General features: G+C 32.1%; 4 protein-coding genes, 1 long non-coding RNA gene and 1 pseudogene across 5 annotated transcripts; all 6 read left to right on the forward strand.

Annotated features, from left to right (window-relative positions):
- Positions 1-8,340: 8,340 nt before the first annotated feature.
- Positions 8,341-10,324, forward strand: LOC108455154 (AP2-like ethylene-responsive transcription factor At1g79700). The gene is made up of 7 exons (XM_017753754.2): positions 8,341-8,755; positions 8,874-8,882; positions 8,991-9,079; positions 9,259-9,332; positions 9,420-9,470; positions 9,588-9,664; positions 9,750-10,324. Exons 1-7 carry the CDS (start codon positions 8,461-8,463, stop codon positions 10,322-10,324), a joined length of 1,170 nt encoding a protein of 389 aa, XP_017609243.1. The 5' UTR covers positions 8,341-8,460.
- A 6,720-nt stretch (positions 10,325-17,044) lies between these two features.
- On the forward strand, positions 17,045-18,085 carry LOC128280688 (uncharacterized). Its single transcript, XR_008270792.1, has 2 exons — positions 17,045-17,146; positions 17,824-18,085. It is a non-coding gene; the product is annotated as an uncharacterized LOC128280688 (long non-coding RNA).
- A 5,647-nt stretch (positions 18,086-23,732) lies between these two features.
- LOC108455153 (AP2-like ethylene-responsive transcription factor At1g16060) lies at positions 23,733-25,865 on the forward strand. The gene is made up of 8 exons (XM_017753752.1): positions 23,733-23,854; positions 23,946-24,028; positions 24,160-24,168; positions 24,662-24,750; positions 25,001-25,074; positions 25,162-25,212; positions 25,328-25,407; positions 25,498-25,865. Exons 1-8 carry the CDS (start codon positions 23,733-23,735, stop codon positions 25,863-25,865), a joined length of 876 nt encoding a protein of 291 aa, XP_017609241.1.
- Positions 25,866-30,478: 4,613 nt separating this feature from the next.
- Positions 30,479-34,522, forward strand: LOC108457511 (phosphate transporter PHO1 homolog 3-like; annotated as a pseudogene).
- A 25,948-nt stretch (positions 34,523-60,470) lies between these two features.
- On the forward strand, positions 60,471-63,612 carry LOC108454319 (V-type proton ATPase subunit d2). The gene is made up of 10 exons (XM_017752736.2): positions 60,471-60,872; positions 61,085-61,205; positions 61,729-61,836; positions 61,917-62,019; positions 62,211-62,291; positions 62,426-62,511; positions 62,625-62,684; positions 62,784-62,832; positions 62,907-63,041; positions 63,206-63,612. The coding sequence occupies exons 1-10, from the start codon at positions 60,692-60,694 to the stop codon at positions 63,335-63,337; spliced, it is 1,056 nt and encodes a 351-aa protein (XP_017608225.1). The 5' UTR covers positions 60,471-60,691; the 3' UTR covers positions 63,338-63,612.
- A 3,541-nt stretch (positions 63,613-67,153) lies between these two features.
- Positions 67,154-71,046, forward strand: LOC108454923 (uncharacterized). Its single transcript, XM_017753557.2, has 8 exons — positions 67,154-67,906; positions 68,088-68,268; positions 68,364-68,458; positions 68,671-68,776; positions 68,997-69,214; positions 69,366-69,408; positions 69,530-69,783; positions 70,484-71,046. The coding sequence occupies exons 1-8, from the start codon at positions 67,602-67,604 to the stop codon at positions 70,905-70,907; spliced, it is 1,626 nt and encodes a 541-aa protein (XP_017609046.1). The 5' UTR covers positions 67,154-67,601; the 3' UTR covers positions 70,908-71,046.
- The last annotated feature ends 1,043 nt before the right edge of the window (positions 71,047-72,089 follow it).

The following is a 72,089-nucleotide window of genomic DNA, read 5'->3' on the forward strand; positions in this document are numbered from 1 at the left end:
GTGCATGTCTAGGATTGGATCCGGAAGAGCTTGGTACTTAAGCGGTCAAGCGGACTCACCTCCTCTTTTCCTGGTTTCCTACCGGTGCATGACTTCTATTCACTTTAACCTACCTTTAAAAGTGTCTTTACAACACCAACTCAGCTTTTCCAAACTAAGTAATACAGAATGTTTTGAACGCATCAATGTGGCGCATCAGATCCGGTCATAACGTCCAGGCCAGGTTTGGGGTGTTACAATCCCTCTTTGTAAAGAAAATGCTCAAATGTTAAAGACCTTCTCGTCTCAAAATATAAAATGTCGCATCCAGTAAGTTAGGACACGACATTTTGAATTTTGGAGAGCAAGCTTGCCTTTTATATAAAAATTCGTGTATTTCAAAAGGATATTCGGTTCTTTAAGGTGAACAAGGAAAATCGAACCCCAGTAAGTTAGGGCACGTTTCCCCGAATTTTTGAACACCGAATATTGCCTTTACTTGCAAAAATCCTATTTCGAGGTAACAAAATGCCATACCCGGTAAGTTAGGGCACAACACCTCGTATCTCCGAGAATAAGTATTTTTCAAAACTCGTATTGCGTTTTAAAAGAGTATCCCGTTATTTAGGTTAAATGAGAAAAATCGAAACCCAGTAAGTTAGGGCACGATTGTCTCGAATTACCAAATACGGAATATTACTTTTATGAAAGAATCATTTTAAGGCATCAAGTGAAAAACATAATATTATTTATGGTAAAACATGAGAGCAAATTATGGTGCTAATATGTAATAACATAATAATAGGTGCGACAATGTCAAAAATAATAATATGAGCAATTATAAAAGGTGAAATAATAGCAAGGCTAGTAATATGCAAATATAAACAAATACACGAGGAAAATGAAATGATCGAACGCGTAAAAATAAATAAAACACGACAAAATAAAAATGACAATGATAATAAAACGATAATAATAATATAAATAATAATAGTATGAAACGATAATAACACATGGTATTAAACATGGTAATAATAATGTAAATATAAAATAGTAGGGAACATATATATGTACAACATATAACACTAGATTAAAAATATATATACGATATTTATTGAAAACAATAATAATAAGAAATAACTAATGACAACGGTATATAAATATATACATATATGTATTAAAATATATACGTAATAATAGAAATAAAATGTATACGTAATTTTAAAATATATACATAATATATACATACTAGAAATAATAATATTGAAACACAAATATTACATGAAGTATACACACATATATATATATATAATAATGATATTAGAAGTATGTAGAAAAATAAAATAGTATAATAAAAAGTGGAAAATGATGATAATAATATATGAATAAAGAAAAACACATATATATACATACATATATCAAGAACATATTTATGATAATAGTATTGAGTATTAAAAGTATGTATACAATATAGACAAAATATATACATAATGTAGTATTGAAAATATTTACATAATATAAAAATATATGAATAATATGATATTAAAATATATACATAAAAATATAATAAATATATATATATATATAATATATAAAATATATACATAATATAGTTTTAAAAATATATATAATACATACACATTAGAAATAATAATAATAATGTTACAAAACGATTATTAATAATACCTCATAAATATATACATATATATGTTAAAAATAAATACATATTAATATTAAGATGATGATAAAATAACCATTGATAACTTTACATAAATATATATATATATATATATATATGTGTGTGTGTGTGCAATAGTAGTAATTATAATACTAATACTAATAATAGATATAATAATAATAGTAAAAATAATATAAATAATGTGTACATAATGATATGATAATAAAAAAGGACGATACGATATAATAATAACGTAAGAAAAATATTAATATTTATAATAATAGACAATAAAAGAGGGTATTTAAAAGTATATATATAATATTATTGGAACTAATATTAAAAATTAAAATAGGAAAGATAATATAAAAATCAACTTAAATTAAAAAAAGGACTAAATTCGAATTAAAAACGAAGTTTTGGGGCAAATTAAAAATAAAAAAGGGCTTATTTAAACACGCATGAAACAACGGAGGGCCTAAAGTGCAATAACCCCCTTTCTAAAACACATAGCATCAGCTAGGATTAAATTGAAAATCGCGACAAATTTTAGGGTCAAATTAAAAATAAAAATGACTTAATTGCAAAGTAATAAAAAAGCGGAGGGGCTAAATGCGAAAATAGCCCCTCCAATGAAAATATGCGGATCCTGAATTTGGAGCGGATCGGCCATGGGTTAAGGACCAAAACGACGTCGTTTTGGCATTAGTGATTTAAGCCCAAAACGACGTCATTTTGATGGGCTATATAAGTCAAATTTCCCTAAAACAAACTCATTTTCCCCATTTCATAAAAAAAAACTAACCCCTTCTCTCAAACTCTCTCAAGGCCTTCTTTACTCCGGTCAAACTTCGACTAAGGTCCGGTCAACCACCACCGTGAGCTCATTGGCATGGCTGCCATGCTGGCCACCACCACACAGTGGCGGAAATTCAGAAAAAGGTATTTTTTTTATTTTTTATATGCTTTTAAGATATATGTATATGTAAAGAAAAAGAAAAAGAAGAAAAAAAAGATTTGAAAATAAAAAAAGGAAACGAAAATCACCTCTTTTCAGTTTTGATTTTGTTTTTCGTTTCTTTCTCTTTTTTTGATGTTCAATCTAGATTATGTGTTTGAGAAATATGTTGTTTTCATTGATTCAAAAAAAACTTTTTTTTTTTGCTTTTACATACCTTTCTCCTTTTTTCTTTTTTTTTTCTTTTTTTTTACTACCATCCCCCTTTTTTTATTTCAATATTAGTGTTTTTGTACTCAAAAAATCCGGAATTTCAGGCTTTATAACCGAAATACAATGGATTTGCTATTGTCTATTTCCTTGTTTTCTTGCTTCTTTTCTGCCCCTTTTTGTTTTTTTCTTCTTTTGATTTTTGCAGGTGTAAGTGGAGCAAGTAGAGCAAGTGGTGGTGGCTAGGTTTTTTCTTTTTTTTTTTGGCTGAAAATTAGTTAAGATTGTGGGCTAATTGGGCTTTTAGGGTTTTAATAATTGGGCTGTAATTGGGTTTGGTCTAATCTGGGCCTGCAAATTGGGCTTGTACATGCTAAATATGTGTTATATTTTGACTTGGTCCATACCTCATATTTGTAGGGAAAAATCACAAGAGCTCTATCAGAACAGGAGGAGACAAAATAATAATATTTTAATAGAAAATACATAATCCCACCGTGACTTTACTAGGATGGGTAACACACCACTCTAGGATGCCACCCATAACTTGTAGTTGGCCATATTTAACTCATTCATATATCGGGTACAATTATATGTTATGTGATATTTAAATCAACTCATATAATTTATCCAACCCAATACTTGGTTTTTTATTCTCAAAATGTTATTTAATTTTTCTCAATCCAATTAAAATCACGACATCTTTACCGTAATAGAATCTATGAGTAAATAAATTCAATTGTCTTCTTCCACAATATTGCGATAACTAATTAATTTTCACTTTGAATTTTAATTATTTAATTACATTCAATTAACTAATAATTTAAAGAAATTAAACTAATCACTAAGTTGTCTCTTGTTCTTAGCGAGAAAATTCACTATTGATAGTGATACATGAAATCTATTTCTCTATTTATCATTTGCATTTATTTAGCGTATTAATTCAAATGCAATTCATATAGGGTTGTGTTGACCTATCGGAGGGACCAATTGTACATATATATAATTAGGACTCGAATAATTTGTAATTAAGTTTTAGCTTTTCATCTATTAATTATAATATTATTTAGCTATCTAATCAATCCATTAAAAGTACCATGATTGAACTCTCCCTTATTACATACCATTACGAAAATAAATTTATAATTTTTCTTATCCAATGACCTTGTCATTAGTATGTTATAGTCATAGAATATCCTTATCTCTTTGGGCTAGATGCATTAACTTGATATGATGTTATTTTATCTCATGCATTAAAACAAAACAAAACTATCATGATGTTATTTGATATGAATGTAGCGACGTAACAATTTTAGCTTAGCTTTCGGTTGGTCGCTAATTGTGGCGATTTATTAAACATTTGAAAACCAACTTTCGATTTTATTAAAAAGGGAGTCGCCATCGATCTTTTTCCTAGGTGTGATCGGACACCTACTAAATCATCTCTTTTGAAAAGAAAATTTATTTGAACAAAAAATGAAGGCCAAATTTGGGTCTATAAAAATCGAAAAATAGGGTTCGGGAGTCGGTTACGCACGAGGAAGGTATTAGCACCCTTGCGACGCCCAAAATTGGTATCTTGTTAAACACGTGTTGTTTTGATGTTCAAAAATACGAATTCAATTTAAAATTTAATCGTGATCCGATAAAAAAAGACGAGAAGTTTGAAATTTTTTATTGTTAAGAGAAGGACATACCGTTTTAACACGAGTCGATTGATGTTCATCCAACATAGCGATGAAATCAGCGACTTTGTGCTAAACCGACATGTTGCCTTATGTATTTAAATTAGTTAGAAAAAGATTCCAAAAGTAAGAATTTAAAAAAATAAATAAATGATATGAATAATGACATTATGAATAAAAATATCAACATGGGATACTAGAACATTGAATAACAATAACAATGACATTTATGAAAGAAATAAAGACAAATCATGAATAAATACAATGTGTAGTAATGTTAAATATGTATATGTATATACATAGTATAGATGAACGATACGATATATATTAGAAAAAAAACATGTATTTATACACTAATAATCATAATAAAAGATGTATGTACACCAAATAGTACATAATATTGAAATAATATAATAAGTGGCAATAGTGAAAATAATAAGTATAATAATGAATAATATGATATACGAAAATAATATTAATATAAAAGTATATATACATACGTATAATAAAATATGTGTACTAATATATAATAAAATATAATATATACATAGTATATAAAAGAAAATATGTATGTGGAAATGTATAAGAAATATATATATAACTAGTAATATTAAAGATATATACATAACATATATAGAACATTATACAATACGACGTTCCTTAGAAATGATAATAGAACTATTTTGTACATTACACAAATACATACACACATATATAAATATATATATAAATAATAGTATTAGAAATATACCTTATAATATTAGATATATATATATATATATATATATATATATATAATAGTATAAAAGAAAAATATAACTAATGATATTAAAATATATATAATAATATATATAAAATATAATATTAAGAACTTATATACATCACGTATGTAAAAAAATGCATATAATATTACAACATTTACATGATATATACATATTAGAAATAAATAACAACTAATAATAATAATATTAGAAATATAATGAAGTATAAAACTAATATAATATAATAGTAATATTAAAATAAAGTAATTAAAATAGTACTATATATAAATGTATGAATATATACATATATAATATACATATATTAATATTAATAATGATGCTAAAACTAGAAATAATAATCATTAGTAGTAATAATACTTTGAAAATAATTAATATATTAAGAAAAATAATAGAAATAATATTAATAATATGTAAAAAAATGAAAATAAACGAAAAAGGACTAAATCGGCCTAAGAACAGAATTGCGGAGCGAATTTAAAAAGAAATAAAGAAATAAAGGACCAAAATGAACACGCGTGAAAACAATGGGGACCAAAAGCGCAATATTCTCTATCACCCAAAACGCAGCGCAGCACAGAGGGACTAGATTGATGAATGGGCAAAATTCTGGGGCCGAATTAAAATATTAAAAACCTGATTGTAAAATCATAAGAAAGCGGAGGGGCTGAAAGCGCAATTAGCCCCTCCACTTAAAAACACGCGGATCCTGAGTGGGTAGGGTCGGGTCGACCCGATCCAGGGGCCTAAACGGCGCCGTTTCAAACTAACTGGGGGGGGACCAAAACGGTGCGTTTTGGTCCCCTATATAAGTTAAAAATTTTGTAAAAATTTCATTTGGCAACAGCAGAGAGAAAAAAAAAAAGAGAAGGAGAAAGAGAGAAGGGAGGAAGGAGAGGGGGAAAGGGGAGCTCGGCCAGGTCGGTCACCACCGGAGCCTCACCGGGCAGCGGCAAACCACTGACTGTGATAAGGTGAAAAGGTAATTTTCTAAATTTTTTTGCTTTTTATTTATTTTGATATTTATGTTATATGTTTATATATATAAATATAAATAAAATGGATTGAATGTATGAACGAAAACGAAATAAAACAGAAAACGATGACTTAGATCCCTTTTGCTTTCGATTTCCATACCTTGGGCCTTCTGATTAGTATGGTAGTCGTGTTTTTGTGTATCTGAAATTGCTATTCTGCTTTTGTTGTTTTTTTTTGAATCGAATGTATTCTTTTTGTTTAAAAATGTATTGCCTCTATTCCCAAAATTTTTTTTTACTTCTGATTTGGGTTTTTATAACCCTTTTACACTTATTTTTAATTGCTTCTTGTCTTCTTTCTTGCTTGGTGGCATGGGCGAACAGCGGTGGCAGAGGCATGGTGGAGTAGGTGGTCTGTCTTTGGTGTCAAGCGTGGGCGTGGTCTTGGTCGGATGGCGGGGGTATGGGGTGTGGTGGGATTAGGGTTTCGAATCTTTGGTCGGGACGAAGTGGGGCTAGGGTTTTGGTTGTAAATGGGCCAGTGGGTTAGTGGGTTTAGTTAGGTTTAATGGGTTTTGGGTTTAGTGGGTTTTGGTTAGTTGGGGTTATTGGGTTAGTGGGTTTTGGGTCTAGTTGTTGGGCTCTGGGTTTTGATGGGTTTAAGGATTGGGTTTAATGGGCTTAAGTGGGTCTGATATTGTTGTTTGGGTTAGCTAAGTCTAATTGTAATGTATTTGGGCCTGAGTCTTATAAACGGCCCAAAATTGGCCTATAACAATGAAATCCGCCAAAGTATCAAAATCCGTCAATATAGGTTCAAAAACCTATATTGATGGTCAAAAGGGATACCAATGAAATAGAGTATAGTTTAAATACCAATTTGTAGGTTAAGTCTAAATGTAAATGCATTTTAATTTTTTTTTAAGAAATGAATGTTATAATATTTTATTAAAATTTATTACCATTTATGATGTATTTGGCCTCCAAATTAAAAAAAAAATCTTTTTAGCCCTCCATTTAATTTTTTTCTCATTTTTGGCCCTAAAATTTGCGATTTGTGTCAAATCACCTCAAAATGTATAGAAAAATTAAAATTTTAAACTTTGCTAACATGACATACATGTGAATTGGCACGTGAATAACATATCAACATTTAATTAATTTTTTATTTTTAAAAATTCAAAAATATATATAAAAATTATATTTTAAAAAATAAAATCATTTAAAAATATAAAAATATCTTTTTTAAATTGATAAATTTAATTAAACATTGACATATTATCCACGACAATCTACGTGTATGTCACGTTAGCAAAATTAAAAAGACGTTTTCATCCATCTTGAGATGATTTGACAAAAAAATAAATTAAAAATTAAAAAAACCAAAAATTAAATAAATAACTAAAATAATTTTTTTAATTTGAATCACAAAAAATTCATTATGCCTTATTTTAATTTCTGGCTGTCTGTGAAACATCATGTCCACGTTCCCATATATAAATAAAAACAAGTGTCGTTACAAATAGTTTACTAAAAATGAACTTATATTTCTTGTGCAACCCTCCAACCATAATTAAATAATTAGAATATTTCACTTCTTTAGTAAACTCAGTCCACTACAGCTTCGTAATGGGAACAGACACCATTTCTTTCCACCACTCTACCATCACTCAACCACTTCCAAAATAAATAAACTACAAAATGAACGATGAATCCAATGAAAGTTGACCCTCAAAACCCAACTCAACATTGTCTTATCCAACATATCATTTAAAATCCTGTTATATTCCGTTGCATGTTTAATTTATTATTGAAAATTCAACTTCAATTATGTTGTTCTCGACTCTATTCGGTCTTTGCCTGTTTCGCATAAAACAAAAAACTCAAAGGAATTTAATATTTACATACACACATATATACGTATACGTATATCTATGTGCTGAAAAACAGAATATGGACAAGTAAAATTTGCATGGATGGACCAAATTTGTCTTTAATTGTTCATAGAGATCATCGACATGTTTGTTTGGACTTAAAACAATAATTTATGCAACAAATAACGAAACATAATAGCTCCAAAATTTATAACCATAATATATATACATGAATTCTTACTACGGGATCAAGCAGCCATTGGAAGATAAAAAACCAGCAAAAGAGAGAAGAAAGAAGAAAGTAATCAGAAGGTAAACAAGGGATGGAAATGATTATGGTTAAGGATGAATCATACCAAAGAAGGCGTCGTATGAGCTCGGTATATGGTGATGTTCAAGCCGTAAGATGTGTTAAAAGACGAAGAAGAGACCGCTGTGATGTCAATCAAGGTCTGCAACAAAATGATCAAAGCAGCAATGCTCCTGCTGCTGCAATCACTGTGAAAAGAAGTTCTCGGTTTCGGGGAGTCAGCAAGCATAGATGGACAGGCAGGTATGAAGCTCACTTGTGGGATAAGCTTTCATGGAATGTTACACAAAAGAAGAAAGGCAAACAAGGTAAAAAAACTATGTGTCTTCATTGCATTTCAGTTCATTTTCACTATAACTTTCAATTTTGGATGCTTACATGTTGCATGATTTGTCTATGTCTGGAATCGGCTCGGGGATCCTGCAGTTTACCTTGGTGAGTACATCACAAGTTGTTTCACTTTTTCTAACACATATATACAACCCAAAGTCTTGTATATATTAAGGTGAAATGACAATGGTATGCTATATGAACTTTGATCAGGTGCTTATGATGATGAAGAAGCTGCTGCAAGAGCATATGATTTAGCTGCACTTAAGTATTGGGGGACGTCAACTTCCACTAATTTTCCCGTATGTATATCTTATATTCTTATTTAGCAACTATGATTATCTTCTATTTATGTTACTCGGATTCAGTTTTCAGTGTTGGATACGGATGTTGCAAGAAAAATAATGGGTTCGAGCAACATAGTTTTAATTAAAATAGTATATTTAAACACCAAATCTAACTCGCTCAATGGTTTATGCAGATATCAGATTATGAAAAAGAGATTGAAGTAATGCAGACTGTAACCAAAGAGGAGTTCTTGGCCTCATTAAGAAGGTAAACCCTTGATCTATCAAATCATAAACTAATATAATTATCTAAAGGCTAAATACTTAACATCTAATGGATTTTTCTTTGTTACAGAAAGAGCAGTGGGTTCTCAAGAGGAGTATCCAAGTACAGGGGAGTTGCAAGGTACTTTTGTTGATAATCTAGTGATCTATGCTCTTATATATTTGGAGGATCATATACTCGTACGATCGAGACACGTGTTACATTACAGGCTAAAGATTCCTTGGATAAAACTTGCAGGCACCATCACAATGGAAGATGGGAAGCAAGAATAGGGAGAGTGTTCGGAAACAAATATCTATACCTCGGCACTTACAGTAAGTTCAATGTGGAAACCTTTCAGCCATGGATGGAAAATATAACATTTCTATTACCCTAAACGACATGTCATACGATTTGCAGACACACAAGAGGAGGCTGCTCGGGCTTACGACATTGCAGCAATCGAATATAGAGGGATCAATGCAGTGACCAACTTCGATTTAAGTACTTATGTAGGCTGGTTAAGGCCTGGGATGACAAATAATTATCGAATTGCAGCTAACGAAACACCAGCAACGGTCGAACCCGAATCGGTACAATCAACAAGTTGTTACAGTCCAATAGAAGAATCTAAGCCCTCAATCCACTACCCTTTTGCTGCAGATTACTTCAACTCTCCTCAAAAGCAACATGTTGTTGAAACCAATCTCCCAGTATCATACAAGTCTTCATCACCTACTGCATTAAGTTTGCTCTTTCGATCTTCGGTATTTCGAGAACTGGTAGAAAAGAATGCAAATAATGTATCAGAAGATGAAAGCAGTAACAGCGATGCAGATGATGAACAAAAGAATCAACAACCAGGACGTTCTGATCATAGTGATGAGTTTGGTAGGCTATTTTATGATGAAATTGGTAGTGGTTTCCCATTATTTTTCTCTCCAACTAAAGATAGCATACAATTGCAAGAAAACGAGCTCCCTTTCGTTATATGATCTACCAAGAAAGGCTGCGAGATAATGACCGTTTTGATCCGAAAGTCTCTATACATATGTCGTTTGTATGGTTTAGAAACATAGGAAAGTAGCTAATGGTAGCATTGTGGATGGCTTGTAAAATCTGCAATGTTGTAAATTATAACATCTACATTTATGTTCATGTACAACAATCGAGTGTTTGTAGATATATATTTAGATAGTAATGCATAGTTCTCGAAAAAAAATAGTTTGTATAAAAATACTGTATAGTTTGTTTGAAAATAATGAGAAAATACATGCACATTTACCAACTTGTATGGTACGAAAAAGCAATAAGAATTTTATAATGAAGGGTCAATTAGAGCTTCATAATGGGAACAAACACCATTTCTTCGCACCCGTCTAAATGATACCAAAAAAATAAACAACGAATTGGAAGATGAATCCAATGAACTCGAACTCGAAAACTGAAATTACCGTAACGGTCTTTTAAGACTTTTTTTTGCAAAATGACCATCCATGCTAACTGCGAACTACGAGCTCATCAGAACAGCTCACCAAGAATTACAAGCTCACTAAAATGTACAAGCTCACCAAATGTGTGAGCTCACTAAGATCGCTAGCTCACCAACACTACGAGCTCTTCACTCTGCAAGTTTCCAGCTTGAACTGAAACTGTGATAAATTTTTATTAAACATTTTGGCAAGCAATTAGACAAAAACCAACAAATGAGAAAGGAAGTTATGTGAATCTAGTCTTTGAATTAAGCCAAGTTGTAATATATATATATATATATATATATATATATATATATATATATATATAAATATTAGTTTATTTAAGCATAATTTTTCATGTAAGCTAAGTATCAATTTTTAATGAAATAGTTCACCAAAAATTAACTTCTCCATTTTTCATCTTTTTTTCTTCTATTTTCAACCTCTCATTCATTAAAAATCCAACAATTGGTATCAAGAGCCATTTATCTTTGAGGCCTGTTTTTTCAATAGAAAATGTCTTCAGCAAACTTTACACCACCACCACCCCATGTTTTTACAAGTGAAAACTGCCACATCTTGGTAGTAAAAATGAAAACATATCTTCAAGCTTTGATTTTTGGGAGGTTGTAAATGCTGAAATAAAACCACTAGTGTTGAGGTCAAATCCCACTCTTGCTCAAATGAAACAGTACAGTGAGGAATGTGCTCTAAAACATAAGGCGATGTCTTACCTACAAATGGTGTTTCAGACGTGATCTTTACAAGAATCATGGCTTGTGAACTCTCAAACAAGCTTGGGATAAGCTCAATGAGGAGTTCAAGGGATCACAGAAGACAGGGCAGCAGCAGATGATAAATCTCAGATGAGATTTTGAAAACCTCAAAATGAAGGAAGTTGAAACGGTGAAGCAATATTCAGATCGAATAATGGCAGTTGTGAACCAGATAAGACTGCTAGATGATCAGTTCCCTGATAGTCGAGTAGTTGAGAAGCTGAGAGGTACAAATCAAAGATATCCTCACTAGAAGATTCAAGGGATCTATCAACCATCTCACTCTCAGAGCTAATTAATGCTTTATATGCTCTAAAACAAAGAAGGGCAAGTAGAAGAAGGACATGCTGAATGAGCTTTTCAAGCTAAAAACAGAGAGGTTGTGAGCTTTTCAAGTCAGAAAGTAAAGAAGGGTTAGTTAGACAAAAAGGAGAAGTCAAAGAAATATAATGGAAAGAAAAAGTATCCACCGTGTTTGCACTACAAAAAGTTAGGTCATCCTGAGAAATTATGTTGGTTCAGGCCTAATGCTCAATGCAAAAACTACAAGCAGGTTGGTCATGTAGAGAAAGTATGCAAAAACAAAGGGTATACTCAACAACAAAATACAGAGGCACAGACAGCAGAAGCAGAAGAACTCATGTTCACAGCCTTCTGCGAAGCCCAACTCGCAACACCATGCTAACTCACCAACTGAGTAAAAAAGAATTGGCTCATAGATAGCGGGTGTACAAGTTACATTATAATAGATACGGGCATCTTCAAGAATGTTGACAAAAGGTTTCATTTCAAGGTGAAAGTTGGAAATGGCCAATATATTGAAGCAGTTAGAAAAGGAGATGTTTTAATCAAAACACCATCAAGTACTAAACTTGTTACAAATGTTGGTACTAAACTTGTTATAAATGTTCTTTTAGTCCCTGACATAGATTAAAACCTACTAAGTGTAGGACAGCTGCTCAAGAAAAATTACTCTGTGGTATTCAAAGACAACAAATGTCTAATTCTTGATTCAAGTGGATGCGAGATCATATCAACAAAGATAGTAGATAAAAGTTTTGCTGTCAACTGGAACTTAGCAACTTCAGCAGCATATACCAGCTTGCTGGATGAAACAAAACTGTGGCATAGAAGAATGGGACATGTTGACTACAAATCTTTAAGCCTAATGTCCAAGAATAACCTGGTTGAAAATTTGTCAAAAATGATTGATCATAAAGATGTATGTAAAGTATGTCAGCTTGGGAAACAGGCGAGTCTCTATTTCCTGCGAACAAAACATGGCGAGCCATTGAAAAATTACACTTAGTACATACTGACATTTGCGGACCCATGAAAACAAGTTCACTAAATGGAAGTAGGTATTTTTTGTTATTCATAGATGATAGTTCAAGGTTTTTTTAGGTGTACTTTATGAAAAACAAGTCCAAGGCGGCTGAAATCTTCTTCGAGTTTAAAGCTATGGATCAAAACCAAAGTGGTTACAAGCTCAAAATGGTAAGATTAGACAATGGGGCAGAATACACATCAAAGAAGTTTGAAAAGTTCTGCGAAGAGTCTGGTGTTCACCATTAATTGAGCAATGTATACACTCCACAGCAAAATGGAGTAAGTGAAAGAAAGAATAGAACTGTGATGAATATGGTTTGATACTTACTGTTTGAAAGTAAACTGCCAAATGATTTTTGGGCAGAGCAATAAACACTGCTACTTACCTGGTAAACAAACTACCTACTAAAACTGTTGAAAGGAAGACACTATTTGAAGCCTGATATGGTTTTAAACCTTATTTTTCACATTTAAAAGTATTTGGTTACACCTATTGTGTTCATGTTTCATGAGAGAAAAGAAGCAAGCTGGACATTAGATCATAACCAGGGATACTTGTTGGATATTCTAGTGTTAAGAAAGGATATAGAATCTATAAGCCTTTCACCAAAAAGGTGATCACAAGTAGAAATGTGAAGTTTGATGAAACAAAAATCTGGAATTGGACTACAATAGAGGAGGAGATGTATGAACAAGGGAGTCCAAGACCGTATCTGTGAACCACTATAGACCAAACTAAAAATGATGTAGTTGATGAACAACCAGTGCGAGGACCAGGTCTATCACTAAAATCTATCAACAGTGTAATCTGGTGAAGTAAGAAACAGTCACTTTTGAAGAAGCTGCTTAGGAAGCTGAATGGCGAACAGTTATGAAAGATGAGATCACAATGATCAGCAAAATGAAATGTGGGAGCTTGTGGATAGACCAGTTCACAAGAAATTTAACTGGTGTCAAATGGGTGTTCAGAATCAAGATGAACCCTAATGGATCAATAAACAGATATAAAGTGAGGTTGGTTGTGAAAGGGTTTAGCCAACAATATGGAGTAGACTTCACCAAAACCTTTTCCCCCGTCGCAAGGTTTGACACCATAAGATTGCTACTAACACTAGCTTCTCAAAGGGTTAGAGAGTATATCAGATGGATGTGAAGTCAGCCTTCCTAAATGGTTATTTGAAGGAAGAGATTTATGTCAAACAACCACAAGGGTTCACAGTACCTGGGTGTGAGGCCAAGGTGTATAAACTGCATAAAGCATTGTATAGTTTGAAGCAAGCACCAAGAGCGTGGTATGAAAGAATTGACAGTCACATTACAGAAATGGGTTTTGAAAGAAGCATCAGCGAGCCCACTTTATATGTGAAGAAAACTAGTAATAAAATACTCTTCATTATTTCATTATATATTGATGATTTACTTGTAATTGGCAGCAACAACAAACTGATAATTATATTCAAAGATCAAATGTAAGAAAAGTTTGAAATGTCAGACTTAGGTGAAATGACATACTTCCTCGGTCTGGAGGTGAACCAAGCTCACAATGCGATCTTTATAAACCAGAAGGGGTTCGCTATGAAAATCTTACGAAGATATAGCATAGAGAATTATAAACATGTGAACACCCCTATTGCTCAATGTGAGAAGCTCACCAGCAATGAAGATGATGAAAAGGTTGATGAAACAAGCTATAGAAGCTTGGTGGGATGTCTATTTTACTTGACAGCACCCAGACCTGACATCATGTTTGTTGTAATTCTGTTGTCAAGGTTCATACATTGTTATAATGTGAACCATTATAACGTAGCAACTACGATACATAAGAGGAACTCTAGATCATAGAGTGAAGTTTATGAGGACTGAAAAGATTAAGCTACTTGGGTATTCAGACAGTGATTGGGTTGGATCTTCTGAAGACATGAAGAGTACTTCAGGCTATATCTTCACTCTAGGATCAAGTGTGTTTTGTTGAAGCTCAAAGAAACAAGAAACAGTAGTACGGTTAACTACTGAAGCTGAGTATATTGTAGCATCAGTAGCTGTAAATCAAGCCGTTTGGTTGAGAAAACTGCTGAATGATTAAATTTTGAAGCAATAAGAAGCAATAGAGATCAAGTGTGATTACTAATCAGCTGTTGCAATTGAAAAAAATCCAGTGTTCCATGGTAGAACAAAACAATTTAAAATCAAATATCACTTTGTGAAAGAAGTGGAGCAAGCTAAGGAAGTCACATTAGTTCACTGCAGTTCACAAGACCGGTTAGCTGATATTCTAACAAAACCTCTTGGGAAGATGAGGTTTGAAAAGATATGTTATGATATTGGAGTTCAAAGCATGGAGGTCAAGGAGGAGTGTTGAGAAATGAGCATCCATGCTAACTGCGAACTACAAGCTCACCAGAACAGCTCACCAAGAACTACGAGCTCACCAAAATGTACGAGCTCACCAAATGTGCGAGCTCACCAAGATCACAAGCTCACTAACACTGCGAACTCACCAAGCATAAGAGCTCACTTGTGAGCTCTTCACTCTGCAAGTTGCCAACTTGACAACTTGCATTGAAACTTTGATAAATTTTGATTAAACATTTTGGCAGGCGATTAGACAGAAACCAGCAAATGAAAAAGGAAGCTATGTGAATCTAGTCACTAAATTAAGCCAAGTTTTATTATTATTATTATTATTATTATTATTATTATTATTATTATTATTATTATTATTATTATTATTATTATTATTATTAGCTTATTTAAGCATAATTTTTCATGTAAACTAAGTATAAGTTTTTTAATAAAACAGTTCACCAAAAATTAACTTCTCCATTTTTCATCTTTTTTGCTTCTGTTTACATCCTCCATCAAAAATCCAACAAGTTTGTTGTGAAGTATTAATCAGTCATGTCTGAATTCTTCATAGTAAACGAAAACCAGTACTATTTTCTTTGTTTGTTAGTTGAATTTTGTTTAAATTGTCTAATCTCGTATTAGAACTATGATTTAACTTTTAACAGTAATCGAGTTTGACAGCTTAACTTCTTTAGAGTGCTACTATTCATGAGGTTTAAAGGTGATTACTTCTAGGTTATAAATTTAGCAATAGACTTTATTTGGTTAAATTGCTTGGGAGTTTCCTATTTTATAAGGATTGGATCAAATGAGTCCTTATATTATTGAGTGAATCAATTTAGTCTTTATACCATTAAAAAAAATCGAATAAGTTCAAATTGTAATGAGTTAATATTTATTGTATAAAAATGTCTTGAAAAATATTTTTCTTAATTGTAGTTCAATTCCAAATAAAAGATTTCATTTACAAGACCATAATTTTTTAAAGTATTAACTTTGTTAAATAATAATTGATATTTTTAAAACATTCCAATTTAGCATTATTTGATTCTTATTAATAGTATAATTAAGGACTAAATTGATTCAATTAATAGTAGAAAGACTAATTCCATCAGTTCTCTATAATAGTCAAGTACATGCACCGATTTTTTTTGTCATTTTATCAATCTAGAAATTTGATCAGTTTATAACAATGAAAGGACTTTACGGAATTTGTGACTTACGAAAAATATTTTTTTGCATTTTCATATATTTGTTAACGGAAAATAAACCCTTTTTCCTGTGAATTGATTTACTCTTTTAAAAACTTAAGTCATTTTTCCAAAAAAGAGCTACGGCATGTAGGGGCAAAAGCCAGGATTTTTGTTTAGAGGGGACCGAGATTGTAACGACCCGAATTTTACCGTTACCGAAAAATTGTATTTTCGAGTCTCCGTTTCTGAAAAACGAATTCGTAAATATTTATTAAAAATATTTGCGAAGTAAAATGAGTGGTTAATTAGGGTTTAATTAAGTGAATTTAATTTAATTAAGAGTAATTAAGAAAAATAACTAAATTGAATAAGGGGTAAAAGTTGAATTATAGATTAAAAGAAAATAAAAGGACTAAAAGGAAATTATACAAAAGTATAAATTGAGGCGGTTTACCGCGAAGAAAATCTAATATTTTTTTATGTTTAGTATATTATTATATTATTATATTATTATATAATAAAGATATTTTATGTTTTAATTATATTATATTATATTATATTATATTATATTATATAAACTAAAGAAACAAAAGAAAGGAAATAGAAACAGAATGAAACGAAACAGAGAGCAGGGAGAAAAGAAAGAAAGAAAGGGAGAAAAGAGAAAATTTAAGGTTTGAAGCTTTAAGCTTTAATAGGTAAGTCAATCAAGCCATTTTACTTAATTTTGATGTTTTAGAAGTTTTAGAACAAAGTTTTGATGAAATTAAGTTGATATTTTGAAAGTTATTAGATTTCTAGATATTGTCCATGTTAAATAAAATGATGAATTAAGGGCTAAATTGATAGAAATTCAAGTTAGAAATGATATAAGGATTGAATTGTAAAGTGATTCATAAGTTTTATGCTTTAAGGACTAAATTGAAAGAATTTTGAAATTATGGTTTTATGATGAAAAATAGATAATTATGTCTAAGTTTGGTTAAAAATTGAGTAGAAATAAAGTATGAATTAAGATAGAAAAGTAAGTGAATTTAGTTAGGATTAAATTGAAATTAAAGTAAATCAACATTTTGTACTAAGACTATTTTGGACAGCAGCAGTAGTCTAAGTTTGAAAAATTGCCAAAAATTGTAGAAATTTAATTAGAGGATGAATAAAATATGGAATTAAAGCTTATTGAGTCTAGTTTCTTATAGAAGAAACGATATAAGCAATTGAGTTGTAAATTATGAGATATAATGAATTTTGTGATACAAGGTCAGAATGAATTCGGGTTTCCCTATTCTGATTTTGGAAAATCACCAAAAATTGAAGAAAAATAATTAGAGGTTTAAATTTATATGTTTAGAATTCCTAATGAGTCTATTTTCAGGGGAAATCAACGGGAATATTATCCGAGTTCTGCACTGTGAGATAATTAATTTTTAGTGAAGAAGGGACGAAACTGTCAGACAGCAGAATAGGGGTGAATTTAAAGAATAAACTGTACTTAATGTCTAAACCAAAAATTCTGGAAATTTTATTGTAAGAAGATTTGTAAGTCTAGTTTCAGGAAAAATTAGCGGATCTTGATTTAGAATTCTGTAACTCAAGATATGAATTAGTAATGTATTAATGATTATGAATTGTATTAATTTCAGTAGTCAATGTGGTACCGAAAATCTCGCTAAGAAAGGACAAGACAAAGTCAACGGAGTTAGCTCGAAAATTACGGTTTTATTTCTATAATCCGAACTTAGTCATTATTTATTATATTTATATACATATGGCAATTGTTAGTGATTGAATTATGATGTTTTATAATTGAAATAGATTGATTTTAGTATGCGATGAATTTATTGAATTTATATTGATTGAAATTATATTGATTGAAATTATATTGATTGAATTATATAATATATATGACTTATGTAGAAATTTTAATATTGAATGAATGTTATATTGAAAAATATATTGATTGGAAATATTAGGAAATTGATATGAATATATGAGATTGTGATATATGAATATTTGGTATTGAAAACTGAATTGAATTGTATTGAATTATGAATTAATGTGCATAATTGAAATATATTTGTTGAATTGAATGAAATTGTATTAATTGTGAAAATGGGTAAATATGTGTAATTATCGGAATGAGATATTGATGAAAGAATTATTAAATTGAGAAAGTGAATGAAATACCCTATTAACTAGTCGGGCTGAGTCGGATATAGTTGGCATGCCATAGGATATGGAAGTGTACGGGATTTGCCGGCTTTACCAATCAGGCACTTTATGTGTCGTATTTCAGGCACCTCGTGTGTCGTATCAGGCACCTCGTGTGTCGTTTTAGGCACTTTATGTGTCGTATACTGATCAAGTACTATGTACCGTTTTAGGCACAATGTGTCATACTGGTGTGTTTGGGTTGGAATCCGTGTATCCGTCAAAGTCCGGGTTTGTTAATAGGGGTAAATAAGTGAAAGATAAATTGAATAAATTTGATTGATCAAGCTATTGAAATGAAACGAGAAATTGAATTGAGAATTGAAAATTTAGATATGAAATTGAAAATATGAACCAAAGGTTCATGAAATGATTGGAGTTCGTTTGATGATATATGATGCCACTTGACGAATTGAAATGTGATTTAGATATATGAATCGTATGTATATATTGAAAGCTATCAGGGATAGTAAGTTGATATGATATAAATGAAATTGACTGTTATTGAAATGAATTAAAATGGAATATGATTGATAAGTGTATAGTTGAATATAGTTTAATGATATTGAATTGTGAATAAATTGAGGAAAGCTATACCGAATAGTAAGTGAAAGAACGGAGTAAATAGTAATGGATTTATTTAAGAATTGAACAATTATGTTATTGTGTTTATTATATGAACTGTATAAAATTTATATGGTAAGTAGTTGAAATTTATCTATGAATAAATAATTGCATAATTGTAATTGTTATTATGATCTTAAGTATTTGTTATATTATTAAATGTTCGGATTATAGAAATACCACTTGAGTATACCATACTCAGCGTCAGACGGTTTGTTTCGTCTTGCAGTTAAGTAACGATAGTACATTGAATCAGTATCCCAGGACGATCCCGAATTCATTAAGGTAAAGTATGTTGAGTATTGATAATGGCATGTACCCAGGATGTTTAATGAGAGTCATTTAGGTTGTAAAAGTATTGATGAAATAAGTAAATTATGGTTGGCAACGGTATATAGTATGAATTTTGAAATTTACTAAAAATTCGTAGTGATTCTAAATTAGTTCCGAATTAAATTTACTGTTCATATTAGATCGCAAGGGCCCATTAAAGGGACTACATCTTAAAACTAGGATGTGTGTGAATATTTATTTTAATTAATGACCGGAATTGGACTGTACTGACTGGTAATGTCTCGTAACCTTGTTCCGGTGACGGTATAGGGTTAGGGGACGTTACAGAGATAAACTTATAAATTTTCAGGGACAAAACTAAAAATTTTGTATTAAAAATATTTGAATTAAACTATTAATTTTTCAAAAAAAACTAAAATTACAAATTTTTATTTAATCAAATGTTAAAAAAGCTAATTTTTTTAATTTTGAGGAGGTGCTTTAAAAAAATTTTCCACCTTAGGGGGAAGGACTACGCCTTTGCTGCATGAAGTAATTTTATTTTCATATAAATATTAACTTGCATCAAACCTAATATCAATATATTAATAATAAAAAATGTTATTTTATTTTTAAAAATATTAAAATATTAATATAAAATATTATAATGTTCAATATTATTAAACGAACAATTTAATTATTTATATTTAATAATATAATAAATTATTAATACAATTATTTCAATAAATTATTTATTAATATAATTTTATTTTGTAATCAGCCCAATTTGCTCGTGCCCATACAAAAACAAAAATAAAAAATAAAACCAAATCCAAATCCAAATAAAATAAACAGTCCATTTACAAAAATGTCCAAATTTTATAAGCCCAAAATAATAAAAAAAAAACTAGCCCAAAAAAAAGCCAATAGGCCCAAAACATTTGAAATTTTCGGAAACCCTAGGTTTCCTCTTGTGCCGAAACAGCCTCCAGCATCGTTCCTCTTCATGCCTCCAAGTCCACACGCCACCTACAGCCTCCGTACTTGCAAGTAAAACAAAAAGAACAACAGCACAGAGAAAAAAGAACGATAGCAAAAAACTTTGTATTTTTCTTTTTCTTTATTTTTCTTTCGGCTATAAAAGCCAAAAACAATCGATTTTTTTTTTACGAACACAATACACACGAAATCAATACAAAAAATCAAATATAAAAAAGAGCAATTGGAAACAAAATTTGGAAAAGGTGGTCCTTTTAGTTTTTATTATTTACTTATTTTTCTTCTTTTCCACTTATATTTCTACTAGTTTTTAAGGAAAATAAAAAAGAAAGAATCAAATCTTACCTTTTTTTTGCATTTGCACCGCCGTAAGCGGTTGAGATCCATCGATTCTGATGAAAATCAACGATTAATGGGCTCGGGAAGTCGAAAGCTCAAAAAATTGGCTTTTTTCGATTTTCTACCTATCGTGGACGGCGGCTACCACGGCGGAGGCGTGGCGGTCCGGTGACCAGAGCAAGGCCAGACCGATGGCCGAAAATCGGGGAAGGGGAGAGCTTTTGTGAAATGTTTTAAGGTTTTTTTTTAAAGTGAGTGGTAAATAAATTTTTTGATAGAATTTTGACTTATATAATACCCCATATGGCGTCGTTTTGGGGGCAAGCATTAGACGGGCAAAACGGCACTGTTTCACCTTGACCCGATCTGACCGACCCGGATAAGTCTCAGGATCCACGTGTTTCTGGTAAATGGGTTATTTGTGCAAATAGCCTTTCCGCATTTTCGGCCTGCTTCGATTTAATACCTTTCTGTTTTTTTAATTTCATCACCTAATTTTACTTCATTTTCAACTTGCTCCTTAGACCATTTGAAGAGACGGACGCCTGAAACGGTGCCGTTTTCAATGACCCGAACCCTGACTTGTTTTTCCAGATGAGATCTACTCGCTTAATTGTTGTCCTGGTCTTTCTGATTTTAAAGGGTTTACAATAAGGTCCTTTTTGTTGTTTCTTTTTTTTTCCTACGATTTCGGTTTTGTTGTTTTTAATCCTTAGTACTTTTATTATTTTATAATTTATATCCCCTAATGTCATTTTAATTTTAATCTGATACTTGATTTATTTAACCTCAAATCTTTTTTTTTTAAATTGTTTTATTCATTAGTTTATTTATTCATTTATTTATTATTTCTTCAACCTTATTTAATAATTAAAGTTCATTTACTTATATTTTTATGCGCTTTTACATTTTACTATTATTATCCCACTTAATTAATTTTAGATTTAATTAATTAATGCAGTTGTTTATTTATTGTTTTAGTTATATTATTGCATCATCATCATTATACTATATGTTATATTTAAATGTTTATTCATTTTTATATTGTACCAAATAAAATAAATACATCGTTTTAAATACTATCTTTCTTATTATACACAAACGAAATTTTTAAATAAGGCAATGATCTGCATTTGAAAAGTTGAAAAGTCATACCCTAATTTAGGAGGTTTCGACTTTCTCGTTAAATTTAAATAACTGAATGTCCTTTTTTAAACCATGAAATTTTAATTAAAATATTTTCGGTAATTAGAAAGGTCGTGTTCTAACTTGCGAAATATGATTTCTTTCTAAAACTGAAATAATTATATATCTTTTAAAATAAATAAATTTTTTTGTGCTTATTCCCATTTCGAGGATTTAAGGCATTATGTCCTAATTTACGGGACGTAATCTTTTTTCTCGATTAACATGAAATATGCCCTTCTTTTTGTAAATTTTTTTTAACTAAATAACATTTTAACAAAGGATCGTATTTTAAAATCTCTTCAAAATTCTCAATTTTCGGCACTAAGACATTTATTAATCAATTAGGTACCAATTTTGGGCGTTACGAGGGTGCTAATCCTTCCTCGTGCATAACCGACTCCCGAACCTATTTTCTGGATTTTGTCGACCAAAAATTATCGTTTTAGTAAATTTAAACTTTTATTAAAATGATTGAATTACAAGGTGATCCGATCACACCTAAATAAAAACGATTGGTGGCAACTCCCGTTTTTTCGTTTTCATTTTCAAAATATAAAGTCTACAACCCCCTTTTCAAAAAAATGGTTTCAACAATTTTAATAATAAAATTTGACAATAATAATTTTAAATTTAAATAATATTCTTAATATATTATTAAAAATATTATACTAATATTTTAATAATAAATATATATTAGAATTTATAACTATTTAATAACAAATGTTTTATAGTGTATAATATATTAATATATTATACCATATAAATATGAATATTTGTTTAAAACATATTTAATTTCACTTATCTTTTCCAACTCAAATATGTTACTATACATCCTCATATATGTAATACATCTATTCTAAATTAAATTTTAATTAGTTATCAAGTTTATATATGATATTAGTTATTATAAAATAAACTTTTCTTGCCAAATCATTTTGTAACAAATATATTTATGTTGTGCTTGTTTCACTAAGAATAACTTTTAAAAAATGATTTCAAGAAAAATATCAAAATGACAGAAAATATTTAACGTATAATCATCCAAACACTACAATACTTTTCTAGAAAATCAATTCATTTCCTGAAAATTATTTTCCAAAAATTATTTTCAGTGAACCGAAGGTGACTAGTGAAGTTAGAAAGTAATAAATTCCATGGGCTGAATTTAACCACAAGAAATCTATTGATCTTTGATTTTTTTTTTTCTTTTAGGGATTAACCAGAAATTCACAACTTGATGTTAGGAATAGGAAAATCTAGCAAAACACTAACATCTCTTTAAATGGCAGCATATATTTAACCTTTCCTTCGTTCACTTCCAAAGAGCAAACCGACTTTGCCAGCCAAATTTAAAAGGAATAAACAATCTACATATATATTAGAGCTGGAAAACAGAATATGGACATGTGAAATTTGCATGGACAATGTAAATTTGTCTTTAATTGTTTATTGAATTCATCGACATACTTGTTTTGATTTCAACAATATTTTATGCAAAAAATAACCTAACACAATAGCTCCAAAATTGATAACATATTATATGTGTGTGTGTACATGAATTTATACTGTCTATGGGATCAAGCATCCATAGGAACATCAAAAGCCAGCAAAAGAGAGGAGGAGGAAGAAAACAATTGAGATAAACAAGGAATGGAAATGATAATGGTTAAGGATGAACAAAATGATGACAATCAAGGTATGCAACAAAATGATCAAAGCAGCAATGTTGCAACCACTGTGAAACGAAGCTCCCGGTTCCGTGGAGTCAGCAGGTTTCCAATACCACCCTTTAATTCGAGTATTTCCGATATTTTTTCATCCATGGCTAGCTCTCTATCAATATGAAAAATGAAAAATCAACAGGCATAGATGGACTGGCAAATATGAAGCCCACTTGTGGGATAAGCTCTCATGGAATGTTACACAAAAGAAGAAAGGCAAACAAGGTAAACTATGTATCTACATTGCATTTTAGTTCTTTTTTAAATATAATTTTCAATTTCGGATGCTTATAAACATTATTTGTCTATGTTCTTCCCTTCTTTCGTTCTTTGGAATCGGCTCCGGGATCCTGCAGTGTACCTTGGTGAGTACATCACAAGTTCTTCACTTTTCTAACACATGTACAATCCTAAAGCTTTACTTGATAGGGTGAAAAGAAGATAGAAAGATGAAAAATTGAAAGGGTAGAAAAATAGATGCTTAGTTGATAGGATGGAAAAATTAGAAGGAAGAAGTAATTTTCTTTCATTATGTTGTTTGGTAGAGTTAAAAAAATAAAATAAAACATTTGAAAAATGCATCATTTTGATCTAACATATATTTCTCTCACATTTTCTCTTTTATTCATCATTTCAATTTGAAAAAATTAATTTTATACATTAAAATGGAAAATGATCATCTCATTTATCTTCTTTTCTCTTAACTTTCTTCCCTATCAAACAAGCTCAATTTATTTTCTTTTCACTTTATACTCCCTCCTTCCTTCTCTCTACTTTTCTTCTCAACCAAACACAATCTAAATGTCTTATATATGTTAATGTGAAAAGACAATGATATCTTATATGAAATTTGATCAGGTGCTTATGATGATGAAGAAGTTGCTGCAAGAGCATATGATTTAGCTGCACTTAAGTATTGGGGTACATCAACTTCCACCAATTTTCCAGTATGTATATCTTATATTCTCATTTAACAAATTTGATTATCTTCTAGATTCAGTTTAAAGTGTTGGATACAGACATATATTCAACACCATTATATTCATTTTTCTAATTACTTTAATGTATTTGGAGGGTCATATCTCGTATTCATGTCCAAAAATCTGTTGGATACGAATTTTATTTAGTTGGAGCAACATAGTCTTAATTAAAGTAGTATACTTAAACAACATCTAACTCACTCAATGGTTTCTGCAGATATCATATTATGAAAAAGAGATTGAAATAATGCAAACTGTAACCAAAGAGGAGTTCTTGGCCTCATTAAGAAGGTAAACACTTGATCTATCAAGTCATAAACTAACATACTTATCTAAAGGCTAAATAGTTAATATCCATTGGGTTTTTCTTTATTACAGAAAGAGCAATGGGTTCTCAAGAGGAGTATCCAAGTACAGGGGAGTTGCAAAGTACTTTTCTTGATAATCTGGTGACCTATGCTCTTATATATTTGGAGGATCATATCCTCGTACATTTGAGACACATGTATTGCAAGCTAAAGATTCCTTTGGATAAAACTTGCAGGCACTACTATCACAATGGAAGATCGGAAGCTAGAATAGGGAGAGTGTTTGGAAACAAATATCTAAACCTTGGCAGTTACAGTAAGTTCCTATACTTTCCTGTGTTAAAAATATGTCAACTTTTCAGCCATGGTTCATGGTTGAAAACTGTAACGGTTATATGATTTGCAGACACACAAGAGGAGGCTGCTCGTGTGTACGATATTGCGGCAATCAAATGTAGAGGGATTAATACCGTGACCAACTTCGATTTAAGTACTTATGCTGGCTGGTTAAGGCCCGAATTGACCAATAATACGGAAACAGAATCAGTACAATCAACAAGTTGTTACAGTCGACTAGAACAATCTAAGCCCTCAATCCACTACCCTTTTGCTGTAGATCACTTCAACTCACTAAAGCAAGAACATGTTGAAACCAAACTCCCAGTAAACAATGTCAAATCATACAAGTCTTCATCGCCTACTGCATTAAGTTTGCTCCTTCGATCTTCGGTATTTCAAGAACTGGTAGAAAAGAATGCAAATAATCGAAAATAATTTTATTACACACAAATATTACACAATACAAATACAATTTTTTTTCTCTCTATACTAGCTGCTGCTAGTTTTTATCTCACACTTTTAATTTTTCTTCACTACATATATTACACTAACCTTATAGTTTTCCTAAACCGACTCAAAGGCTGGTGTAATAAGCTTGTGAAGCTTCCAGCAAATCCATGCCTATCCAATATGCTTCAACGCCAACTCTTTGTTTATCCTTGTCATTAAGGAAACTTTAAACAAGCTTCCTTGTTGCTGTTTTGCCACCTTTGTAAACCAATTTAATGCCATGTTTTAAGTCAACTTATACAGCCACTCTTGGCTTCAAGCTTTGCCGACATTGGGAAGTCGGTTTTACTTCTAACGCGCTCCCTCAAACCGAGCTTTTTATTCCAAGAGTTTGTGAAATATATTTACTTTCAATGGCTTCATAAAAATGTCTACTAGTTGATCTTCCATTCTACAGTAAAGTAATTTCATTTTTTTTTTCTTCACTTGCTCTCAAATAAAATGATACTTTGTATTAATATGTTTGCTTCAACTATGAGACATTAAATTTCTTTTAAGAGATATTGTGTACTTGTCAACATAAATTGTAATTGGACCTTCTTGTATAATAGATAATTCACTCAAAATATTCTTCGACCAAATAGCTTAGCACATGCACGTTGCAACAACCTTGTATTCTGCTTCACATGTTGAGAGAACTACTATTTTTTGCTTTTTCAATGACAACGAAAATGTTGCAGAGCCAATATGGAATAAATATACAAATTTGTTTTTGCGATCATCGAAGTCACCACCATAATCACTATTTGAATAACCAACCAATTTTGAACTTTGTGAGTGCATATAAAATAAACCATGATCCATCGTACTTTTGACATATTTCAAAATTCTCTTTGTTGCAATCAAGTGATTTTGTTTTAGCTTCTCCATGTATCTACGAATTAATCTCATTGCGTACATGATGACTGGTCGTGTAATAGTCAAGTACATTAAACTTCCAACAATGCTTTTAAACAACGTTTGATTTACCAACTCTCTAGTTGAATCAACACTTAATTTCATGCCCTGTTTTGCTGGCGTGGCTACAGGCTTGCAGTCTTTCATTCTGAATTTATTTAAAATTGGCTACATGCTTGCAATCCTTCATTCTGAATTTATTTTAAAATTTGTTTTGCATACTTTTTTTTAGACACAAATATATCATCTTCTATTTGTTTCACTTTGACTCCTAGAAAGTATGACATTTCACCAATATCTGTCATTTCAAATTCTTTAATTATAGCTTCTTAATGTCATTGAACATATCTGAATTGTTTCCCGTGAAAATGATATCATCCACGTATAAACACACGATCATTATGTCACCAACTCTATATTTCTTCATATATGAAGCATGCTCGTATGGACTTTTCATGAACCCGTTCTTCTAAAAGTATTCATCTATTTTTGTGTTCTATGTTATTGGGGCTTGCTTTAGTCCATATAAAGCTTTCTTTAAGCGATAGACTTTGTCTTCTTATCCTTGTTTGCTATATTCAAGTGGTTGTTTGATGTAGACTTCTTCTTCTTCTAGGTAGCCATGAAGGAATGCTTACTTCATGTCCATTTGATAAATCTTCCATTTATTTTGTGTTACAATTGTTGTCAAGTCTTATAGTGTCAATTCTAATGACTGAAGTAAAGAATTCATCATAGTCCACTACATGTCTTTACTTGTACCCTTTCACAACTAGCCTTGCTTTGTATTTCTCCACTTTTCTTTCTTTATTGGTCTTCATTTTGTACACCCATTTGACTATGTCATTTTGGCAAATTTGTTAACTCCCATATGTCATTTTTTCTTATTGCTACAATTTCTTCATACATTGTCTTCTTCCATTTGACATATTCAATTGTTTCTTCATATTTTATTGGATCATATTTTTTCTTTAAACAAAATAAAGAATAATCAAGTGTTGTTTCTATGGCTTCTATGATATCCTAAATATCACGTAAACTACGCATTATTACAGGTGCTTCCTCTGAGCTACTACTGCTGCTGCTTAGTGATGATATTGTTGTAGGAGTTGTTGCAATAGGACTTGGTGGAGGACTTCGATCATCACCTTGTTCATCTTGATTGATGAAGTCATCGCCTTTATCATCATTGAAAAATAATCCTTCAATATTCACTACAGGAAAATAGGGCTTTAGCGGTGTTTTATCAAAAAAAGCCGCAAAAATTGTAAAACATAGAGCAATAGCGGCGTTTTTGGTAAAACGCCGCTAAAAACTGAGCATTAGTTGCTCTTTTGGTAAAACGCCGTTAAAAACCAGAGCATTAGCGGCGCTTTTGGTAAAACGCCGCTAAAATTCATATAACTCCTAAAATCCTAACCCCAAAAAAATCATAAACACTAATTTATAACCCCTAAAATAGTAAACCCCTAAACCCTAACAAACCCTAAATACTAAATTATAACCTCTAAAACCCTAAACGCAACAATAGGTGCATTTTTAATGGCGCTAGGTTATAAACGCTGCTAGTGTTAAATTATTTTGTTCAAAACTTCGTCGTTTAGCTGTCTTATTTTTTACCCATACCTGATACACTTAAGATTTTTCCCGTTTTTCCCCAGTTCTATTTCCCCGTTCTTCCTCATCCTAAATCCCTAAAGTATTATCACCCATTCCCAAATTCGACATCCTAAATCCCTAACGAATTTAATAATAATAATAAAGTAATTTTAACAATTAAACTTAAATTCAGAAATTTGAAACATAGAGGAATTAAATTCTTAAGAATAGAAATATAATGACTAAATTTTAATTTTACTGAAAAGTACAAATACTTATCTCATATTTTAGCATTTCTGATTAAGTGATTTAGTATTCAATTTGTTAAAGTATGTTAAGAGAATTACTTTTTCTTTTTAAGATTTAACACTCCTATCTGAAAAAATATTATTTAACTCGTATATTTGTTAAAAGTTTATATAAAAATTAATTTAAAAGTTTATATAAAATTAATTGTTATTTTGGTTATAATCATAAAGTTAATTGTGTTTCAAATTTTTATTTTATATATATATATAAATACATTCTTATAACTTAATTTATATGTGAGAGGGTAAATTAATAATTTCACAACTGAATTAATATATCTGATTAACCCATAACACCATCTTAATAAAAAATAACTATAATTATAAATTTTTCTTTCCATTTATATGATTCAACTAAAAATATTTTTAATATTTAATTTATATAGACAAACAATTATTGCACTCAAATTGATATAAATTATAAAATTACAATTAATTTAATTTAAAACTCGATTCGAAAGATGTTTTGAATTAAGTAAAGTAAAATAATCATACTAGAATATGGCACACTCATTGAATTTTTATGTAACAAAATTAATAAAATTTGATGTAATAACCAAGATGCCATTTATATAAAAATCTAAACAACTAATGCGGACCATACTTAAAAGAATAATGCTTATATTAATAAAATTTCCGTAATATTTAATTATTTTAGTACATATGCATAATTTCCATGATTAACTTTATATCACATAATGTTATTAATGATAAAAGATCTTTTTATTTTTATCAAAATAATATTTTATATGAAACTAATAAATGTGATTTTATAAAATTATATAAACTAATTTTGTTATTATATATGTAATGTGCAACAGTATTTTATTAATAAAATTTTATTTTAATTTGAATAGGTTTAATTGATTTTAACAATAATTTTAAGGGGTTAGTGGCGCTAGCATGTAAACGCCGCAAAAGAGTGGAATTAACGGCTTTTTTTTATAAACGCCACAACCTTCATTTTTTTTAACCAAAACTCCCTCATCTTAGTTTCATCCAATTTATTCCAAGTGCTCCCGATAGATGTTCTTTTTCCCCTTAACAAAATTTCCCCCATACCATCTCTTCTCTTTTAATCCCTAAATTTTCATCCCCAAATTCCCAAACCATTTGCCACCGAAGACGCCGACCGGACCACCTGGTGCATCGCCCTCGACTAACCTCTCTGCTGCGTCGCCATCGCCGTCGGTCTCTACTCCTAAAAAATAACTTTTGCTTACCCGCTCATTGCTCCCTGTTCTTGTCATCTATGTTGCTCGCCCTAAATCTCCCAAATAAAATTTAGCTACTCTTTTTCTCTCGTTACTCTTTCTCTCGATCCTTCGTTTCTTTTCACTGTCTAGATATATCCGCCTCTCTCATCTTCATAAGTACTCTCACTTTGAATACCCCATTTTCTTATTGATTTTGCAGATGTTTATACGTTTGGTTGTTGTTGAAGAAGTGCTACTACCATGGCTACAAAGAAGAGCGTTGGGGACTTAAAGAAGCTGATTTGAAGGGAAAGAAAGTATTTGATGGGTCATGGTTCTAAAGTCATCCTCTCTAGTCATTTGGTACCTTCTGTTTATTCCTTTTCTTTAGATTTGATTTCTTTAATAAAAATTTTCTTTTGATCCCATATTTGGCTTCAAACAAGGGACCGAGCTTGGTTATCGAGAAGTTTTGCTCCTGAGTTTCGGTCTTGCAGCTTTAGCACTGGCCAGTGTCATCTCAAATCTTGATATGGAAATGGACCCTAAAACAGGAGATTACAAAGCACTAACTGAACTGCTTCCCCTAATATTGGTCACAGTAAGACTTACTGAACTAAACTGATGTACATTCCTTGATCAATCTTCTTATTTTAAACCTTTCTTGAAACTCAGCATGTTCCTTTTTTTTTTGTTTTTTGTCTCTGCAGCTTGCACTTGTTATATTAATCTTCCCATTCAACATCCTATACCATTCAAGTCGCTTTTTTTTTCTCACAACTCTGTTCCACGGTATTTGTGCTTCTCTTTACAAGATAAATTACTGAAGGAAAAATGACTAAAGCTCAAAGAAATGGCTGGAATTTAAGAACCAAACAAATATACATATTCATGGGTGCATATCTCTTTGTTGCAGGTCAAATTCCAAGATTTCTTCTTGGCAGATCAGTTAACTAGTTAGGTAAAAGAGTGTGGTCTGATCTAAGCATGAATCTTCTACAATTACAACTTACCATCTTTAGATGGAAAAAAGGGTTATAGGAAATGTAGTTATGACTGTTTTATTGTAGGTGCAAGCCTTGAGAAGCCTGCAATTCTATATTTGCTATTATGGTTGGGGAGACTATAAACATAGACAGAACACTTGCAAAATGAACGATGCTTTCAACACTTTCTACTTAGTTGTTGCAGTAGTTCCATATTGGTCCCGTTTACTTCAGGTATTTCTTCCAACTTAGATGAAATTATTAAGCTTCTTATCAGCCTTGGAGACTTAAAAACTTAAGTTCCTTGTGTAATATCAGTGCCTCAGACGCCTACATGAATAGAAAGATCCAATGCAAGCATACAATGGATGAAGTACTTTTTGACAATTATTGTTGTTTGCACAAGGACTGCTTATAGCCTGAATGCAGGAACTGGGTGGAGAATTGTAGCTTAGATCTTTTCAACCATAGCAGCTATCTATGGTATGTATTGGGACCTTGTTGTCGACTGGGGGCTTCTTCAATGCCACTCTAAAAACCGTTGGTTGAGAGATAAATTGCTTATTCCTTACAAAGGTGTATATTTTAGGGCCATGGTAAGAAGAAAAACATGTGCTAGTTCTAATTGATAATGAGACTTTGCAGCATTGAGTAAGTAATTAAATTGGTGGATGCAGGCATTGAATATATTGCTGAGATTTGCATGGATGCAAACAGTGTTGAATTTTAAGGTGTCTTTCACAGAGAAACATTAGCTGCTATTGTTGCCAGTCTAGAGATCAATCGTCGCGGCATCTGGAATTTCTTCAGGTTAACTTTTAGATCAGCCTTGTGTTTATTCAATTAGAACCATTTATGTTTTCAGACCAATATAAAGATTCTGTATAAGAATTTGAAGCCTCTGAACATTGTGATAGCCATTTCCTATTGAAAATGAGCAGGTTGGAGAATGAACATTTGAACAATGTTGGCAAGTTCCGTGCATTTAAATCAATACCATTGCCTTTCAACTCTGAAGATGACGAAGATAGGGATGTTTAGGCTGCTGCAAAAAATAAGAAATATTGGAAGCAGAAAGCAAAGATGGAAAAAAAATTGTAAGAGAAACAACTAGCAATGCAATTGTTTCGGTGTAGATTTTTTAAACTCTTTGCTAGTTTGGATTAGTTCATTAGATTGCTTCATTCTTTTTATGTCACGTCTGCTAAGAGTGTTGTTGAATCCTAATTGTCTTTATTTGTGTATAATTTTGTTGAATCAAACAGTTATTGATTGCTTAGAAAAACAAAGTGCTTGAATGGAAGTTCTTAGAATATTTTAAAATTCAGATTTAAATATTTTTTTAAAATTTGCTGACTTAACATTTTAAAATACTCATTTATTTGCAGATTGTTTCTATTGAAAAATTACAGAAATTTAAAATAAACTTAAAAAATACACTTGTTAATGCACTGATTTTTCACAGTTTTCTTCTTCTATTTCAGGTATTTTAAGCTTCTCTTTTACACTTGATATGGATGTTGGGGAGTTCATTGTTCTTGTTCCATACGTAAAGCAAGTAAAGGTTTGTCTTACTCTTTCATAATCTACTTGCATAATGTAATTTATATCTTTTAGTTTGCCTGTCCTAATATCTTGATTTAACTTGTGCACTTTATAGCATTGGATATCGATATTTTATTTGAAAGGGCCTAAAATTAACTAATTCGAAAAGTATTGGTCAAATTAAAATATAAGAACTAAATGCATAACTTTAAAAAATACTCATGATCTTCATTGAGGAGATAAAGATTAAAAGGTCTCTAAGGTTTCCTTTTGATTCTATTAATTATTCATGATCTTCTATCTTTATTCATTTTCTTAAACAAAAACTATTAATTTAAGCATTAAAGAGTGATTGAAATGCAAACTTTGCTTGTTGTCCCTAGTTGCATCGGCAAACCATAGGTGCCTTAATTGAGTATGCTATCAGCAGTAGTTTATATCCCTACTGGTAGAGTCTTTCCAAATCAAGTAATTTGGATTAGAACTGAGACTGCAAAGTATGCATGAATTCTGTCCATTGGTTCAACTCCCATTAAAATAAATGGATGCCCATATTCCAACTCCAGTGCTTTCCCATCTTAAAGCCAAGCAGAGTAAAAGCTTGGACCACTAGCATTGTGATGTCAAGAAGCAGTTGTAATACTTTGGTTAAATGGAGTTGCCTCGCAGAGGTTGGATCAAATTAAATACGGATGATTAATTATTATTCATGTTTGAGTGTTAATTACTTACAATATAGATTTAAATATAAATATTAAGTATTGAACACATGACTTTCTTTTTTAATATAATTATAAATGTTTTTATCGATTTTATGAGTTTTATTCAAATCGAAGATTATATCAAATAATAACTGATCCGAAATTCATTACTTGCCAAGTAACATAGTGGATTTAGAATACTTTTCTGCTACTATTTTTAGAACAGTAAGCCAAAAAGTTTAACGCCAACACGAAAAGACTCGAAATTAAATCTAGAAATCTCCATCTTGTATGTGCTTCAGAGAATTGGTAAAGGTAGATAGAAACTTCAAATCAACAGAAAGATATCGGGTTAATTCTATTATTAGTTCCTATACTTTGCGAAAGTTATGCATTTAGTTCTTATATTTTAATTTGACCAATACTTTTCGAATTAGTTAATTTTAGGCCCTGTACTATTTTAAATTTTAAAATTTTAGTTCTTTTCTTCTTATCGCCTGCGTAGTTTGACTTTGCTACTTGTTTTTAGCTTTGCTGCTATTTATCATCTTTTTTTTTCTTTTTTAAATTCTTGTATTTGCTCTAGTTTTGCTGTGTGATTGTTTGTCTATTTTGTGTTTTTTTGTTGTTAGTGTTGTGTTATAATTTGTTCCAAAGTTAGATTTCAAATTTTTAGATTTATAATTAGGGCTTATTGGATTTACTGGTATTTTTAGTCAAATCTAACTGTTCATCAGACCCTGATATTACCTTTTGTTCTTGTAATTTTAGATATTAGAACTAAAGAATAATTTCTATATATATAACGTTAAACAACAGTAGGAGGTAAAATATAGTTTGGGGTAGAATTGAGCAAAGGCTTCAGAACTGTGATTTTGAGTTGAGTATCACAGCTGTGAACTAATTTTCTCATCAAATACCATAATCTCATGGACATTTATATGCAGGAATTGGAGAGAAGAAGAGAAGAACATGAAGAATTGCTCTTGGCAGAAAGGGTGTGAGAGAATATGGGTGATTAAGTCAAATGGAGAAAGGGATATCATTTCCTTGTTGTGTGCAAGTGTTTTCTCCCTGAGACATGCAAGGAACCTGACATCAAGAATGGTTCAACTTAAAGATGCTTCCTTGTACTCATTCTCATACTGTTTATATTTGCCAATGATTTCAAGTAGGATACTAAGAATTTCCTGTACTATTCTTTCTGATTGCATATAAAATAGTTTGCTCATTAGAACCTTCATTTTCTCTTCTTTTATTTATTTGTATAAATCATTTTTCTCTGTTTAGTGACACAACGAATCTTTGAACATAATTTCTATTGAGTTATATATAAATGATTTTTAAAAATTGTGTATAGTTTAAAGTTCAAATTTCAAAATAAAACATAATATAATATTTATCATATAAAATAAATATTATTTAATTAAAATATATTTTTAAAGTTTATATTTTTAGATGCGTTTGTAAAAAAGCGTCGCTAAAGGTTTATTATATAGTGCAGTGCGTTTTTTAAATAAACTATAGCGGCGTTTTTTGCGACGCTTGTGAAAACGCCGCTAAAGGCTAAAAAACGCCGCTAAAAGTCTATTCTCCTGTAGTCATTTTTTTCTTCTTTGCTCCATGTCTAGTAATCAGCTTTATCGAATTCAACATCTCTTGAAATAATAACGTTCTTGATGAGAGGGTTGTATAGTCCAATATGTGTTGCTTCTTTTTCATAACAAATGAAAATGCATTTTACCCCTTTATCATCAAGGTAATCAGACATTTCTATTAAACTTAGACAGTCCAAACAATTAACCACTTTAGATCCCAACAATATATATATATAAATATATATATATATATATATATATATATATATACATTAAGGAAAAGTGTTAATTCTATTAAAAGGATAACAAAAAAAAAAAAAAAGCAAAGTACGACAAATTAATCCCAAGCCAATAAGCTTTCCCATTAGACTATGTCCTAAGACCCTTAACTTCATTGGTGCTAGAAAGTTGATGCATATATGCATATAAGCAAGGGGGCAATTATGTTGTTAGGTGTACATAGTTGATGGATATATGTAATATTGACATTAGAGGACAAGTAAGAACTTTAACCCCTCTCAAAATGATAAATTAGTATTTTAAATTTATGTAAAATTTATAAAATTATAATATAATATTAAGATAAAAATTAACTTTTAATCTCTTAAAATATTATAATTCAATTTCAATCTTTAATATAAAATTTTAGGTTCACTGTGCTAGATTGTGAATCAAATTTCACCAATAAACATAAAAGTAAACAAATAAGTGAACAACAAAGACTATATAGAAAAATGATATATAAAAAATCAGATTCAAGTATGCCAAATTGAAATGAAAGTACAAAGAAATATGTAGTTTCAACTTTAGACACCCAAAATGATGCTGATAGTACAAACAAAAATATTAAGACTGACTGAATAAATAATGTATATGCTAATAACACTGACCAAACAAGTATACAAATAAACATAGAGAGATAATCCAAACTCGAATGAAAATAAGAATAAAGTGATGATTCCAGTGAAAGCTATGTTGTCAATGCCTCCACTTTCACCTCCTATAAATTTTAAGATGGAAAATGGGAGAGAAAATTACGATGAATTAGCACTAGGAAAAGGTAATTCATGCTAATACCAATATATGATCCCCTTTTTTTCATATTTTAATCCTTAAATTAGACAGCTCGATTCGACGGGTAGAGTTGGTTTTAGGTTAAATTAATATTATTTTTAGATTCTAAAAGCTTCAGATAATTTTAAGTTTAGATAAATTTCCTTCTCAAATTGTATGTATTTGAGTTAAGTTTTTCATTTCATGCCCAATGAAAATACCAAAAGAATGAAAATGTTTTTTTCAAAAAGAAAATTATAGATATGCTTTGCTACCTGTTAGCTAGTGGGTGGAGCAGATGTGGGAGAAGTAGCTATAGCAACAAAACATAATCCAATGTATAAGTAATTAGTTTCTGATCAAAATTATGAAAAATTCAACCATAAAGCCAAAAAGTACAAACAATATGAATGAAGAACTAAATAAAAATAAAAGATATGCTTTGTTGCCTGATGGGGAAGGAGATGGTGTGGGAGTAGCTGTAGTATGAACACATAATGATATTATGGATAATTAGTCTCTGATAAAAAAAAAAAAAATTATATGAATGGTTCAGCCATATCTTACTATTTAAAATTAAAATTAAAATTATTGATGGATCTCTAGCTCAATTCTATTGTTGTTATTTCAAGAATCAAGAAAACTTGAGCTTCAACGTGCTCAAGCAGGTATTATATTCCTATTTAAAATTTTAAAGTTCTTAACTAGTAGTAGGATGGATTTAAAAATTTTAATGAGAGCAACCATTAAATTAAGATTTTTAAATAAAAAGTTTAAAAGCTATATTTTTAAATTATCGATTCAATTTCTTTGTCTAAATCGATATAGCGGCTGATTTTCGGTTTTTTCTACGAAATAAAGAGGATGGCTAGAAACACTGACCGGGGATGCAGCCGTTGATCTCATCAGTGACACCGCACTGACGAGTGATCCTAAGAGCTCCATCGATGGGGATGTTGAAAGAAGTAAGCAAAGTAGGGTTGTCTAAGAGGCTGCAAAGGCAAGTAAGTTGAGTAGCGACGGCTTGTTTGAGAGGGTCACAGCAATTGTCTTGCAGTTGGAGAGTGGCTTTGTTGAAGTAAGGAGCACAAGACATGAAGCATTCGCAACCGTAACCGTCGCCATCTTCGTCCCCAATATCACAAGGACCGCCACCATCAACATCTTTTGAGCCATTACGTTTTTCCCAATTACTCTAATTCCACTCTGCGTGTAGATGTCGCTGCCTTCTCCTGGCTGCTCCACCATTGCTTGTATACTAATATTTTTGGAGCTTTTTGATCAGAGTTTAAAACAAGCATTTGGTTCAATACGGACATATTAAAATGTTAGAATAGAATATTATTTTGTGTCGATAATTAAATGGTACTCCATAGATTAGGAACTATATTACATGATTTTTTAAAATGAAAGTGTTACATGGTTTTATTCTCCACAATAAAAACTATTTAGTCAAAAGCATGTTTAAAACACAAATACAGTGCAATATTGTATGTAATTCTAATATTTTAGAATAATTTTTCATTTTATTATATATTAATTTTTATAACATGTACATGTTTATACTTTTATTTTTAATAAAATATTATTATTTCATAGTAATTGTTAAAAATAATTGATATGAATTATACTTAAAAATAGAAATTTCCAATTTTACAATATTAAAATAAGTATATATATTTATACACATTGTTATGCCCAAAAACTAGATTGGAAAAACAGTGCAAAGAACAAATATAAGCTGAAAATAGATTAAAAATGATGAATAGATTTAATGGAAGCTTCTTAAATCATCAGAAAATGGTGGGTGTTCCTTGCTTGGGAAAGGATGATTATTATTAGTTTACTTTTTATAAGTGAAACCATTAGTCTTGTTAAATTATTTAATTAGTGCTATAAAAGAATATGTGAAAATAAAATAAAATAAACACATAGATTTTAACGTGGAAATCCTTTGGGGAAAAAATTACGAGCAAAGGAGAAGAAAATTCACTATATCGAATTCGAATTAATTATAAGAGGAATAGACTATGTCTATTTATAGGCTTGTAAAGCCATATTCTAGTAAGACTGAAACACCTTATTCTAATCAATATCAAATAGATGAATTTAATAAGGTTTAAAAAACCTTATTCTAAAATAAAATAAAATAAGTGTAATTCTATATGGATTCTTCTTTTATTTTATTTTACCACTGTATTTTATTTAAATAAGGATTCAGGTCACTTAATTTTAACAATCTCCACCTTGACACGAATTCTCAATAAACAAGTTCTTCATCGCGAACTCTTAACGAACAAGTTCTCCACCTCTTCCATACCAAATAGCTTCTTTACAAGCCTCAGTAATCGCCATATACTCAGCTTCAGTAGTAGACAAAGCGACTGTAGTTTGCAAAGTGGCTTTCCAACTGATTGCACAACCTCCGATTGTAAAGACATAACCTGTAAGAGATCTTCTTCTATTAAGGTCTCCAGCAAAATCGGCATCAACATACCCAATGACTCCATCTGTAGTTCTTTCAAATTGTAAGCAAACATTAGTAGTACCTCGCAAGTATCTTAAAATCCACTGAACTGCTTTTCAATTTTCTTTACCGGGATTCGCCATATATCTGCTAACTACACTAACTGCATATGATAAATCTGGACATGAACAAACCATAGCATACATGAGAGATCCCACTGCACTAGAGTATGAAACATATGACATGTACTCAATCTCATCATCTGATTGTAGAGACAAAGCCGATGAAAGTCTGAAACGGACTGCTAAAGGAGTACTAACACGTTTAGCACTCTGCATATTGAACTTGCAAAGAACTTTCTCAATGTACCCCTTCTAACTTAGGTACAATTTACCTGCTTTTCTATCTCTGAGAATCTCCATACCAAGTATCTTCTTTGCTGGTCCTAAATATTTCATCTCAAATTCTTCACTTAGTTGGGCTTTAACATTTCTTATCTCTCATTTATCTTTTGCTGCATCAACATGTCATCAACGTAAAGAAGTAGATACACAAAACAAACATCACTATTTTTGTAACACCCCTAACTCGTGACCGACGCCGGTGTCGGACACGAGGGGTTAACGAGACAAATCCTCTTAAAGTACCGACCAATTTGGCATTTCTGGACAGGCTGGAAAACTGCGTCACCGTCGCCTTAAAAATCATATCTCGAGTTCCAAAACTCGGAAACTGGTTTCGTAAATTTTCCCTGAATTTAGACTCATATACCCATCCATGGATTTATTTTTAGAATTTTGGTTGGGCCAATTGGTACAGTTTATTAGTTAAAGTCACCCATGTTACAGGGATCGACTGCTCTGACCTCCGCGCGTTACAACTTGAATATCTTTCTGTACAGGGCTTTAATACTGGTACCGTTTGTTTCTAATGAAACTAGACTCAAAATGGAATCTGTACATATAAGGCATGACTCCTAATTCTTTCTGGATAATTTATGGTAAATTTTCAAAGTCGCGACAGGGGACCCAGAAATCGTTCTGGCCCTGTCTCACGAGAACTTTAATATTTCCCAGTATACTGCTCATATGGTCGTTTCGTTTCGTCCATATAAAAATAGATTCATCAAGGTTCAGTTCCATAATTTACTCACTATTTAATTCTACTTATACTATTTTTAGTAATTTTTCAATCTCATCTCACTGCTGCTGTCCGCAACAGTTACTGCAGTAGACTATGCCAATTTCATGAATTTTTCCTTGGCCTTAATCATCCATCATACATGACACAAATTATGGCCACCTTAACAAAATTTGAGTTTCTAAGACTCGTGGCTATAGGTTCTAACATCCCACTCGGCGACCACATAGGCCATTTTCACATGGCTTAAAGTTTACAACCCACAATTCGACAAAATATAATAGCCTATACATGCCAAATGTTCTTCAACAACAAAAAACAATACCACAAGATTTCAGCCGGTGTGATGACTTCAACGACGGTTCGAGCAAGCAACAATACGAGTCCAAGAGACCTAAAATGGGTGACAAGAAAACACCGAGTGAGTTTACAACTCAGTAAGTCATAAGCATTCGTCAATCCACCGATAAAGTTACTACTACATGTACAACAAATGAGGCTAGGTACTCGTCCATATCGAATCTATACCATAATACCTCGAACCTTTCGGTCCAATCTCGTACCAATTCATACATCCACATTTCATATTCTACACAACAAGATAATCAAGCATTTTTACACATTAACTCAATTTCCAGCACAACCATACAATTTCAATCATCACATAGATTTAAGGCTTACCAAATTCAACCCGAGAATGAACATATTTTCTATTCGTCAAGAGCTCGAGGTACTTACCCGATCCGCTGTCCGGGATTAGCTCGATAATGTCGCACACTCAGTGCCAATTGTAATGCAAGAACATATAGTGAATCCGCACACTTAGTGCTATATGTATTCAACTCGCACACTTAGTGCTATATAATCAAACTCGCACACTTAGTGCTGTACAATTTAAACCCGCACACTTAGTGCCAATCTTGTCACCGTGTCCATTTATACCCGCACACTTAGTGCGAGACCAATACCTTATGTATTTTGCTGCCTTTATACATTCAACAATGGCATCATTCCATACACATACATTTCCATTTACACACCAACTCATTTAAACACATTTGCATATATATATTGATCATTTAAATCAACACCAAATATACGCTTAATGACTTACCTTGTGTTGGGTAAAACAGTCCAAGTCGGCTACTCGATGACCTTCGTCTTTCCCTTGCTTGATTCTCCTTCTTTAACTCCTTGAGCTTAATCAATAAATCAACTAGTTTAACCCTCTTGCTAAACATTCATAATTCAATTACACATGCATATGTATGTTTGTATATTCGGCAACCATCCTCACTTATTACCCATTTAGTCAACAATCTAAGCCAAGATAAGGCTTCAATATGGTTGCCTCTAACCGAATACATGCACACCAATCTACTTCCTTTGGCCGAATATGCATGTCTATGTGGAGGCTAATTTTACACTTAATACTACACAAAAAAAACAGCATACATTTTCCTAATTAACGCATTACATATTGTAGTTCTATACACATCTCTCATTTATTTCATAACCGAAACAACATCACAAGCAAATAGACACCTTAAAATAGTATACATGTCATACCAATTCATCATGTGCAAACATATATTCATGTAGGTGCAATGGCCGAATTCTCAAGTGGCTTATATCCAAATATACACACATATCCAAAGCTTAAATCTTACTTACCATGCAACATGCATGAATCATACTTATGGATACAACATGGCCGAATACCACAACACCATACCGTTTCAATTTGGTCATGGTTAAACAAAGAACTTAGTATCTCATTCAAAATGCTAAAAGAAAATCTAAGAATCCTCAATCTACCATCACATGAATCATTATCAAGCTTGATATTTAGCATGCAATGGCATTAACACCATATTCACTTTGGCCGAATTTCATTCCCATGACATAACAAAGATTTGAACCATGGGCTAACAAGAACATCAAGCTAGCAACTAAAATATACATGAATCTCATGGCAAAACATCAAACTTACCTTAATCTAGGTACAAGTATGGCCAAACCTCCTCCTAAACCTCTTCCAAACCAACATGAAACAAGAATTCCTTCCTTCCTCCTTAGAATTTTCAGCCCAAAGGAAATGAAAATGATGAACAAAAATTCTTCTTTCTTTCTCCACACTCACGGCAACAAGGGCATCCAAGCTCATCTTTCTCTTTTTTTTTCATTTTTTTATGCTTATTTTTATTATAATACTTCCTACATAACTCACTAGCCAAACATGTTGGAAACATGTTTTCCTTGCCCATCATGCCCACCTTGGCGGCCACTATAGTCAAATTTGGGGAATTTGACATGCAAGGACAACATTTCCTAGTGTGCATCAATAGACCACTTCCACATTTGCCTATCTCAATTCTAAATTTTCTCACACAAGTCCTTTCTAGTGAAATTCACCTTTATAACACTAAATCAATCATCATAAAATGTCATACATGAGCACACACATATTATAGGCATCAAAATAAATTTTAATTATTTTTATGCCTCGGTTTTGTGGTCCCGAAACCACATTCCGACTAGGGTCAATTTTGGGCTGTTACAACTCTCCCCACTTAAGAAATTTTCGTCCCGAAAATCTTACCGTAAATAGGTTTGGATATCGTTCTTTCATAGAGTTCTCGGTCTCCCAAGTAGCTTCTTCTATCCCGTGCTTGAGCCATAACACTTTCACTAGCGGAACCCGCTTGTTTCGCAACTCTTTCACTTCTCGTGATAGGATACGAATCGGTTCTTCCTCATAACTCATATTAGCTTGAATTTCAATTTCTGATGGACTAATCACGTGCGATGGATCGGATCTATAGCGTCAAGCATCGAAACATGGAAGACGTTGTGAATCCTTTCAAGTTCAGGGGGCAAAATCAAACGATACGCAACTGGACCGACTCGTTCAGATATTTCATATGGCCCGATGAACCTCGGGCTCAATTTTCCCTTACGGCCAAATCTAAGCACCTTCTTCCAAGGTGAAACTTTGAGAAAGACCTTGTCTCCAACCTGATATTCAATATCTTTTCTTTTCAAATCCGCATACGACTTTTGGCGATCCGAAGCAGCTTTCAAACTTTCACGAATTACTCGAACTCTTTGCTCGGCATCCTTAACCAAATCAACCCCGAAGAATTTACCTTCACTAAGTTCAGTCCAGAATAATGGGGTACGACATTTACGACCGTATAAAGCCTCGTAAGGCGCCATCTTAATACTTGATTGAAAGCTATTGTTGTGCGAATTCAATCAAAGGCGAATCTGTTCCATGAACCACTAAACTCAAGGATACAACATCTCAACATATCCTCGAGTATTTGAATTATCCGTTCGGATTGACCATCGGTTTGGGGTGAAAGGCGGTCTGAAATGCAACTTGGTACCCAAAGCTTCTTGCAACTTTTTCCAAAATCGCGAGGTAAATCTCGGATCTCTATCCGACACGATAGAAATAGGCACCCCGTGTAATCTCACAATCTGAGAAACGTACAATTCCGCTAATTTGTCCATTGAAAAATCCGTACGTACGGGGACAAAGTGGGCCGACTTAGTCAATCGATCTACCACGACCCAAACCGCATCCTTCTTACTTGCGACAATGGCGGTCCGGATACAAAGTCCATTGTGACTCGATCCCATTTCCACTCGGGTATCGTGATTGGCTGAAGTAATCCTGAAGGCACCTGATGTTCCGCTTTCACTTGTTGACATATTAGACATCTCGAAACAAAGTCGGAGATGTCTCGCTTCATACCATGCCACCAAAACCGACGTTTCAATTCATTGTACATCTTCGTACTCCGGGTGGATTGCCATTCGGCTACAATGGGCTTCATTCGAATTATCGAAATGAGTTCAATTCTTTGGGACACACAGACGACTTTTGAACCTCAAACAATCGTCATCGTCGATTTGAAACTCCGAGTCCTTGTTGAACACATGCAGCCCGTTTTGCAACCAACTCGTCGTCGACTTTTCGAGCTTCTCGAATTTGGTGTGTCAATAATGGTTTGGCTTTCAATTCAGCCACTAACACCTTTGTCGGATCGGACGGACAAGTGCACATTCATCGCTCGTAAAGTGAATAACGATTTACGACTCAAGGCATCCGCAACCACATTCGCCTTTCCGGGTGATAGTCAATGATCACTCATAATCCTTTAACACTCGAGCCAACGTCTTTGTCGCAGATTTAAGTCTCTTTGGGTCATCAAATATTTGAGACTTTTGTGATCCGAGTATACATGGCACCTTTCACCAAATAAGTAATGTCGCCAAATCTTTAAGGCGAATACGATGGCGGCCAATTTGAGATCATGAGTCGGATAATTTTTCTCATGTGGCTTTAATTGCCTCGATGCATAGGCCACAACTCGACCTTCTTGCATTAATACGCAACCTAACCCAAGTAGAGAAGCGTCGCTATAAATGACAAACTCTTTGCCCGATTCGGGTTGCACTAGAATTGGGGCTTCAGTCAAATAAGCTTTCAGTTGATCGAAACTTTTCTGACATTTCTCCGTCCATTCGAACTTAACATCCTTTTGGAGTAACCGTCATTGGCGTGGCTATCGTCGAGAAACCTTTACAAATCGTCGGTAATAACCGGCAAGCCCCAAAAAGCTCTAACCGGTAACATTCCTTGGTGGTTTCCAATCGACTATGGCGAATTTTGTTGGGTCCACCTAACACCGTCACGGACACCACGTGCCCCAAAAAGCTAACCTCTTTTAACCAAAATTCACATTCTTGAACTTTGCGTATAATCGCTTATCTCGTAAGATTTGCAACACTAGCCTCGGTGTTCAGCATGCTCGGTTTCATCTCTCGAATAGACCAAAATGTCATCGATAAATACAACTACGAACCGATCCAAGTATGGCACGAAAATTCTATTCATTAAATCCATAAACACCGCGAGGGCATTAGTGAGCCCAAACGGCATCACCAAGAATTCAGAGTGACCGTACCTCGTTCTAAAAGCGGTTTTGGGTATGTCCGATTCTCGGACCCTCAACCGATAGTACCCGACCTCAAATCTATCTTTGAAAACACCGAGGCTCCCTTTAATTGATCAAACAAATCGTCAATTCGTGGCAATGGATATTTATTCTTTTCGTCACTTTATTGAGTTGACGATAGTCGATGCACAACCTCATGGTTCCGTCCTTCTTCTTCACAAACAATACAAAAGCGCCCTATGGAGAAAAACTCGGTCGAGCGAAACCTCTATCCGTCAATTCTTGCAATTGAACCTTCAATTCCTTTAATTCCGTTAATGCCATACGATACGGGGCTATTGAAATCGGCGTAGTACCGGTACAACCGATGCGAATTCCACTTCTCGAACCGGTGGCAATCCGGTAACTCCTCGGAAAAACATCTGAATACTCACAAACCACTGGTACCGATTCGAGTTTCCTTTCCGTCTCTTTACTTCCAAACACATACGCAAGGTATGTTTCACACCCTTTTCACATACCTCCGGCGGTCATAGAAGATATTATCATTGGCGCTCCTTTTAAATCGATGAGACTCGACTCGGACTACCTCATTATTTGCACTCCTCAAATCAATGGTTTTCCTTTGCGATCCACCTTGCATCATGTACGGTCACCAATCCATACCAAGAATAACATCGAATTCATTAAATGGTAGAAGCATCGGATCGGTAGGAAAGCAGATTCTCGAATTGTTAGGGGCATCTCTTGCACACTTTATCAACGAGCACGTATTGACCCAAAGGGTTTGACACTGAATTACGAACTCAGAGACTCAACGGTAGAGTCTTCTTGGATGCTAAGGTTTCACATACATATGAGTGAGTAGAGCCGGGTCAATCAATGCAATCACAATAGTATCAAAGAGAGTAAAAGTACCAGTGATAACGTCGGGGAGGATGCCTCCTCTCGTGCGGATGGCATATGCTCTAGCAGAGTACGGGTCTCGGATCGGACAGCCGTATTAGAGGCTCCTCTCGATTACCACCCCTACCTCCAGAGATTCTCGGGGCCTACCTCCACCGTCGTTCCACTAGGTCTTGCACCTTGCGTCTTATTCCTCTCATCTAGCTCGTGCAATCTCTAATGAAGTGGTCCTTGAACCGCATCCATAACAGCCCTATTAACAGACTTACCCCAACATTCACCTAGGTGTCGTCTTCCACATTGGGGGCATTCAGTCTCTCTTGGCGATTATTGCCCTGCAGCTCTTGAAGTAGCTCGAGTCCGTCGTTGGTCGGGCTCTAATGGAAATTCCATGATCGTCCTCGACTTCTGCATCCTCCCGAACCTCTTTACGCCGAGAACGGAGCTTTACTCGTCGATCTTTTACGGTAATCTCTTGCTTCAAATTCAGCCTTCTTCTTCTCCTTCCCAAGTTCTTCCGCCTTGCGTGCTCGTTCGACTAGTGTCACGAACTCCTTTATCTCCAAAATTCCCACTAGTAACTTTAACTCTTCATTCAATCCTTCTTCAAATCTTTTGCACATCGCAACCTCATCAGCCACACACTCCCGAGCATACCGACTAAGTCTTACGAACTCATGTTCGTATTCGAGATCTGATCATCCGGCCTTGCTTGAGTTCCAAGAATTCCTTACGCTTCGATCGATGAACCGTTGACTAATGTATTTCTTTCGAAATTGGATTGGAAGAAATCCCAAGTAACTCGTTCATTTGGGACTATGGAAATTAAAGTCCTCCACCAATAGTAAGTGAGTCTCATAACAAGGATATAGCACACTTAAGACATTCGTCGGGTGTGCATGACATTCATCTAACACTCTAATGGTGTTATCGAGCGAACTCGGCCTTTTCGGTATCATCGGTAACTATGGCCTTGAACTCCTCGGCCCCACGCTTCCTAATCAAGTCCACGGTGGTTTACTCAGCCTCACAGGATCGATGAATGGAGGCATTGCGGGCTCTTGGGGTGGAGTATTTAAATTCGGGAATGGTTGGACAGCCGGGTTGGTTCGGGCATATTGCGCGACCCACTCATTCATCATGGTGAAGAAGGCTTGTTTCGCCCCTTCATTTTGATTATTCGCGGATGACTGAGGCTCAACGGCGGTGTCCCTTGTGCAGGAGCAGCCGCTACACTTTCAACGTCATCCGCCAAGGGTCTCTACCGGGTTCCATTGCTAATCAAAACAAAAATTCCAACCGTCGAAGTCATCACATTATTAAGCGCTAACAATTTGGCATGTATAGCTAGACTCACGCGCGCTATGGTAGTCCTAGAACCAACTAAACCATGGCTCTGATACCAATAAAATTGTAACACCCCTAACTCGTGACCGACGCCGTGTCGGACACGAGGGTTAACAGACAAATCCTCTTAAAGTACCGACCAATTTGGCATTTCTGGACAGGCTGGAAAACTGCGTCACCGTCGCCTTAAAATCATATCTCGAGTTCCAAAACTCGGAAACTGGTTTCGTAAATTTTCCTGAATTTAGACTCATATACCCATCCATGGATTTATTTTTAGAATTTTGGTTGGGCCAATTGGTACAGTTTATTAGTTAAAGTCACCCATGTTACAGGGATCGACTGCTCTGACCTCCACGCGTTACAACTTGAATATCTTTCTGTACAGGGCTTTAATACTGGTGCCGTTTGTTTCTAATGAAACTAGACTCAAAATGGAATCTGTACATATAAGGCATGACTCCTAATTCTTTCTGGATAATTTATGGTAAATTTTCAAAGTCGCGATAGGGGACCCAGAAATCGTTCTGGCCCTGTCTCACGAGAACTTTAATATTTCCCAGTATACTGCTCATATGGTCGTTTCGTTTCGTCCATATAAAATAGATTCATCAAGGTTCAGTTCCATAATTTACTCACTATTTAATTCTACTTATACTATTTTTAGTGATTTTCAATCTCATCTCACTGCTGCTGTCCGCAACAGTTACTGCAGTAGACTATGCCAATTTCATGAATTTTTCCTTGGCCTTAATCATCCATCATACATGACACAAATTATGGCCACCTTAACAAAATTTGAGTTTCTAAGACTCGTGGCTATAGGTTCTAACATCCCACTCGACGACCACATAGGCCATTTTCACATGGCTTAAAGTTTACAACCCACAATTCGACAAAATATAATAGCCTATACATGCCAAATGTTCTTCAACAACAAAAAAACAATACCACAAGATTTCAGCCGGTGTGATGACTTCAACGACGGTTCCGAGCACGCAACAATACGAGTCCAAGAGACCTAAAATGGGTGACAAGAAAACACCGAGTGAGTTTACAACTCAGTAAGTCATAAGCATTCGTCAATCCATCGATAAAGTTACTACTACATGTACAACAAATGAGGCTAGGTACTCGTCCATATCGAATCTATACCATAATACCTCGAACCTTTCGGTCCAATCTCGTACCAATTCATACATCCACATTTCATATTCTACACAACAAGATAATCGAAGCATTTTTACACATTAACTCAATTTCCAGCACAACCATACAATTTCAATCATCACATAGATTTAAGGCTTACCAAATTCAACCCCGAGCATGAACATATTTTCTATTCGTCAAGAGCTCGAGGTACTTACCCGATCCGCTGTCCGGGATTAGCTCGATAATGTCGCACACTCAGTGCCAATTGTAATGCAAGAACATATAGTGAATCCGCACACTTAGTGCTATATGTATTCAACTCGCACACTTAGTGCTATATAATCAAACTCGCACACTTAGTGCTGTACAATTTTAAACCCGCACACTTAGTGCCAATCTTGTCACCGTGTCCATTTATACCCGCACACTTAGTGCCGAGACCAATACCTTATGTATTTTGCTGCCTTTATACATTCAACAATGGCATCATTCCATACACATACATTTCCATTTACACACCAACTCATTTAAACACATTTGCATATATATATTGATCATTTAAATCAACACCAAATATACGTTTAATGACTTACCTTGTGTTGGGTAAAACAGTCCAAGTCGGCTACTCGATGACCTTCGTCTTTCCCTTGCTTGATTCTCCTTCTTTAACTCCTTGAGCTTAATCAATAAATCAACTAGTTTAACCCTCTTGCTAAACATTCATAATTCAATTACACATGCATATGTATGTTTGTATATTCGCAACCATCCTCACTTATTACCCATTTAGTCAACAATCTAAGCCAAGATAAGGCTTCAATATGGTTGCCTCTAACCGAATACATGCACACCAATCTACTTCCTTTGGCGAATATGCATGTCTATGTGGAGGCTAATTTTACATAATACTACACAAAAAAAAACAGCATACATTTTCCTAATTAACGCATTACATATTGTAGTTCTATACACATCTCTCATTTATTTCATAACCGAAACAACATCACAAGCAAATAGACACCTTAAAATAGTATACATGTCATACCAATTCATCATGTGCAAACATATATTCATGTAGGTGCAATGGCGAATTCTCAAGTGGCTTATATCCAAATATACACACATATCCAAAGCTTAAATCTTACTTACCATGCAACATGCATGAATCATACTTATGGATACAACATGGCCGAATACCACAACACCATACCGTTTCAATTTGGTCATGGTTAAACAAAGAACTTAGTATCTCATTCAAAATGCTAAAAGAAAATCTAAGAATCCTCAATCTACCATCACATGAATCATTATCAAGCTTGATATTTAGCATGCAATGGCATTAACACCATATTCACTTTGGCGAATTTCATTCCCATGACATAACAAAGATTTGAACCATGGGCTAACAAGAACATCAAGCTAGCAACTAAAATATACATGAATCTCATGGCAAAACATCAAACTTACCTTAATCTAGGTACAAGTATGGCCAAACCTCCTCCTAAACCTCTTCCAAACCAACATGAAACAAGAATTCCTTCCTTCCTCCTTAGAATTTTCAGCCCAAAGGAAATGAAAATGATGAACAAAATTCTTCTTTCTTTCTCCACACTCACGGCAACAAGGGCATCCAAGCTCATCTTTCTTTTTTTTTTCATTTTTATGCTTATTTTTATTATAATACTTCCTACATAACTCACTAGCCAAACATGTTGGAAACATGTTTTCCTTGCCCATCATGCCCACCTTGGCCGCCACTATAGTCAAATTTGGGGAATTTGACATGCAAGGACAACATTTCCTAGTGTGCATCAATAGACCACTTCCACATTTGCCTATCTCAATTCTAAATTTTCTCACACAAGTCCTTTCTAGTGAAATTCACCTTTATAACACTAAATCAATCATCATAAAATGTCATACATGAGCACACACATATTATAGGCATCAAAATAAATTTTTAATTATTTTTATGCCTCGGTTTTGTGGTCCCGAAACCACATTCCGACTAGGGTCAATTTTGGGCTGTTACAATTTTTCTTAAAGCAAACACAACTATCAAAACTATTTCTTTTGAAATCATAAGAAGTCATAAAGGAATCAAACCTCTTGTACCAATGTCTTGGTGACTGTTTCAAACCGTAAAAGGACTTTTTCAGTAAGCAAACATAGTCCACTTTTTCTGAGACTGTAAAACCCTCTAGTTGTTGCATGTAAATATCATCCTCAAGTTCTCCATGCAAAAATACAGTTTTTACATCTAACTGCTCAAGTTCCAAATCATGCATGGCCATAATACCAAGCAAAGCTCGAATCGAACTATACTTAACAACTGGGGAGAACACAATGTGAAGTCCACTCTTGGAATTTGACTGTAACCCTTTGCAACAAGCCTTGCTTTATATCTAGGTTCTTCAACTCCTAGAGTCCCTTCTTTCTTTTTAAATACTCATTTACAACGAACAGCCTTTTTTACCTTTAGGAACTTTCATAAGATCCCATGTTTTGTTTTTGTGGAGTGATTCCATCTCCTCTTGCATAGCAAACATCCACTTTTCTAAGTCTTCACAGCTAACCGCCTAAGAATAATTAGATGGCTCTTGATTCGCATCTATATCTTCAGCCATATTTAAAGTATAAGCAACTAGATCAGCCTCCGCATACTTCTTTAGAGGTTTAATTTCTCTTCTAATTATGTTTTTGGTGATAGAGTATTGCGATGAAGAAGCAACTCTATTCTCAATTTTTGTACTGGCTTGAGGAGTCGACTCTGTATTAATCTGATGCTCCACCTACTTTTGATTTTCTTTATTAGAAGAGTCTTTAAGAGATAAGTTAGGTAGCATAGCAGTTTCATCAAAAACAACATCTTTGTTAATCACAACTTTTCTATTTTCAGGACACTATAACTTATACCTTTTTACACCAGTTTTATAACCAAGAAAAACGCATTTAATGGATCTCGGTTCTAATTTTCCATTATCAACATGAGCATACACAGGACACTCAAAAATCTTTAAATCAGAATAATTAGTAGGATTACCAGACCATACCTCTTGCGGAGTCTTTTTCTCCATGGCAACGGATGGAGATCGGTTGATCAAAAAACATGCAGTAAAAGCTGCTTCTGCCCAAAACAACTTTAGTAAGTTAGCATTCCGATCTTGTCTCTCACGAACAATGAGACCCTCTCCTTGAGAATCGGGTTTAACCACAAGATGCTTCATCTTATCATACGAGGTCAAAGAATCATAAACCTCATCAACTGTAAGAGACTCGCTGCTATATAAAATCATGTATCTAAAGGTTGAATAAGACGGGGGCAACGAACAAAGTAGAATCAACCCTAGATCTTCCTTATCATACTGAACCTCCATGGCCTCTAATTTTAAGATAATTTCTTTAAACACTGTTAAGTGTTCGTGTACAGATACACATTCCTCCAAACACTGTTAAGTGCTTGTTAGAGTTTGCGACATATATATTTGTTCTATCCTCTTCCATAATGCAGCGGCAGTCTTCTCTTTCATCACATCCTACAAAATTTTGTTGGACAAATGCAGATGTAATTGTGTTAATGCCTTTCGATCCTTACGCTTCTTCTCTTTACGCTTCTTCTCTTCATCTGTTAATGTTGAAGGCATCTTATCTATCCCTAGTAGGGCATCCTCTAGATCCATCTGTGCAAGAACTGCTTGCATCTTAATCTACCACAACGCAAATCTGGTGTTACGATCTAACAGCAAAATTTCATACTTCAAAGACGCCATTACCGTGATCGAGATGAACAACCCGGAAGCTCTAATACCAATTTGTGAAAATAAAATAAAATAAAATAAACACACAGATTTTTACGTGGAAACCCTTTCGGGAAAAAACCACGGGCAGAGGAGAAAAAAATTCACTATGTCGAATTCGAAATAATTACAAGAGGAATAGACTATATCTATTTATAAGCTTATAAAGCCATATTCTAGTAAGACTGAAACACCTTATTCTAATCAATATCAAATAGATGGAATTTAATAAGGTTTAAAAGACCTTATTCTAAAATAAAATAAAAGAAGTGTAATTCTATATGGATTTTTTTTTATTTTATTTTACCACTATATTTTATTTAAATAAGGATTCGGGTCACTTAATTTTAACGAGAATATGAAATAAATTAAAGATAAATTAAAAAACTTCAACTTTTTTTAAATTAATATATATATATATTAAAATAAATACTAATAATGATACAAGGGTTATCAACCGATTGAACTTGAATCGATAACACTCTATTAGTAGAAATAATGTTAGCTGGTAATTCTATTATCAGTCATATCGTAGAATTACGGGTTATTCATAAGTTGTTACATATGAATTAGAAGGTTTGTATCCATCACATTTTCAAAACTCACAATGAAGTTGCAAGGCCAAACATGCTGCTATAGAATTCACAAGTATCTAGGTGTTCTTCATACCTTTTCAAGTTGTGTGGGGTTTAATTCAAAAAGATATTTTGGGCTTTTGATTTTATGTTTTTCATTGTAATTGCCTAGTGTTGTTCTTGTTTACCAAAAAATAATGATACAAATAAATCTATTTTTTTATTTTAATCTTTTGTTTCACGTATCATTCTTGCTATCATCCTTGTGACCATCTTCGATTAACACTAGACTTTTGATGGAACTAATTTCTTCGTAGTTACGAATTTCTTAAACAAATATAAAATTATAGCATTAAATAATAAGATTTTTCTATACAAAATTTTGTCGTGATAATGAGGATTGAGTTTTAGGCCACGTCGTGACTAGGAATCCAGCCGTTATGATGAGGGTGGGACAATTTGCCACGTCGTGACGAGGAATCCCTTCACCAAGATGAGGCCAGGACAGTTTGTCACATCGTGACAAGGAACCCCATCATCATGACGAGGCCGGGATAGTTTGTCACATCGTGACGAGAAACCCTATAACAACCCATTTTTCAGTGGTGTTAGATATAGTGATTTCAAGATCACAATTTTGGTGTGTGAGTCTATATATATTAGTAATTAATATTTAAGAGTGAAATATGGTATTATGGTGAATTTTGATTGGATAAATTTTATTAATTGATTAGTTAGTCAAGGTACAAGTGGTGCATACCGAAAGTTAGTGATTTTGAAAATTGAGGTGTCAGAACCACTTTTTCATAAACCAAACCTGTAAATATTTAAAATTAAATATTTAGGGATTTGTTGTATTAATGAATTGAAGCTTGGTTTAGAAATTTCAATGGTTTGATAGTTAATTAATGAAAAAAATACTAAATCGTAAAAGTTCAATTACTATGGATTTTTAATTAACTGAAGGACCAATTAAACAATTAGACCTTCTTTTGTATGTCAAACGGTGGTGGAATCGATTTGTTATCCACTAAGTTTGTTAATTGAGTTTTATATTAGTTAAACATGTTTAATTAAATAAACTATGATTAATTAATTTTTAATTAAAGATATATTAAATTAAAGAAGATAACAACTATTTTTTCCTTCTTTTTCTCATCTTCTTGGCGAAGCAAAAGAAAAAAAATGGGTCTTGGAGCTTTGGACGTTTGGTCATTTCAAATTCATTTCCTGTAATTTTTATATTTTTTTAGATCGTTGCAATTGGGTTCATCTAACTCATATCTTTGTTTTCAAAATTGTTAAAGATTTCTATAGCTTTCATTTTTGTTAATTGAAGTTTTTGAATGTTTATGGTAGGTTTTGAAGCTTAGAAATAAAATAGGATTAAATTGTTAAGTAAATTTTGTTAGTTTGAGTTTCGGGATTAAATTATAAATATCTTGAAATTGATATGAAATTTTTATAAATTGTGATAATAGGAGGCTGTATATGAATATAATTGAATTGGGTTTAAAATTTGGAGTTCAAATTCGGAAGATATGATAAGTTCGATTTTAGGGACTAAATTGAATAAAATGAAAAACTTTATAGAGCATCCAAAAACTAAATTGAGCTGATATATGTTTATAATTGGATGAAATAAGAGGGTTGAAATTGATAAATTAAATTGAATAATTGTATAGATCGGGAATTAGATCAAATAGAATTAATCGAGGAAAAAGACAAATTTGTTGATTAGTCCTTAGAGAATTGACCATCTTCGATCAACACTGGACTTTTGATGGAATTAATTTATTTGTAGTTACAAATTTCCTAAACAAATATATAAAATTGTAGCATTGAATAATAAGAATTTATTGTTATAAATTGAGGTTTTATAACATTATAATTATAACTAAAATAGTAATTAGAAAAAGAAACATAAAGTACAACTAAAATTAATAAGAATGTACAACTATAAGGTGAAACTTTCACACTAAACAATAAAATGATAGGGGAAAGTTAATATGGGCAAGTTTAAAATAAATTTTAGTACAATAAACTAAATAAGGATGATGAAAGAATACCATAATTTGACCTCACCATTGATTAAAATGATCTTTCATCTCTCCTAAGAGATAATATCGTTTGAATATGACTTGAAATTTTCTCTTCGGAAAACAATTACTTTAATCCTCCATAATGAAAGTGTTGCATGCATTTTGTTCTCGACAATAAAAATTATATATTCAAAAGCATGTTTAAAATACAAACACAATGCAAACCAAGAACCTGATACAGGAAGCCCCTTGAACAAACAAACACAAATAAAAAAGAAAAATGGGTAAAAACTCAACACCAAAAAATCAATTATGATGATTGAGTGTCAGCTAGGTTGACATCATTGTTGTCTCAATAACAAAGAGGACGTGGGTTTGAGTATGATTAAATGAGTTTTACCTTTGATTTATGGGTAATTGGAGTTTATAGGTAGTTTAGATATTTTATCACAAAAAATCAAATATTTTAGAATATCTTTTGATTTTATTGTATATATTAAAAAAGAGTACGAATAAATTCTAAAATCAAACTCTAAAAACTTTTCTCTTTTCTATCTCTAGAGCCATTTGCCTTTTATGCCCATTTTCCTAACGGCAGTTACTACCTTCGGGCTTGCTACCATCGCATTTTCCTCCTCCCACCAACCCTCTTTTCCTATTTTCTTTTCTTTTACTCCACGTGTCTTCCCTTTTTTCAATTTGCAGATATGTTTTGATACATGCACGGATGGGGTGAAATTTATTAAATTTCATTCACTAAAGCTGTCAATTTTCAAGTTTGAGAAATCAGCCGACTTGCGATGACTTTTTGGATGGAATCCATCTATTTCTCGATTTAGTTGTCTTCATAGCGTTCAAAGATCTATCTCTTAGCTTTGAAACATACATTGAATCACTTAATTTTGATTTTAGGAGCTCAAATTATGACCATTTTTAGTGAAGATTGCGCAAGTAGAATTTCTTGACAGGATTATGATGGAAATTATGAGTTTCTAGCTTTTAATTCGAGTTTCCTATTGGGTTTGGTTTTTAGGCTTAATTTTTTTATATATAAGCCCAGTATTGTATTTATTATATTTTATTATTTTATTATTCTGAATTCTGGATATTATTTAAGTATTTTAAATTGTTTAGGAGTTTTTGTTTTTTAGTCAAAGAATAAAGTTTAGTTTAAAATTACTTATTGTTTTGATTATTTAGAGTTTCAATATACTTTAGAGTTTTATTTGGATGTCCTTAGCTAGCCTATATAAAGGCTTTTTAATTGTTCATGTCACACCCCAAAAACAACAAATCCAAAAAGGTAAGGTATGTATGTAAACTGTTTTGGCACTATGGTAGTATAAACTGCCACTCTGCTGACTTGCTGGTGAGTTACAGTATTGGTGCATACCAACATTGTAGTATTTGCCCGTTAACAGTACCTAAGGATTTAGTTACGTGATATCTTCAAGTGAAGAAAGATTACGCCTACGGAAGAGTACACCCTAGTAGTGGCTAAGCATGAATAGCCTATCAAGTGTATGAGAAAGTTGTAGGAGACTTAATTATCTTTAAGACCATGCCATACGCAAGACACCACAAAGGTATAGTACGTTCGGGTTCTATAAGCATTGTTCAAGTTGGTTTTTGTAATAGGATTAGTCGAGATTCAATTGGATTAATTCAACCCTCCTCATGACTAGTCAACAGTAAAGTAGATCTTCATCAGATTTTCTTTTACCTGCCCCTAAATTTGGCAGGGAAATTGAGGGGATTAAGAGTATATTTATTGAAGAAAGGGGGACATTCCAGATGGTTTTTTTTTCTAGTTAACATTCAGATTCTTCTTTCTAACCTAAATGTTCTCTTCTTCTTTGTTAAGATAGAGCTAAGACCTCGTTTAACCAACGGATTATTCAACCTTCTGTTAAGTCTTATAGCCTTGTATGTTACGATTGTTGAGGAGTAAGGATGTTAAAAGGTGTGAAAACAGTAGGATGTGAGTGAAAAGCCCTACATGGGGGTTGCACATAGTTCAAACGTTAGTAAACTATCTGTAAATAGGGATTCTAATGGAAATTACATGATCTTGTTAGCAGTTTTTGCTGCTGGATTGGGAAGGACAATCGAAATAGAAGCTTTATGTCGAGATAAAGGTAGGTTTCTGGTGAGTCTCCAGAACCAATTTCTGCATCATATTTTTTGGTGATTCCATGTACAGTCGATGTTCATATAGATGCACATATCTTCTTGAAGGTTGTTGTTGTTGTTTTGCGTGTGTATGAAGTCTATGTAAATGTGTCCAACATGTTATTAGAGTGATGCATGCCAAATTTTAGTTGGTGACCAAGGGATTCGGGTAGGATGTTGGGAAAATATGTGATATGATAATAAACCCCGTGGTGGTGTTTGAGTGACGTCTGTCAAGACTGTAAACACGAGGTCCGTCGGGACAGTAAACATGAGAAAAGGATAGTGTGGCAGTTATGTGGAAAAACCATGGCCATGGCACATTCTGACAATGGTGGATGAGTCACTTTTGTCTACTAGGGTTTTTGCATATCTTAGAGGCGATGATGGGCAAACCTAAAATGATGTTGATTTTAAGTGAATCCATATCGTCAAACACGACAGTTTGTGTGATGCCTTGGTGGTAAGCCAAATCGAGCCGTTGTAGCGTAATGTCTAGGAAGCCTTTGTAGCAAGTTAGTTGTAAAGACTTTGTGGCGAGGTTATCTAGGAAACTCTTATGGTGAACTATCTTAAAAGTATATGTGGCGTAATGTTTAGGAAGCCTTTGTGGTGAATTTTGCAACGCCTAAGTGGCAAGTTGTTAGTTCGCATTTATGGCAAAATTTGGGTATGCTTTTAAGGCATTTTCTCAAAGAGTTCTCGACAGTGTACTTGATCAATAAATCCACCATAGTAACTCGCTAGGTCAGAAAAAGAGCTTGGCATTTATGCAATTAAATCCTTTTAGGCATTTTTACAAAATTACCCCCAATATTTTACATTTATGCAATTTTGGTCCCTAAGTCCCAAACATGCAATTTAACTAAATTTTATTTAAAACTCAACCTAGCCGAATCTTATAGGACTTCATTACAGCCGATATTTATAATTAATTCATATCAAGTCCTTGGAATTTTACTATTTTAACAATTTAACCCTTAAACATTAAAATCATTAAAAACTACTTTACAAACTAGTCCTAACTAACAACCAAACTCCATATTATTTCATAAAGCTTCAAGAATAACTCAAAATCAATAATGGAATAATCCAAAACATTTAAAAATTTTATAAATTAGTCCTCGAATTAGCTAAATCAAGTTAATTCGAGCTCAAAAACATGAAAATTACTAAAAACGGTTAAGATTTACCTACCTAATCAAGGAACCCTAATTGACCAAAGCTTACTCCCCCTGGCAATGGATTTTTTATTTTTAGATGAAAGAAAATAAAGATGATGATGCCTTTCAATTTTGTTATTCTTTAATTTTACTTAATTGATTTGTCAATTTACTAAATTAATCTTTAATTTCTAATGAAATTTCAACTTCAACTTACTTAAATCATCCACTGTTTTAACTAATGGTATAATTACCATTGAATGAGGGTTTAATTGCACAATTGGTCCTTCAATTATTTTAAAATTTTTAACAAAACTCTTAATTTCAATTTAACACTAAACTAATTAGGATTAAATAAGCAAATAGCCCAAAAGCTATTGGAGTAATCATGTCCATCATTGCTTGGACTTTTTGACCATGATTTAATCACCATTTTGGTCCCTTTACTAATTTAAATCTATAGCGATTAACTTTTACCTCTTTTACAATTTAATCATTTTTAATTTATTATCTAAACGATAAAATTTCTTAACCAAAATTTAATATGACACTGATGACCTTGTAAATATTAAATAATTAATATTTACAGACTGACATGTTAGAGTTGTGGTCTCGAAACCATTATTTTTTACACCATTGAAAAACAGACTGTTACAAGTTCCATGTCGACGTTAGCTAAATATAATCTCAAAACATCTAACACCATCAATTTTCCATTCAAATCACAATCAAATGCAATATCAATCATATTTTACACTTTATTCAATTTAGTCCCTAAACCCAAGACAATCATTACTTTCGATCTAGAGTTTCAAATTAAAATTCAATTTTGCATATACTCATTAGGGACCTTCTAATTTCTATTCCTACTAAAATTTCATGATAGATTTGCATTTTATTCAATTTTGTCTTTAATGTACGAAATCAATAATTAAACTTTACAATTTAATCCTTTTCTTAGCAACAATGACAACTTTCTAAAACTTTAACAGTCTTACAAATTGGTACATGAGGTACCTAAATCAAGCTCCCATAACCTCAAATCTATAAAAATTATAAGAAAAGGACCTTGAATTTACTTACCAATTAATGGTCAAATACTTCAAACTCTAAAAATGGAGTTTCCATTTTTTTTTTCTCTTTGTACGAGTGAAGAAGATGACAGTTTCATCTTTCTTTCCACCCAAAAGCTATTTATACTTAGTTTATTACTTAATTAATCACGTTTTAACTAATTAATCTTTAATTTGTTAAGTTAAATTAACATATATCATTACTGTACACTAACACATATCTAAAAATAATTTATTAACCATTTTGGCCCTTTAGATAATTGCAATTTAAGTCCCCAAGCTTTTAGTCAATTAAAATCTATAGCAATTGGACTTTACAATTTTATCTTTAGGCCTTAATTAATCACAATTTTGACTAAATTGTCTAACAAAATTTCAATTCATCTGCAAATTAACTTTATAAATATCCCTATTTAATATTTACGGAAATAAAATCTGAAAACCATAATTTTTATACCATTAAAAATCAAGTCGTTACAATAGTTATAGTATAAGATAAATTATAATATACACAATATAATATTACATAATATAATAATTATATATATACACTATAGCAATTTAAGGTTATAATAAAAGGAAACAATTCTTATGTGGCATATCTAAAATCTGTTATTTGGCACACTAATTATTCGCCACGTGTTTTTATTGATTAAAATTTAAAATAAATATTATTTTAATTTAATTTTCTTATAAAAATATATCAACTGTGAATACTCATTCATATAACAAGGATCATATATGTTAATAATTTTTATTATAATCGATTAAATTGTAGGTTATAAAAATATATTTATATATATATATAAATTTATACACACTTAATCTAATTTTAATTTTTTCTTAATTTTAAGTCATTACATATGATTGTTAATATCCAATATAAGAAAATATAAATATGTGTTTGAAGTTTTCTAAAATTTAAATTTTGCTCATTCATTCATGCAATTATTTTTTTAATTATTGAAAATTGAATTTCATATATAATATATATAATATTTCTTTCTTTAATAGAAAAATGAAAATATTGAAATAGTATAGATTAATTTATTAATTTAGTTTCCAATTATGTTTTTTTTCCTTTTCAACAAGTGTAGTTTTTTTCTTTTTCTATACATCTTTCCATCATGTAATTTTTGTTTAGTAATTTAATTTACATCGTTTTTCTCCTCTTTAAATTTCTAAATTATATTCTAATTTTTTAAGAGTAAAGTTGAAATCATATTTAAGAGTAGCATCAAATCATTTGAGTTTATTTTAAATATTATTATTATTTAATTTATATTTATTATAATTTAAATTACTATCATTATAAAATTAAATATTTATATTATTTTACCTTTTCAAAAATAGTATTTATGAAATGTTAAAATTTTGTACCATTTATTAATAATTCAATATAATATATTTTAATTAATACGGAATTAACCGTGTATCGCATACGAAAAAAAAATAATTATGACAATAAATTTGTATTGTGTGTCATTATATCAAAGTAAAATTGAATACTATATTAAAAATAAAAAATTATAACTTATAAAACAATAAGATTATTTAAATCTATTTAACTTATCTGATCCGAGTTGATCTAAATCCAAAAACATCAAAATTATTTGAATCTATCTAACCCTGTTCGATCCTGATCTAAATCCATAGAAACAAGTTAGAAAAGGTTTAATTCAAAAAAATCTAAACTTAAACAAATTTAAACCGAAAATTATCTACACCCGACAAAATTCAAACCCGAAATAATGTGAATAACCGGCCGGAAGCCATTCTCTAACACAAATCGGACACATTATTTTTATTTTATTAATTAGTTATATTTTTAAAATTCATTTTTAAATATTAATTAATTAATTATGTAAAAAGAATCCCGTCAGAAATCTAAACTGTAATTTCTCCAAGCTCCCTTTGATTCCCATCATCACAATCATCATTTGGACCCATAAATCTAAAATCTCCCAATTTCCCAATTCTTTATCTGTAGGGTTCAGTTCTTAGCTTCAAATTTGCAAATTTAGATCTCAATCACTCAAATCACTGAAAAAACAACCTAGCAAAATGTACGGATTCGAAGCTATGACGTTCAACATCCACGGCGGTTACCTAGAAGCGATCGTGAGAGGTCACCGGGCCGGTCTCTTAACCGCCACCGATTACAACAATCTCTGCCAATGCGAGACCCTTGACGATATCAAGATGCACCTCTCCGCCACCGAATACGGTCCTTACCTCCAAAATGGTACACATCTCAATTCCTTCCAATCTTTATGGCCTTTTCAATTTCGAATCTTCTAAGTAATGCATTGATTTTTAATTGGATTGAATCTAAATTGATTCAATTATAACTTTATAGAGTTAATTTGAAGCACATATTGTTGATTTTTTAATTGATAGAGGATCAGCTTTTTTTTTTTTAATAATTTGATTATGCCACTTGTTGATGCTTTGCAGAACCTTCACCATTGCATACGACTACTATTGTGGAGAAATGCACTCTTAAACTCGTTGATGAGTATAAGCATATGCTATGCCAGGCTACCGAGCCATTGTCCACCTTCTTAGAGTATATCACGTATGTAAAGATTTGTCCTTTTTGTTTCTTTGTTTGAATTTATTGAGACATATTTAATATGGCCATGCATTTGATTTATTTCGGTATTTTGATCTACCTTTGATTTAATTGCTTATTGGCAATGGCAGCTTTCTGTGTGAATTAGGTTGTTCTTAGAACTAGGCATAAAATGTTAGGTTGTTCTTAGAACTAGGCATAAAATGTTAGGTGTTAATTCAGTAGCATCAAAGTGCTGGTGGTTCTGAAATGGAAGTATTAATTGTGCACATCCGTACGCTGCCATGAGGTTTTGTTATTTTCTTTGAAGTTAGAGGGGGGTTGTTTGTTTCCCTCATCTCTTGATCTGGTTAATCAGTATTAGGCTCGGGTGGAACATAGCTGCCCAAATGGTTGGGCTGCTTCAATATGTCTCCTGGGATGTATCTAGAACTCTGTTTAGATGTTGTGGAGATGCAGTTTTATTAACGGGTCTTTTTGGTAGTGACAACCAGCAAAAAACTAACATTTTGACTGCTTCATTCAGATATGGTCACATGATAGACAATGTTGTCTTGATTGTTACTGGAACCTTGCATGAGAGAGATGTTCAAGAGCTTTTGGAGAAATGCCATCCTTTGGGCATGTTTGATAGGTAATGTAACCCCTATAGAGAGACTAGATTATTATTATTATTATAGTATGTATGCTCACTTTTCTTTTTCACTGCGTCAGCATTGCAACCCTGGCAGTTGCTCAGAACATGCGTGAACTCTATAGGTTGGTTCTCGTTGACACTCCACTGGCTCCATACTTTTCTGAATGTATTACATCTGAGGTACACGGCTCTAACAACTTCTCTAATAATGTTTCACCAAATTTGATTGTCTGCCCATCTGTCTCTCTCTCTCTGTATAAGCATCCATGTCAGACTGTTACCAACCCTGCTGAAGGAGTACTCTGTTTGTTGAATGTTATCATTTCTATGACTTCGATTTTTGGAGTCATTCGCCTTTTTTTCTCTCCTAGGACCTTGATGACATGAACATTGAAATTATGAGGAACACTCTCTACAAAGCATACCTTGAAGATTTTTACAAGTTTTGTCAGGTAAGGTCATTTTTCTTTTTTGAATATATCAGGTAAGGTTCTAAGTACAGAAGAAAGATGGCATTTTATATTTGGTTATGCAGATTGTTCTTATTTTGGACCTCCTTTTAACTTCAATGTGCTTTACCCTATAGAAACTAGGCGGTGCAACTGCAGAGATAATGTCTGACCTCTTAGCCTTTGAAGCTGATAGGAGAGCTGTCAATATTACAATTAACAGGTATTTTTACTTATAGATATCATTTACTTCCTAAAGTTTTTTAGTTTTACCCTCAATATTTTCTTACCAAGGATTTTCTAATAAACATGTTTGGTCTTGTTTACTTTTTGCAGCATTGGAACTGAACTTACTCGTGATGATCGTAGGAAATTATACTCTAATTTCGGTCTGCTGTAAGTTCTTTCTCCCAGGCCTGATCGTACTGTTTTTACTTTTTGGTATTAGATAATTGTGGAGTGTCTTCTCTGACAATGCTGCTTCATTTTAAACAGTTATCCTTATGGTCACGAGGAACTTGCTGTCTGTGAAGATATTGACCAGGTGTGTTTCAAACGTTATGCTTGCTTAAATGAAGTTACTCGTAGTTTTTAGTCTTTTGCTTGGATTGCTTCTAGGTTCGTGGTGCAATGGAAAAATATCCTCCCTATCAATCGATTTTCTCTAAATTATCATATGGAGAAAGCCAAATGCTTGACAAAGCATTTTACGAGGAGGAAGTGAAAAGGCTTTGCTTAGCTTTCGAGCAACAGGTTTGTACTGGTTACCGCGGTCATCCATTCTTTTTGTAACAGTTATCTAGTTTTTGTGAAGTGAAAATATCCTCCCCACTTCTTTTCATGCATGAAATAAGGTCATTTAGTTTTCTCTGACTTGTTTTCTTGGACAATGAACCCCCCCCCCCCCCCGGGCGCAGTTCCATTACGGTGTTTTCTTTGCATACATGAGATTAAGGGAGCAGGAGATAAGGAACCTGATGTGGATCTCTGAATGTGTGGCTCAAAACCAAAAGTCTAGGGTTCATGACAGTGTGGTCTTTATATTTTAAATGACCCATCTGACCACCAAGCCGAAGTCGGTTAGGAACAATGAATGGTAATGTCTTTTGCTTGATCAGCTGTACATTGTCTGTCCTCCCTCAAATTCTCCACCCATATTTTCATATAAGTGGTGTGTTTAGCCGCTCTTTATCCCAACTATTTGTGTGCTGAGGAATAAATCCCTTCATATATTATTATATGTTTTCTTTGTTAATTGAGGATATATATAATGTTGTGTTCTTGAGCTTATTTTCAATCTTTTATTTAAGGAATTTCCAGGAAATTTCCCCTTCTACTTTTGAGTTTCTAATTTTCAATTTTGTTATTATGCTCTTTTTTTTCTTTCCTTAAAATGTAATAGTATGCTACTGTTTCATGAGCATTTTTGATATTTTGAATGTCAATGAATAACACATATGACATGCATATTGTGTGTAGGTGCATTTTGTTTATTTTATATATAAGTAATAACAATAAATGATTAAATAGGTTGAAATTTTAAACATGAATACAATAGAAGGTCATGAATATTAAATGCTTCATGTTGGTGTCGATTTTGTATCATGTTTAAATTATCAGATCTTTTGTATCATGTTTAAAAGTATAAATTTTTTTTGATTTTCTTTTGAATTTGAATTGTTGGTATATACTATCAAATTGAGTTTTTATTTGGAAATTTTGGTAACTTATTTGTTTGCAAAAAACAATATTTCGATTATTGTAATTATTTTAATCAAATTGAGTTGCCATGAATTTAGATTCAATTATTTAAATAGTTGATTTTTCTCAACAGGTTTAATTTTCTCACGATGTATGAATTAAATGTTATACATTCAATGGGCATGTAATTTTTTTTTAGCAATTTCATTGCATGTTCTAATATATTTATTTTTTTATATAATTTTTAGAATTATTTATAGTCTCTTTTTAATCCATAAATAAAAGGATAATACGTTTCAGCGTACTCAAATTTACATCCTATTATATTGACAACAATGCACATACCAATCGAGTTAAGACTCAATTGGCAATGTAATTGTAATTCAACAATTTCTTTTTGTTGGGTTTAGGAATTCAAAGTAGAGATCATTATAAGTAAAAATTACAAAATACATTAATCTAATATAATAAACTCAATATGTTAGCAGTTTTATAACTTGGTCTCATGTTTTAGATACTATTAGCAAATACAACTAAGAGAGAGAAGAGTAAACATAAAAGGAAAGAATAATTCAATTTTACTTGGGATACAATAAATTTATACATACTTTTTTATTTATAGGGTTTTAATTTTTAAGATTTTGGACATTATATAATAGTCCATTTATATATAATAAAATATTAGCAAATACATGGGAGGTGGAATTTCATTTATTCTAACTTGTGAAGTTAGAAAATTTCATATAAATAATTTTATCAATGTATCAAAATATTAATAATTTATTATTCATACTTAGAAAATTTCAGTTCAATAAAAAAAGTACTTGAAATTTTCTAAAATCATTTATAATGTATTTTGGCACACTTAATGTGTGGATGAAAAAAATATTAACAAATATATTTATAAAAATTGATATAGAAACAATTGAGACTTTAATTGGAATGATAAATTTGAGACTTCAAAAGTTATGGTCTTTTGAGTTCAAATTTTATCTTATATGTATTTTTTAGATTTTATGAAAATATAAAAGATAAAAACACAATCATGGTAATATTAATTATTATTTTTAAAATAATAGCTTTTTGGTAATTTTTCTACTAAGTTGAGATTTGACCGCGACACTAATTCAGTTAAACATTTAAAAAAATTAGATTATGAGACATCTATGATGTGTATAAAAAATTATGTAAAAATATATTTATTAAAATTTATATAAAAACTTTAGATTTGGATAAAATTGAAGACTTAAAAATCGTAATATTTTATGTTCAAATTTTATCATGAATTATTTTATTTATTTTATATAAAAATATTTTAAAAAATCCTCCACGATAATATAACATATTTTTACGGTAAAAGTACTATAGAGGTCCTTGTATTATGAATTAAATTGTAATTTGCCTCTTATATTAAAAAAATGGAAAAATTAGCCCATGCACATTAGAAAAAGAAAGTAATCATTCTGTTAAAAATTAGCATTAAACGATAACATAGAAGGTAATATTCAAGGCAGTATTATTTTTTTATTTGAAAAATAAAACATAAAATCCAATGTAATAGAAGTATCATGGAAGTCCCTATACTAAGAGTCGGATTGTATGTTTGAACATCTACTCAAAAATAAGCAAATCAGCCCATATACATTAGTTTAAATAACAAATTAGTCATTCTATTTAAAATTCTACCAATTTCTACTGTTAAATGTTAACATGACTAGCACAGCAATTAGAAAATGATATGTGAAGTGCCATGTACACCTCATGCTAACGTGGCAATCCTTAAACAAATTTAAAAGTTTTAAAATTAAATAAAATTATTTTCAAATTATTAAGAATTATAAGAAATTATTAAATTTTTAATAATTTTTAAAATTTATTAAAATTACATTCAAAATTAACCTAGACAAATGACTATTCAGGCAAAAATGAACTTAGACAAATAATTATCTTAAATTTATTTTGGAATAATTTCTTAAATAATTATTAAATGATTATAAAAATTAGAAAAATTATTTTTAAAAGTTATTAAGAATTAGATTTTTAAGAATTTTAAATAATTTTATATTTTCTATAAAACTACATTAAAGTGCAATAAATTCAACCTATTACTAGTGTTTCAATTTAGACCAAACCGATTAATTGAATCGAAAATCAATTAAATAATTAACCCAAACACTAATAAAAAACCAATAATCACACACATAGGAAAAACCGATTGGCCCAATTGGCCCAACAATACAAAAGGCCATTTCTTAATAAAGTATTCAACCGAAAAGAAAAATTATAAAAATATTTAAAAAAAAACAAAATTAAGGTTTAATTTATTTCACTAAAATGACTTTTAAAAATAAATTTTATTATATTTGTTTCACGAAAAATAACTTAATCAACAGAAAGTAAGCTTTGAAAATTATAAGTCATTTTCTAGAAAAGAATTAATTTATATGTGGTTTTATTTTTATATAAAATTAATTTAAGTCAAACATAATATTATTATATTATTAGTAGTTTTTATTTTTATTTTTAAAAATATTTAAAATTAATAAAATACTATAATTTTAATATTATTTAACATACATATTTAACTATTAATATCTGCTCATATAATCAATTATTAATGTAATTTATTATTTTAATAAATTATTTTAATTAATAAATTTTAAAATAATAATTTTAAATAATATGTTTCTTAATAATATTCAATTTCAATATTTTAATAATAAATATTTATTACAATTATAAATATATTAATAATAAATTGTTATAATATAAAGGTTAAAATATGTTTTAAATCTATGTACTATTCACAAATTTAAAATTTAATTATGTTCAATAATTTAGACCCTTACTTTTCAAATTTGAAAACAAAATCTAATTGTTAACATTGTTAAAATTTTTATCAATTTTGTTGATGTCAAATTTTAAGTAAAAATACTCATAATTCATATAACTAAAAAATAACGTTATAATGAACATTAATTTAATAAAATATTTTGAATTTTGATCTCTAAAAAGTAAAATTAACCTAAAAATAAAAGTATATAGACTATATTTCAAATTTACGAAGATTATAAAGGCGAAAATTATTATTATTTTGCAAAATCATTTTCGAAACCATTTTCATAAACAAATGGAGAAAAAAACCTAAACCTGGCCATGACCCAAACACCCCACCCCCACACCCCACACCCCACACCCATGCGTAAGGCCATTGCTGGCAGTTCCTCTGCAGTCAAAATTCAGCCCTCTATTCGCCTCTCCTCTTGCTCGCCTTCGCCTGCTTCAGATCGGTGGTTGTTGGCTTGTCGGTGCCATCATCCACTGTTATTTTGTTTTAAACCTTTGAGCTTTGAACCAATGGCTAAACGATAAAACAGAAACAAAATATGAAGAAGAATTGAAGAACATAGGAAAAGAAATCTGAAAATGAAAAGTATAATGACTTTTTATTAAATAATAATATAAAACTTGGAAACTGAGCAGAGTTGGTAGTCCTGGTGCAATTGCAATTGTTGAGGGCGAACCGGTTGAACCGGTCGAACCTCTAACCGGTTCAATCACCGGTCGATTCTGAAATTATGGGTTCTTGAAAATTAACATTTTGATGGTTATATGGTTTTTGCCATTACAGAACAACCTTACTCTGAAGTTGAAAGGCCCATAAATTCTACTTATTTTCTGGCCAAAAAAAAAATCTACTTTTCTCCAAAATTCGAAAAAATGGCGGAGCCACCAGCTTCACAGCCGCAAACGGCAACGACAGAGGCGGCGACAACAAAAATCACCGATTTGGACGAAGATTCATTGGCTCTTTGCGCCACCTACCTCAGCCTACAGGACCTTTCAAACCTCGCCATGACCTCCAAATTTCTCAAGAAAATCGCTTACTCCGACTCCATCTGGCTCCACCGCTTCAGGTTTTTTTTTTTTTCCTCTGGAAAATGTTTATATGATTCGCTTTCAGAAAAGAAAATTTTCGATTGTAATTTAAAAATAGATGAATATGAATAAATTATTTGCAGGCTCGAATTTCATTTTCTCTTATTTTTAAATAATTTTCGATTTAATATTCATAATTTATGTTTTTGATTGAATTAGCTTGCGTTGGCCGCTAGAAATGCTATCCAGCTCTTCATCAGGAGTGAGGCAGGCGTATTTGGATTGGCGTACGGCGTTGCATCAGTTTAAATTTTCTGATCCTTTCGTCCTCGATTTATATACTGAAGCAAGGCATTTTGATAATATACTTCTTGATAAGAATGATATTATCTTTTCTCAAGTATGGCCATTTAGTTTTTGTTGTCGTGGTTTTTGATTATATGATGCTTTACATTTGAGCACTATTGCAAAGCTTACTTAAGTTTGTTTGCCAAGGGTTCTATCATAAGAATGATGAAAACCGACAGCTTCTTGAGCGGTGGCTCGCTTGTTAGGATGAGTGATCATAATGCAAGAATTACATGCATGAGGTGAGCAATATTTGATGGATATCCTTGTAGAATAAGCGGCATTGTCTTTATGATAGAGAGCATGGTGTTCTTGGTTGTAATCTGTCGATGTACTTGGTGATGTTTTAATTTTCAAGTTAGGCTTACTTATTTACACTAGGCATCGGAAATGGTTATGCTCGTATGCAAAAGCTTGAGTTCCCTTTAATATGCCTTGTGTAATTGCTCTGCAGATTGTTTCCACTTAATGAAACTTCTTTAGTTCGAAGTGAGATACAAAGAGAAGAAAACGTTCTGGTAACCTCAAGCTGTGACCACTCAATTCGTCTATGGTGGAAGGTATTATCCTGAGCATTCCCTTGCTTTTCTCCGTTTTGACAGAGCTGTATTATTAACCTCAATTTATTCCTTGCATTACTTTAAGTAGAAGGGCGTTGTCTTGGTTGTTCATTATCATCAATTTATTATTTCTTTTGTGCTTGTATTATGAATAGGATGTAAGCTATCTTTCTTAGCCTCTGTTGTTGTTGAATGTCCTGGTTGCATGCTTTGTTTGTAGGGTGCTTGTCATCGGTGCTTTAGAGGTCATAATGGTGCTGTTTCCACCTTGTCAGATAAATTATTAGGTGCTGGGGGTGTCAAAGTGTTCGCAAGTGGTGGGGAAGATGGCACTGTTCGCCTCTGGTCCCTTAGCTCTAGTGGAAAACGTGGCCAACAAGCTTTAAAGGCTACACTTTATGGGCATCAGAAACCTGTTTCATTGATGTCAGTTGCAGGGTATGAATCTGTTTCTTCAAGAATACTTGGTCTTTTTATCCCTTTTTCAATTAAGGAAGAAAGTCATCGAAGTCTGAGCTTTATATTCTTCACATTTGATTATATTTTCTTTAGTTATAATCAATAGTTGATTTTGCCTATCATTTTCCAGGCACAAACCTTCCCTTTTGGTGACTATGTCAAGGGATTCTAAGGTATCTTGTTTGGCTTTCTTCTTGAGCATTCACTTTTAATACCACCCGAGTTTTACTTTCATGTTTGTACTCGTATATTTTTCAGCAGTTATGTACTACCTGACCATTTTGGGGTTCATAGGTGAGAGTTTGGGATACAAATACATCATCAGCTGTTCGTTCTTCTTGTTGCGTGGGAATGACTTCCTTGCCGGGTGCACCTGTGGACATGAAATGCGATGAAGCATTGCTCTACATTGCAGCTGGTTCCTCTGTTGTGGTAGTTGATTTGAGGACAATGCAAAAGGTTAACACTGTAGCAATATGCCAACCAAAACTGTACTCTTTTGCAATTATGCCCTCCAAATCTTTAATTTGTACCGGTGGATTTGGCAAGTAAGACCTTTTTCCTTGTTATGAATCCTTCCCTTTAGTTTTCCGTTTGTCATGGTATGATTGTTTGGTAGGTAAAGAAAGTATGAATGAGATTGTTTTTACACTTTATCGAGATAATGCCTAGCCGACATTTTAGGTAAAAGATTTTGCATGTAGGCATTGTGAGATCCATTTTAAAAAGGAAAATGGAGGTAAAAGTACCATGGAAGCCCTTATACTAGGAGTTAGATTGCATTTTGCCCCCTCTATTCAAAAAAATGGGTCAATTAGTTCCTGTAAGTTAGATCAAAGAGCAAACTAGTCATTCTGTTGAAAATTCCATCTATTTTTACTATTAAAAACTGGTCATTTATGTTAGCATGATGTACATGTGGCACGTCACATATCACCGTTTGGTTATTCCAACAGCCACATTAGTTTTAAACAGTTCAAATGGATGAATTTTTTTAATAGAAAGGACTAATTTGCTCTTTAGTTTAACGTACAGGGTTTAATTTGTTCATTTTTTGAGTAACTACTGGGGCCTCAATGGTACTTTTACCGGAAAATGGATCATTATGTTGACTTCTATTCATGCTAAATAATTTTTTTTTTCCTGATTTCGTTTTCCATTTGTTGAAAGCCGATTTTAATACGAACTTAAGGTTGTTTTATCTCCGGTTTTGAAACTAATACTCGAAATCCTACACTGGATTCACAGAGCATTGCTTTGGGATATCAGAAGAAGCCAAGAGGCATCAAAACCGAAAGCGGTTACAGAGTTGGATGGTCATATAGGTTCAGTGACACTATTACATATGGATCCATATAAAATAGTTACTGGAGGGCTGGGAGATAACTTTGTTAATGCTTGGGAGATTGACACTGGCAAACAAACAAACTCTTTGCTTTGTAATCGTCCGGAGCTCGGAAATACCAATATCGGATGTTCGGCCATGGCTGTGAATGCGTGCAGAATCGCTACCACTAGTTATGGTGAAAGTCAGGGACTTGTCAGTTTCCGGGATTTCTCTGGTGCAGTTCGTCCGACTTCTTCAAAATGCAATGATGATGAACAAGAAGCGGATGTTTGGAAATTTTGGGGTACACAAACATATAGTGATTCAGATGGATCTAATGAATGATTGCCTTGCATCTCTCTTCTTTAAACATAACATTGGTTTATGCAGATGATTATAAGGTTAACAGTGAGATGCTTTATTGGGGCATATGTATATGGAGTTTTATGAAATTAAAAAGAAACTCGAGGCATTTCTTCGTTGATATGCTCTAATGGACACTTTTTATTAATATTCTAAAGGCAAAAAGTACTAAATCAAGTTTAAAATTGAATAAATTAATTAGTGGTCAAGAGTTCGATCCTCACATTAAGAATGAAATAATTTTAAAATTGTGATCAGTGTTTTCCTTTTAATGGACTTACTAAGTGTAGAGAATTAGTTATTAAGTTGACTAAAAAAATTGAATAAGTTAAATGAAATGAAAATTAAATTACTCAAATTAGTTAATTTAAATAATTTAAATTTAATTAAGTTCATGTAATTATTAAAATTGTACTTCAATAATATAATATTTGGGTTCTTTTAGGAGTGTGATGAGGTAAATATTTGATATTTAAGTAAAAACTTAATTTCAATATGTCTAATAGTTTTTAAAATAAATAATATATATTATAAAAATTAATTCCACGAGTTAATCAAATATTATTTAAAAAAAAAGAGTAAAATCAAACATAAAAGTATTTAAGCCCAATTCAGTAACTTAAAAATATTCTGCCAGTTATTGCAAATCTAAAATCTCTGTATGCTCGGTGTCTCGGTTAATCTTAAAAAGCCCCTTTTTAATTGGGTAAATACATTCTAAGTTTGCACTTTAATTATTCAACTTCAAAAATTATAAAATTGTTACTAAACTATTTGAAAGTTTACACTTTGGTTACGTCAGCAATAACTTTTATAATTTTAGAGTTTCGATTAATTTAATATCATTTTGTAAATTTTTGAAGTTGAGTAATCAAAATGTAAACCTACTAATAGTTCAGTGACCTTAAGTGTAGTTTACCTTTTTTAATCAATGATTGAATATTAATATAATAGTATTTTCATCTTTTACTATATAAAATATCTATACTATTATTTTAAGCACCTAACTGAGTTAGTCTCCCGAGTCAACCGAGCACCAGCTCATTTGAAAAATTATAGAAATATCCTTTTGTAATTATAATAAATTATATTATTCAAGGATATTTTATTATTTTATTAAAAAATAATAAAAATACACATAGAGGATTTGAAGGCATGACAATT

The sequence above is a fragment of the Gossypium arboreum genome, chromosome 9 (assembly GCF_025698485.1).
Source record: "Gossypium arboreum isolate Shixiya-1 chromosome 9, ASM2569848v2, whole genome shotgun sequence".
Lineage (NCBI taxonomy): Eukaryota > Viridiplantae > Streptophyta > Magnoliopsida > Malvales > Malvaceae > Gossypium > Gossypium arboreum.

Coding starts and splice junctions, on each gene's coding strand:
- LOC108454319 (XM_017752736.2), top strand. CDS start 60,692: ATGTACGGATTCGAAGCTATGACGTTCAACATCCACGGCGGTTACCTA. Junction 62,292..62,425: donor ATTTTTACAAGTTTTGTCAG/GTAAGGTCATTT, acceptor TTTACCCTATAG/AAACTAGGCGGTGCAACTGC. Junction 62,685..62,783: donor TACTCTAATTTCGGTCTGCT/GTAAGTTCTTTC, acceptor CATTTTAAACAG/TTATCCTTATGGTCACGAGG.
- LOC108454923 (XM_017753557.2), top strand. CDS start 67,602: ATGGTTTTTGCCATTACAGAACAACCTTACTCTGAAGTTGAAAGGCCC. Junction 67,907..68,087: donor ATCTGGCTCCACCGCTTCAG/GTTTTTTTTTTT, acceptor TGATTGAATTAG/CTTGCGTTGGCCGCTAGAAA. Junction 68,269..68,363: donor ATGATATTATCTTTTCTCAA/GTATGGCCATTT, acceptor TTGTTTGCCAAG/GGTTCTATCATAAGAATGAT.
- LOC108455153 (XM_017753752.1), top strand. CDS start 23,733: ATGGAAATGATAATGGTTAAGGATGAACAAAATGATGACAATCAAGGT. Junction 25,075..25,161: donor TTCTTGGCCTCATTAAGAAG/GTAAACACTTGA, acceptor TCTTTATTACAG/AAAGAGCAATGGGTTCTCAA. Junction 25,408..25,497: donor TCTAAACCTTGGCAGTTACA/GTAAGTTCCTAT, acceptor TATGATTTGCAG/ACACACAAGAGGAGGCTGCT.
- LOC108455154 (XM_017753754.2), top strand. CDS start 8,461: ATGGAAATGATTATGGTTAAGGATGAATCATACCAAAGAAGGCGTCGT. Junction 9,080..9,258: donor CAACTTCCACTAATTTTCCC/GTATGTATATCT, acceptor TGGTTTATGCAG/ATATCAGATTATGAAAAAGA. Junction 9,333..9,419: donor TTCTTGGCCTCATTAAGAAG/GTAAACCCTTGA, acceptor TCTTTGTTACAG/AAAGAGCAGTGGGTTCTCAA.